Here is a 72,089-nt window from a genome sequence, read left to right as displayed (position 1 = left end):
AGAAATCCTGAAAACAGAGGATACTACGAGCTTCATATTGTATCTTCTCACGGAGCCGCCATTCCTGCAAGATTTCTTGCTTATGGACATAGTTAAGTATCTTGCAAATTACAGCTCGCGGTCTCTCTGAGCTCTGTCCTGCGCGGCCCAACCGATGCGCCCATTCAATCTTTAAATCCTTCTCCAGCCTGGGTAAGCCCAGCGCTTTGGGCAGCCATGTTTCCAGGAATTCACGCAGGTCTACCTCACGCAGTGACTCTGGCAGTCCGATCAGCCTTAAATTGTTTCATCGAGATCTGTTTTCCAGATCTTTGACTTTCGCTTCTAATTTCTCCAGCTTGTCCTGCATTTCCTTCTGCACCATAGCATGTTGCTGGCACTGGTCTTCTACATCAGACATCCGCTGCTGGAACCCCGACAGATCCATTTTTAGGCATTCCAACTTCCCATCCATCAGTTCAAGTTTGTCAGATATTTTCTGCAGCTTTGTGTCCACAGAGGTTCCTAGCAGAGTCGAGACCTCAGCGGCGACCTCTGCCACCCAAACGGAGCTCACCGACTCACCGGAGGCGCCAACCTCCGCCATCTTGTTGTCGCCCACGCGGCTCCAGGCCCCCTCCTTTCGGTTGGTTTTTGTGGCCATTCCAGCTTTATATCACGCGAAGGAGCCCAAGACTCGTTGCGGGGGGTATTCCCGTCGCTATCCGCTATGTTTTACGGGTTACACAGCTGATTTTGGTGGCGCTAGGGTCAGTTGTTAACTGAGGGGCCTCGGAGCTCTAACAAGCGGCGTCCCTCTCTCCACCTAGCATCATGTGACTCCCCTCATAAAATAGGTTATATTGACATCTACTTGCAATTGGGCTCTGTCCTTTCCTGGTTCTCTTCCTACCTCTCCCTCCGCACCTTTAGTGTTCACTCTGGTGGATCCTCTTCTACTTCTATCCCTCTGCCTGTCGGCGTACCTCAGGGTTCTGTTCTTGGTCCCCTCCTCTTTTCTATCTACACTTCTTCCCTTGGTTCATTAATCTCATCCCATGGCTTTTCCTACCATCTCTATGCTGATGACTCCCAAATCTACCTTTCTACCCCTGATATCTCACCTTGCATCCAAACCAAAGTTTCAGCGTGCTTGTCTGACATTGCTGCCTGGATGTCTCAACGCCACCTGAAATTAAATATGACCAAAACCGAGCTTCTCATTTTCCTCCCCAAACCCACCTCCCCGCTCCCCCCGTTTTCTATTTCTGTTGATGGCTCTCTCATTCTCCCTGTCTCCTCAGCTCGAAACCTTGGGGTCATCTTTGACTCTTCTCTCTCCTTCTCTGCTCATATCCAGCAGACCGCCAAGACCTGTCGTTTCTTTCTTTACAACATCCGTAAAATCCGCCCCTTTCTTTCCGAGCACTCTACCAAAACCCTCATCCACACCCTTGTCACCTCTCGTTTAGACTACTGCAATCTGCTTCTTGCTGGCCTCCCACTTAGTCACCTCTCCCCTCTCCAGTCGGTTCAAAACTCTGCTGCCCGTCTCATCTTCCGCCAGGGTCGCTTTACTCATACTACCCCTCTCCTCAAGACCCTTCACTGGCTCCCTATCCATTTTCGCATCCTGTTCAAACTTCTTCTACTAACCTATAAATGTATTCACTCTGCTGCTCCCCAGTATCTCTCCACACTCGTCCTTCCCTACACCCCTTCCCGTGCACTCCGCTCCATGGATAAATCCTTCTTATCTGTTCCCTTCTCCACTACTGCCAACTCCAGACTTCGCGCCTTCTGTCTCGCTGCACCCTACGCCTGGAATAAACTTCCTGAGCCCCTATGTCTTGCCCCATCCTTGGCCACCTTTAAATCTAGACTGAAAGCCCACCTCTTTAACATTGCTTTTGACTCGTAACCACTTGTAACCACTCGCCTCCACCTACCCTCCTCTCTTCCTTCCCGTTCACATTAATTGATTTGATTTGCTTACTTTATTTATTTTTTGTCTATTAGATTGTAAGCTCTTTGAGCAGGGACTGTCTTTCTTCTATGTTTGTGCAGCGCTGCGTATGCCTTGTAGCGCTATAGAAATGCTAAATAGTAGTAGTAGTAGTAGTAATTGGGCTATTTGAGTATAATTGAAAAGGTTTAGAAAACTTTTATCATATTGTAAAGTCATCTGTTGTGGTTCAAACGCCGTTGGCATCCACTGAACTTGCAAAGTAATAAGCTGATTAATATCAGTTCCAATACGCTTAGCTTTATGAGCTAAAATCTCAGAATCAATAGCATTTATTACTCCTGCACTTGCATCAAAAGCTCCCAATAATGTGTCATACCAAGCTCGTTTAACTCTACATTTGGGCAGCTGAGGAAAAGTAATATTGAAATGAATAACATTCGTCTGATGATTTATAGCAGTACTTATACAGGTAGAAGATACACAGACTAGGTTCTTAGTGTGTACCCCTGGATTTGAGTCAAGTATAGTAACATAATCAACCCACCAGGTATGGTTCTTGATAGGTGTAGCATTTACACAAAAAAGCGTATAGACATTTGCTAATGATACATTAGTAGTATAAATGTCCAGAATGCTTGCAATTTTAGGATAGCACTGTTGTATTGTCTGTCTCTGGTTTGAGCGAAACTTAGCTGTGCAAGCCATATTAAATTGACAACACCGGATCTCGGTGTTATTAGTAACCCGAGCAGAAAGTAATTGTTTATCTTGCGGTTGAACATAAGCTCGTTCATATGGCTGAACTCCTTTCCATAATCGTATGGGTGGACCGTCCAGGTCTTTCTCTGCCGTCATCTACTATGTAACTATGCATGTATCTTTGTTCCTGTGAAAACCATAGTTACCACAGAGCATGCTCGATAAGCCATGCATGTGTAATTGTCTTGTTTTCGGATTTAACTCTGATTCTTCCATTGCCAAATCAGCGCCTTGTCTTTCAGTGGTAAGATGTAGTCGTCCACCGGGGTAATGGCAATAAGTACATAAGTACATAAGTAATGCCATACTGGGAAAAGACCAGGGGTCCATCGAGCCCAGCATCCTGTCCACGACAGTGGCCAATCCAGGCCAAGGGCACCTGGCAAGCTTCCCAAACGTACAAACATTCTATACATGTTATTCCTGGAATTGTGGGTTTTTCCCAAGTCCATTTAGTAGCGGTTTATGGACTTGTCCTTTAGGAAACCGTCCAACCCCTTTTTAAACTCTGCTAAGCTAACCGCCTTCACCACTTTCTCCGGCAACGAATTCCAGAGTTTAATTATACGTTGGGTGAAGAAAACTTTTCTCCGATTTGTTTTAAATTTACTACACTGTAGTTTCATCGCATGCCCCCTAGTCCTAGTATTTTTGGAAAGCGTGAACAGACGCTTCACATCCACCTGTTCCACTCCACTCATTATTTTATATACCTCTATCATGTCTCCCCTCAGCCGTCTCTTCTCCAAGCTGAATAGCCCTAGCCTCCTTAATCTTTCTTCATAGGGAAGTCGTCCCATCCCCGCTATCATTTTAGTCGCCCTTCTCTGCACCTTTTCCAATTCTACTATATCTTTCTTGAGATGCGGCGACCAGAATTGAACACAGTACTCAAGGTGCAGTCGCACCATGGAGCGATACAACGGCATTATAACATCCTCACACCTGTTTTCCATACCTTTCCTAATAATACCCAACATTCTATTCGCTTTCCTAGCCGCAGCAGCACACTGAGCAGAAGGTTTCAGTGTATTATCGACGACGACATCCAAATCCCTTTCTTGGTCCGTAACTCCTAACGTGGAACCTTGCATGATGTAGCTATAATTCGGGTTCTTTTTTCCCCACATGCATCACCTTGCACTTGCTCACATTAAACGTCATCTGCCATTTAGCCACCCAGTCTTGTAAGGTCCTCTTGTAATTTTTCACAATCCTGTCACGATTTAACCATAAGAAGGAGGATCATACTGACTCTTACAAGGATCTATGAATGAAACATGTTAACAGATTAGTTACTCTCTGAGATAACATTTATTTGCTAGAACATGTCCTTTTTTCTCGCCCAGATCGGAGGATTAAGACAGTATTATCTGCCCCTTGGGCAATAATTTCAGCAGGCTGTGGGGGCCCATTTTCTTGGGTAACCCACACTTTTGCACCTGCAAATTAGGGGATATTAAAAATCCAATATATATTATGGTCTGAAGTGTATTATTGTACTGCTTGACCGCTAAAATGGGAACCATTATCTGTCTGAATTTGGAGGGGAATACCACAGTAAAGGGATATCAGTTCTAAAGTTTTGATGGTATTAATCTGGGTAGCTCGTCTGCAAGGATATGCAATTAAATATCCAGAATAAGTATCTACTGCTGTGCATACATATTGACATCCCTGTGAATTGGGTAAAGGTCCTATATAATCCATTTGCCAAATCTGTCCAGGTAACTTTCCCCTTTGTAATTGCCCCTTAGTCATGTGGGGAACAGATCGCCTAGTCTGATGTTGACAGACTGGACATTTTGCAATGACAGTTTTAATAACATCCATACTTAAACTAATACCACGATCTGTTGCCCACCTGTAAGTGGCTTTTTCTCCCAAATGTCCACATTTCTGGTGCGCCCATGTCGCAAAATCTGAGCAATTATCCGGTTCTTCCAAAGTTTCCACCCTGAGAGGTGAAATTTTGCTTTGTTCATCAGCCACTGCATTGTAAAGGCGTTCTAGAGTATCACCCTTGCAATGAGCATCTACATGAAAAACAGTAACATTAGTATTTTGTACATAATTCCAAATGTCTTGCCACAATTCTTTACCCCACAAATATTTGGTATTAATCTTCCAATTGTTCTGGTACCAGGTAGGTAGCCACGTGGCTAATCCATTTGCCACAGACCATGAGTCAGTATAAATGTAACATTGTCCTAAATTTTCTGTTTTCAAAGCCATATAGGCAGCATACAACTCTGCATATTGACTCACTTACTGAGACACTTAGCTCTACCTCTCCTGGTAATCTGAGGCAGTTTGTATTGCCTGCTGTGCTGCTTCAAAAGCTTGTTGTTCTTTTTCTCCCCACTCAAAATTATATTTTTTCCTAGTCACTTTATACAATGGTGCTAAGATTTGCCCCAGGTGGGGTATGTGTCGTCTCCAAAAGCCAAATAATCCAATAAAACGTTGTGCCTTCTTTTTATTATGAGGAACAAATTCCAAAATTTTCTGTTTAGCTTTTGGCAAAATTTCCCTCAGACCATTATGCCACTGAATGCCTAGAAATGTCACTGTTTGGGATGGCCCTTGTATCTTATCAGGATTTATTTCCCATCCCTTGTCCTTTAAATGTACAATTAGTGACTCCAACTGAGTCTGAACATCTTCCTGTATTTTCCCTTGAATATCATCAATATAGTGCACAATTTGCATATGATCAGCTAGAGGAAACTCATCTAAATGATCTGCCACCGTCCGGTGACAGATAGTGGGGCTATGAATCCAGCCATGTGGTATTCGAGTGAATGTATATTGCCTGCCCTGCCAACTGAAAGCAAATTGATCCCAATATTTCTCATCGACTGGTATTGTGAAAAAGGCATTAGCCAAATCTATTACAGCATACCATCTGCCAGAATGTGTCTGTATTTTCTCTATCAAAGTAATAGTATCTGGGACTGCAGCAGTTAAAGCGGGTGTAATTTTGTTTAGTTCCCTATAATCCACGGTCATATGCCAGGAACCATCACTTTTTTGGACTGGCCAGACCGGATTATTCCAATCTGTGGTGGTAGTTTTAATAACCCCCTTCTCCGTTAACTCTTTTATAGTTTTACTGATCTCAAGGTCCCCCCTGGTATTCTATACTGTTTTAAATGAATAGTCCGTCTGGCTGGGGGAATCTCTATTAGGGTCATTTTCACCTTTCCCACAGTCATTGGACGAGATTGGATATAAGGTTTAACTCCAAATTGATACCTCCCATCTTCTAACGTTAATGACAATCCCTTTAATATATCTATGCCCAGTATATACTCAGGCACAGGTACAATCATATAACTTTATATTCCCTTTTAGGTAAATTTCCCATTTTTAATTCCACCCAGGTCTGTACAGCTTCAATTTGTTTCCCCCCCAATCTGGTAATGATAGCTTTCTGACCCTTAAATTTATGAGGATTCCCATATAATAAAGTGGCCTCAGCTCCAGTATCCACTAGAGCACACACTTTTTTACAGGACCTATTTTCCCAACAAATTTCTATATCTACATGGGGCCGTAAATCTAAACGCGCTAAGTGGGTGGAAGCCTGGTCATTCTGTCAATCATATTTTCCTGTTTTTTTTTAAAGATGCTGCACTTCTTTCCAGGGATACAAATCCTCATACCCCTGCCATTCCTCCTCCTCTTGTGGGGGTGCACTAACACTAGCACTAGGGGTTCCAGCCTCAGGGGGAGAACGAGCTGATTTCTACTACTACTACTACTACTACTATTTAGCATTTCTATAGCGCTACAGGGCATACGCAGCGCTGCACAAACATAGAAGAAAGACAGTCCCTGCTCAAAGAGCTTACAATCTAATAGACAAAAAATAAATAAAGTAAGCAAATCAAATCAATTAGTGTGAACGGGAAGGAAGAGAGGAGGGTAGGTGGAGGCGAGTGGTTACAAGTGGTTATGAGTCAAAAGCAATGTTAAAGAGGTAGGCTTTCAGTCTAGATTTAAAGGTGGCCAAGGATGGGGCAAGACGTAGGGGCTCAGGAAGTTTATTCCAGGCGTAGGGTGCAGCGAGACAGAAGGCGCAAAGTCTGGAGTTGGCAGTAGTGGAGAAGGGAACAGATAAGAAGGATTTATCCATGGAGCGGAGTGCACGGGAAGGGGTGTAGGGAAGGATGAGTGTGGAGAGATACTGGGGAGCAGCAGAGTGAGTACATTTATAGGTTAGTAGAAGAAGTTTGAACAGGATGCGAAAACGGATAGGGAGCCAGTGAAGGGTCTTGAGGAGAGGGGTAGTATGAGTAAAGCGACCCTGGCGGAAGATGAGACGGGCAGCAGAGTTTTGAACCGACTGGAAAGGGGAGAGGTGACTAAGTGGGAGGCCAGCAAGAAGCAGATTGCAGTAGTCTAAACGAGAGGTGACAAGGGTGTGGATGAGGGTTTTGGTAGAGTGCTTGGAAAGAAAGGGGCGGATTTTACGGATGTTGTAAAGAAAGAAACGACAGGTCTTGGCAATCTGCTGGATATGAGCAGAGAAGGAGAGAGAAGAGTCAAAGATGACCCCAAGGTTTCAAGCTGAGGAGACAGGGAGAATGAGAGAGCCATCAACAGAAATAGAAAACGGGGGGAGCGGGGAGGTTGGTTTGGGGGGGAAAATGAGAAGCTCGGTTTTGGTCATATTTAATTTCAGGTGGCGTTGAGACATCCAGACATCAATGTCAGACAAGCACGCTGAAACTTTGTTTTGGATGCAAGTGTCAGCATTTACCCAAGCTCGTTGACTGCGTACTACTTTGCCCCCATTTAATCCCCGCTTTTTAACTTTCCCTTTCCACTTTTTACATTTATACTGTGCCACCCTTATTGCGGCATGCTCTGCAGTGGTCTGATAGTTATCCAGCTTATCAGCTAACAATTTATTTGGACACTTAAGCATTACATTTTAACTACGCAAGTCACACATTTGTCGCTCTAATTCTGCAATTTTCTTATGCTGTTCATCACGGTTCTGATGGATTTTCCGATAAGCGGTTAACAGAATCCATCCATGCCTTCCGACAGAATATTGTTCCTTCCCCCATTCTTTCTTAATTTTTTGCATACATCTAACCACACCTAAGGGTTCTGACCCCTTTAAACAGGAGTCCCACTCCTCACACAAACCTGCACATTTTGACCACTCAGTGGCTATTATATCATATGGTACTACATCCCATCCAGTCTGGTAGCCCCTGTGCTACCTTGGAGGAGGGAGGTCTCCTAGAAGGACGGCATCACCCTGGTGAAGTAGGAAGTACTCCTGTAGCCAGGACCTGCCCACCAGGGGATGTACTATCCTCTCGCACCGAGGATATGTCTCCAAGTGCTGCCCGGGAGGGAAAGGTTAGTTCAGCCGTTGTAGTTGGTGATTCGATCATTAGGCATATAGATAGCTGGGTGGTTGGTGGACGTGAGGATCGCCTGGTGACTTGCCTGCCTGGTGCGAAGGTGGCGGACCTCACACGTCACCTAGATAGGATTTTAGATAGTGCTGGGGAGGAGCCGGCTGTCTTGGTTCATGTGGGTACCAATGACATAGGAAAATGTGGGAGAGAGGTTCTGGAAGCCAAATTTAGGCTCTTAGGTAGAAAGCTCAAATCAAGATCCTCTAGGGTAGCATTTTCTGAAATGCTACCTGTTCCACACGCAGGGCCCAAGAGACAGGCAGAGCTCTGGAGTCTCAATGCGTGGATGAGATGATGGTGCTGGGAGGAGGGTTTTAGATTTGTTAGGAACTAGGCAACGTTCTGGGGAAGGGGAAGCCTATTCCGAAAGGATGGGCTCCACCTTAACCAGGGTGGGACCAGGCTGCTGACATCGGCATTTAAAAAGGAGATAGAGACTTCCGGTGGAGGCATGGAGCAGTGAAGACGCAGAACGGAGCTGCTCCGGGGTGCCTTCATAAATCAGCGCTCGTAGAACCTTAAACCTGTCACGGAGTGCAAAGACAGAGAGAGAAAGTGTTCGGCATCAACTTAAGAAGCGGGGGGAGACGGAGACGCTGCGGATGGCATCCAAGCAAGCTCGTAAAGAGTCAAAAGATAAGACCCGTGCCGCGGACCACAAAATGGCGGATAGGGCCGCGCCACCGTCGCCATCACCAAACTCGCCATGGGCAGCAGAGCTTTCAGAAGAGGTGAGGGCGGCAGTTGAGCAAGCGGTGGGGGTCAAGCTGCAATTGATTCTAGAAAAACTGGACAGACTGACTGAGCAGCATACCAAGTTGTTTAATGAGCTTCAGGCGGTTCAGCAGCGCGTAGGGCAGGCAGAGGATGACATTCGCAAAGTGGCGGAAGAGCAGCCGCGTTTACAGGCGCGCCTCACGGCGGTGGAGGGGAAACTGGAAGATTTGGAAAATCGGTCCAGGAGGAACAACCTCCGCCTCGTGGGGCTGCCAGAACTGCTGCCTGAGCGGTCTCTCTGCACTTTTCTTGAAAAATGGCTGCCAGAAGCGCTGGGAAATGAGGAGCTGGAGACCACATTGCGCATAGAACGGGCACATAGACTTGGCCAGAGGAGAGATGATATGGGAAGACCGAGAGTAGTAATCTGCCGAATCCTTAATTATGCACACAAGTCACTCATCTTGCAAGAGTTGTGTGCAGGTAAACACCTGGATTATAAAGGGAACAAAATTTTATGTTTCCAGGATTACTCCACCACAGTGTCAGCGGCGCGGAAAAGCTTCGCGCCACTATGTTCTAAACTCTTTGGGTTAAAATACCGATTCAGTCTCTTGTACCCAGCAAAACTTAAGCTGCTCGACAATGGGAAAGCGGTGTTTTTTGAAAAGGTAGAGGAGGCGACTACATATGTGGATACGATGCTGGCCAAGGGACATGGCGAATGAGAGTACGAAGAGGGCCTATGGTGAGTGGCAGGCTCCCATGGTGATCAGATGGCTGGTATGGACAAAGTTCACTAAGTTTGTTGTTATAAAAGTTAAAGTTGCAGTGGAGACAGTTTGAAAAGAAAGCAAGATTTGGGTGCTTTGCTGGTACAGGGGCAGCTGAATAATCAGAGAGCGAAGAGGTTGCCTGAAGTGTGAGGGAGTCTTGCATTAGGAACTTTATGGCTGCTGGGGAGGGAGTATAAATACATTTGAAGTTTTCCCAGTTACAAGTGGAAGCAAAGACATGTAGAGCAAAGAAAGCGGCTTTGGAGATCCTTAAACTTGGGAGAAGCAGCATATTAATCACACATTAGTGGTGGTTGTTTGACCAATCACTGGTGACAGCTTTTGTCAGAAGCGGAGAATTTCAACTTTGGAGCATAGACAGTGAAGGTTCTAAGAGGCGAGAGACATGGATATAATCCAGCTGGCCCCTGATGAACTTGGACTCCTATAGTGGACTTCACACACAAATTAGAGTCCTGGTGACCATACTGTTGCAGAGGACAGAGTGACAGGTAGTGGTCATCAATGATAAGATGGGCACCCTAGCCTTGGTAAAACAGGAAGTCGTGCCTAGAGGCATAAGGGGAATGAGAAGGGGTATAAGAGGGGGGAGGGGGAGGGGTGGGGAGGGTTGGGCGGTAAGGGAGGGGGGAGGGTGGTATGGGAGGCGGGGAGGGAGGGGGGTTCTGTTTGCATGTTGTTTTACAGTAAGAACTTTGAGTATGAAGGTGTGGGGAGTCCGAGGGAGAGTGAGGTATGGGGAGCGACTGGCTGAGAGGGTGGGGGCTGGGACACTCTCTTGGTATACAAAGCATACTAGAAGTCAGTTGGTGGAAAGCCTAAGTACTGCAAGAGGAGTGACATGACTTCAATACAGATAATGACATGGAATGTAGGGGGTATACACTCCCCAGTTAAGAGACAAAAAATCTTAAAGGCGTTGAATGACAATAAGGTGTCTATAGCATTTTTGCAAGAAACACACCTCACGAGGGAAGAGCATATGAAGCTGAAAACTTGGTGGGTGGGTGAACTATATGATGCGCCTGCAGAGGGGAAAAAGGGAGGAGTAGTGATCTTAATTAGGAAAAATCTTAATGTGGAGGTGAAAGGGGTGGTAGCGGATCCTGGAGGGAGGTATGTCCTAGCCTCAGTGATTGTGGAACGACAACCACTATTACTCTGTAATATTTATGCTCCCAACAATTATGATAAACAATTCTCTGCACAACTTACTAGGAAAATTCTAGCGATGGGAGATATACCAATGGTGGTGGGAGGTGATATGAACGATGTCATGGATCCAGTTTGGGATAGATCTAAACCAACAGGGAAGGAATTGGCCAGGAAGGAGAGGGGCCTTGTTAGGTTGAGTGACACTTTGGAGTTGGTGGATGTATGGAGAACCTTACATCCGATATAAAAGGACTATACACACCTCTCCAGAGCTCATAACACACTGTCCAGAATAGATTATATACTGACTACGCGAGAGTTACTGACCAAAGTGGAGGAAATTCAGATAGGTCCAATAATGATCTCAGATCATGCTTGGGTACGACTGCGAGTTCGGATAGAAGAGGAGAAGGGTGTAATGGGGACATGGCGTTTCCCCGCTCATTTATATCGGGATAACCAATATATACCTTATTTGGTAGAGAAATGGAGAGACTATAGTATTAATAACGCCCAGCATAGGGAGGATCCAGTTCTTTTTTGGGAGACTGCTAAAACGGTTCTACGGGGGGAAACCATCTCTTATCTCGCCTTCCAAAGGAGGGCTCGGAACAGAGAAGTGTTTCGATTGGAAAGGCGGGTGATAACTTTACGGAAGAGGTATAGCCAGGATCATAACCTGAGAATTCGAAAACAGTTGCTGGAGGCGCAGCAAGCCTGAAATGAACTTTTGCAGGAGAGGATGCAGAAAGCGAATATATATTACAAATATCAGCTATATAAATTCGCTAATAAAAGTGGGAGATTCCTGGCGAGGATGGCTAATAGGAAGCTTGGGGTTAAAAAAATACTTACAATGAGGGCTGCCACAGGAGAACGGGTGCATAGTGATACCGGCATAGTGGGAATATTGGGAGATTTTTTCAGCAACTTATATACGCAGCAGGAGGACCTAGTGCGGCCTAGTGAGGCTTATCTCAGCAGCATGGATCTCCCACAAGTTTCTGAAGAGGAGGTAGAAGTGTTGAATGCACCAATAGCTGATGAGGAGGTAGAGCTAGTGATTAAATGGAGTAAGCTAGGGAAAGCGCCGGGGCCGGATGGCATGAGGAATGAATTCTACAAAATTATTAACACTGAAATCCTTACAGAGGTGTTTAATGTGGCCATACGTCAGGGGCAGCTGCCAGTGCACTTAAATAGAGCACAGATTAGCGTGCTACCAAAGCCAGGTAAGCCAACTGATCGACCTGACTCGTACAGGCCAATTTCTCTGTTGAATGCAGAGTTAAAATATCTAGCAAAGATATTGGCGAACCGCTTAGCGAGATATTTACCATCACTGATCATGGACTCTCAGGTGGGTTTTACCTGTGGGAGGGTGATAGCCAAGAATATGAGGAGAATTTGGGTGGCACTAAAAAGGGTACGAATGGAACAGGTCCCGGCATTGCTAGTAAGCTTTGACGCGGAGAAAGCGTTCGACCTATTTGTTTGCAGTGTTGACGGCATATGGTATAACGGGCCCTTTTGCGCAGGCGGTCAAAGTGCTGTATACGGACCCGAAAGTGCAGATATTTGCGAATGGCATGAGATCTGAATGGTTTCCAATCAGGAGGGGTACGAGGCAGGGTTGTCCACTTTCACCACTTCTTTTTATCTTGGCGTTAGACCCTTTAATGAGAGAGATCCAAAACAATGGAGACATTCGAGGAGTGAGGGTGCGGGACTATAACTTTAAGACAGCTGCATTTGCTGATGATCTCTTGGTGTTACTTACAGAGCCTAGGCACTCTTTGCCATTTCTCATGGAAAGTTTAGAGGAATATGGGAACTTCTCAGGGTTTCGGCTCAATCTTCAAAAGTCAGAAGCGTTAACTAGCAATGCTGAGCTTAAGCGAGAATGGGCTGACAGCTTCCCCGTGAGATGGGCGCAGGGATCTTTTAGACATCTGGGAATACAGCTTCCAATGGACACAAGGCGGATCTACGAACTAAATATAACTAAGTTGTTGAAAGAGACTAAAGAACAGCTAGCTCGATGGTCGATGCTTCCTTTGTCTTTGATGGGACGGATACAACTATTCCGCATGATAGTGTTTCCACGTTGGCTATTTGTTATGCAGGCTCTGCCATTAAGATTATTGAACCGTGATGTGGTGGCGCTTCGGAGGTTAGTGGTACAATTCTGTTGGGCAGGTAGGAAATCGAAGATGAAATGGCAATATTTAGTGGGGCACTGGAGTAAGGGGGGGTTAGGACTCCCAGATATGCGGGTGTATAATCAGGCATGTCTTTTGAGACATCTGCGAGACTGGATTATGGGCACATCTGCTTTTACGGACGTGGGGATGGAGCGAGCGTATTTCCATCCATGGCATTTGAATTACTTATTACATGTCCCAAAGAAAGGGAAACTGCCTGGAAGAATCAGAGATAGTTTATTGTTGGGGCCTCTTTGGCATGTGTGGAGGGACTTGTTACAACGATGGGGCCAGGATCCCACCACTAGTATACTACTTCCGTTGGCGGGGAATGATGAGTTCCCGCCTGGGAGAGATAATGCAGTGTTCCGTAGATTGCAGGAACAAGGAGTGGAATTGTTAGAAAGTGTCATGCAGGAGGATGGCACCTTGATCTCTTGGATGGACTTTCAGCAACGATGCTCAGGGGGAATGGCGGCGATGTTGGCTTATCGACAATTGTCACATTATGTGCGTAGTTTGCCCAAAGAAGGTCTGCTCCCTCGATTTGGGAGACAGCTCAAGGACTTTTTAGAGGGAGATGCACTGGGACAGACCTCAGTATCCTGGTTCTGTAAAGAGCTAGAGAAAGGGCGTCCGGAGAGGCAAGTACTAGAGGTGGCGGACAAATGGAGTGTTGAAGCACAGTGCCAAATTCCTGAGAAGCTTATAAGGCAATCGTTGTTGGGAATAACGAGGGTGGTTAACAGTGCAGAAATGCAAGAATGTCAGTATAGAATCCTTTATAGAGCCTACTTCTCCCCCAGAAGGGCTTTTCATGCAAAAGTAACTACTACTGATGCCTGCCTCAAGTGTAAGCAGGGCGGAGCTACGCTGACACATTGCCTATGGCAATGTAGATACATTAAAGGCTTTTGGTGGGGATTGGGTAGATACCTCAGTGGAGTTTTAGATCATCCAATAGTCATCACATTTGATAGAATGCTGTTAGGTATTCCTGGACGGTGGGGTGTGGATGCACGAGGGGACCAATTGTTTCTGAGTAAAGCATGCAGTGGGGAAGAAGTGTATCCTTGGTCACTGGGTGCTGGACATGCCTCCTTCTCACTGGTACTGGAGGAATAGGGTACATCAACTGATGCTCTGGGAAGCGAGAGGGGCGCGACTGACACCAAAAAGGCAAAAGAGTTTTTTAACTATATGGGGGAAATAGATAAGTACGATATCGCCAAGAGCACGTAGTCAAATACTGAATAGATTACCATGGGATATTGGAAGGGACCAGAGGGAGCCAGAGGTGGGACATGCAAACAGAATGGGAAGGGAGGAGGGGGAGGGAGTAAGTGTGGACTCATAAGGATGGAGGGTATATATTTAGTCGAAATATAGGTAACCTGGTTGGAAGTATGGGTTGTAAGGGGAGGGAGGGAGGGGGGAGGGGCATAGTTGGAGGGAGGACGAGGGAATGGAGGATACAGTAGTTGAAGGGGAACTATGATCTAATGTACTACCTATGAGAAGATGTAAATAGAGAGTGGGGAGGGGATGGAGGGGAAGGCCTGATAAACAAGTTTGATGGCTGTACGCTACCGTTTAGATCATCTGTTTATTGGTTTGTTGGTTTAAAACTGATTTCTTGTGCATTTGAAATGTGGAGGGTGTTGTTAACTTGGACGTTCCTCAGTAAAGTGTTGACGTATAAATTTCTACAGTTGAGAGGGGGGAGGAGGGGGGGAGAATAAATAAAAACTTGATGACTGTATAATGGATTTGTTAGAATGGCTTAATATTGGAGAAATGTACACGGCTGTGGAAATTGTCTTTTAATGAAGAATTTATGCTTTCTGTTTGTCATCAATAAAAAACATTTAAATACAAAAAAGGAGATAGAGCAGCTTTTAAACTAGAAATGGGGGGAAGGCCGACAGTCGCTCAAAAGTGCATGGCTCGGGATAAGGTATCTTTCAAATATATCACCAAAACAGGGAAGATAGGGTATCCTGATAGTGAGGTTGCAAAAGAGACCATAGTAGATTAGTAACATAGTAGATGACGGCAGAAAAAGACCATCACGGTCCATCCAGTCTGCCCAACAAGATAAACTCATATGTGCTACTTTTTGTGTATACCCTACCTTGATTTGTACCTGTCCTCTTCAGGGCACAGACCGTATAAGTCTGCCCAGCATTATCCCCGCCTGCCAACCACCCAATCTCGGCTAAGCTCCTTAGGATCCATGCCTTCTGAACAGGATTCCTTTATGTTTATCTCATGCATGTTTGAATTCAGTTACCATTTTCATTTCCACCACCTCCCACAGGAGGGCATTCCAAGCATCCACCACTCTCTCCATGAAGAAATATTTCCTGACATTTTTCTTGAGTCTGCCCCCCTTCAATCTTAAGTATTTTTATTTAAGGTGTCCTTAAATAAAAATAAAAAGCAATAGAGATTCAAGATGGCTGCCGTCTGCATCGGACGTTTCTGAAGGCTCTCTGAATTTCTAAACGATGCCGAAAAGACGGCCTCCACAGCCCCACCATGGCAGAATTCGTCTTTAACTCAATCCTTTATACAGAATTATATTCAAAGAGAACAGATACTCACTACATGGGGAGGGAGCCCGCTTGTTCACCCGGGGGTTGATAGAGACTTCTCGGCGACTTTAGAGCTAGAGCTTTCGCTCAGCCCCGATGCTAGAGCCCCACCCTGCAACCCTCTGCATCCAGCACTCCTACGCAGGAAACCTCTGTATCGCTGCCGAAAGGAGCGGATAGCGGGGAAAGGGAGGAACTAAGATCCGCGCAGGGAGCTGGGCCCATAGAAGCTCTGGGCAACCAGAGGGAAGAACAAATATCTGCAGTGGTGTGCTGGAGCAGGCTCTCACAGGCTCACAAGAGCCGGTTGTTAAGATTTTAAGAATTTTGGGAGCCGGTTGTTAAAGTAGGGCCCTCCATGGCTACTTTAACAACTGGCTCCCAAAATGTGGGCTTGGGCCCCCTGCTGAATTCTCTTTTACTTTGCTGGTGGGGATGCTGAGCCCTGCCAGCCAAGTAAATAGACTACTGCTGCTCCCTGCTCCTTGTTTCCAGCTCTGAGCAGCAGGCTGGGACTTCTGCAGCATATGTGAGAAGTTTCAGCATGCTGCTCAGAGCAAGACATGGGGAGTGGTGGCAGTCCATTTATTGGCTGCCAGCAAAGGTATGCCTAGTGTGCCAGCACAAAGGGAAGGAGGAGAGAGAGGCAAGTGTTGCTCCCCCCCCCCCCCCCCGGCCACCCCTGGCCCTTCCAACTGCAGAGCTGGCTACATCCGAAGAAAGAGCCTGTTGTTAAAAATTTACCAGCACACCCCTGGTGGAGATGCAGGTAACTGGGAAGCGAAACCGGTGCTTGGCAGACTTCTGTGGTCTACACCCTGATCGTGACTGGATATGGATGGGCTTGAGTGTAAATTTTAAGGGGCTTCGACATTAGCTTCAGAACTTTTAGTACAAGAAGAGTGCTGGGCAGAATGTGCCCTGAGAATGGCAAGGACAAATCAAACTCGTGTATATATATAAAGTATCGCATACCATGTAAAATGAGTTTATCTTGTTGGGCAGACTGGATGGGCTTGGAATGTGCAGAAAATATCAGATATAGTCCATAGATTACCATGCAGTAATAACTTGGCCAAAGGAAAATTAGCTAGATCAAAATGGCGTCCGGTGCATCACTCCATGAAGGAGGTGCGCGGGAAGCATGGCGCTTAAATTTCGCCATCTTTATTTTACCGCCGCCCAACTCAAGGGCGGCCACTCCTGGAGCCGTCCAAGCTGCATGGCCAGCCAACGTAGGAAGGGCAGATAAACGGGGATGGGCGCCTAAGGCGGGAAAGGCCGACGACGCCCCAGCGGAGGAAAACCCGGCTAACTCAAAGTCTGGAAAGGCGCCTCCGATCCCCGCTAGCCGTGCGATTGCGATCCGTGGAGCGCTTCTTCGCGCCCTTGCTGTCCGATGCCATGATCCACGAGGGAATCGATGGGGAACCCCCTGCCCGCTAACAAAAGGTAAAATTACCTGCTTCCTGCTCCAAGCTGCAACGAATTGGTGTCCCAGTGAGCAGCTGCAAGTAAAAGTTTCTGCTTCAAGATTCTTTTTTTTTTTTTAACGGAGCCAGCAGGAGGGGGGAGAAAAGGAGGGACCTGGCACCACCAGGTTTGCACTCGCTCAAGAAGAGCCCTCAACCCCAGGTACTCAACAAAGCCTAAGTAAATAGGCGTGGAGACCAAGCCAGAGCTGCTGCGTGTGACCACCCACCTGCTGAGATAGGGAACATACTGAGGAGTTTCCGGCAGCACATGACCACATATAGGGAAGCAAAAGGATTGCTCTCTATCTCCACCTGCTGGTAGATGGACACAAGCCACCAGTCTATGGATTGATCTGCTTGATGATATGGAAAAGAAGATATATATATTTATATATACATCATCACTGGTCAGGAATTACATCATTCAGGCCCTTATCTCATCAGCTGGGGTGGGATGGGGGGGCCCATTGCAGCGAAAAAGCCTGAAGTCGCCCTAAGACTAGGAACAAGTCTTTTCTGCACAATGCGTCCATCTACAGAATGAGCCCCAAGGCTCTGCTGCAAAAAGCCCCCTTTTTAAGCTAAAACTTATCCAGAAATGTGCAAGGGGATACCGTCACACTCTCTCTTGGTTCAAGAAAACAAACCACTGGCCAGGTGACTTATTTACCAAACCTCAAGAGTACCCACCCTCCTTCTGCACAAGCTGGCTTCAGGGACATACATTGTTCTTGAGAGGTGCCTTATCTCATTCCTTCCAGCCTGTTCTTTGAGATATACAAGGCAAGTAAAATACAGAAGAGTTTAAAATGTATAAGTGATCAAAGTAAGACTGAAAAGCAATTCTTAATATTTTTCATCACACCACCCGAAACCCACTTTACCCACATGTAGGTGCCCCCCTTCACCCATAAGGGCTTTGGTAGTGGTGTACAGTTTTGGGGAGTGGGTTCTGGGGGGCTCAGCACCAAAGGTAAGGGAGCTATGTACCTGGGAGCAATTAATGAAGTCCACTGCAGTGACCCCTAGGGTACCTGGTTGGTGTCCTGGCATGTGAGGGGGGCCAGTGCACTACGAATGCTGGCCCCTCCTACGACCAAATGCTTTGAATTTGGCCGGGTTTGAGATGGCTGGCTTCGGTTTCCATTATCAGCGAAAACCAATGCCGGCCACCTCAAACCCGACCATCTCTGACATTTGGCCATCCCCAACCATATTATTGAAACAAAAGATGGGCGGCAATCTTTTTCAATAATACGGTCGGGGACAGCTCTTTCCGGTGCCAGCCATATAGATGGCCGGCGCCGTTCGTTTATGCCCCTCGAAGTCTATAATAGTCATTACTGATTTTCTCTTTCCACAATTTCTGCTTTATAGTTATTTCTTTCTCCACTAACAGATATTTATATGTGCCTTCCTATGTGGATTCTTCGGTGCTTTCTGAGGTTTGCCTTCTAACTGAAGCTTTTATTGCACTCAGTACATGTAAATGGATTCATGCCTAAGTGGCTTCTCTGGCTTTTTTTGAGGTGTACCTTCTGACTGGAGTTTTTACTACACTCGGAGGAGGTAAATGGTTTCATACCAGTGTGGATTCTCCAGTGTCTTGTGAGTGTTCCCTTCTCAGTGCAGCTTTTAGCTAAGTACATGCAAATGGATTGTCTGGATTCTCTGGTGCATTATCATGTATTTCTTCAACCTGAAACTATTGCTACAGTCAGTGCATAGAAATGGTTTGGTTCCTGAATGATGCATTGTGAGTGTTTCCTTGTCAATGAAGCTTTTGCCATACTCAGTACACAGATATGATTTTATTCCTGGATTCTCTGGTGTTTGTCTTATGACAGAAGCTTTTATTACATTCAGTACAGCTAAATGGTTTTCATTCCTATTTGGATTCTCCAGTGACTTCTGAGTGTTCCCTTCTCGGTGAAGCTTTTATCACACTCAGTACTTGTAAATGGCTACACTTTCGTGTGAATTCTTTGGTGCCTTGTCAGTTCTCCCTTGTCAACGAAACATTTACCACACTCAGAACATATAAATGGCTTCTCTTCTGTGTGGATTCTCTGGTGTCTTGTGAGGTGTGCCAACTGAAGCTTTTATTACACTCAGTACAGTTACATTCCTCTGTGAATTCTCCAGTGTTTTTGCAGCGTTCCCTTATCACTGAAGCTTTTACCACACTCAGAACATGTAAATGGTTTCACTCTTCTGTCGACTCTCTGGTGTTTACTGAGGTGTCCCTTGTGACTAAAGCTTTTATAACACTCAGTACAGTTAAATGGTTTCATCCCTGTATGGATTCTCTGGTGTCTTGTGAGGGCTGCCTTGTGACTGAAGCTTTTATTATACTCAGTACAGTTAAAGGGTTTAATTCCTGTGTGGATTCTCTGGTGTATTTTCAGGGTTGCCTTCTCACTGAAGCTTTTATTACACTCAGTACAGTTAGAGGGTTTCATTCATGTGTGGATTCTCTGGTGGTTTGTGAGGCTTATCTTCTGACTGAAGCTTTTATTACACTCAGTACAATTAAAGGGTTTGATTCCTGTATGGACTCTCTGGTGTGTTTTGAGGTGTGCCTTCTGACTGAAGCTTTTATTACACTCAGTACAGTTATAGGATTTCATTCCCGTGTGGATTCTCTGGTGTTTTGTGAGGTTTGCCTTCTGACTGAAGCTTTTATTACACTCAGTACAGTTAAAGGGTTTGATTCCTGTGTGGATTCGCTGGTGTATTCTGAGGTATGCCTTCTGACTGAAGCTTTTATTACATTCAGTACAATTAAGGGGTTTGATTCCTGTGTGGATGCTCTGGTGCATTGTGAGGGTTGCCTTCTGACTGAAGCTTTTATTACACTCAGTGCAGTGAAAGGGTTTGATTCCTATGTGGATTCTCTGGTGTATTGTGAGGTGTGTTTTACAAGTGAAGCTTTTATTACAGTCAGTACAGTTAAAGGGTTTCATTCCTGTGTGCATTCTCTGGTGTATTGTGAGGGTTGCCTTCTGACTGAAGCTTTTATTACACTCAGTGCAGTGAAAAGGTTTCTGTCCCGTGTGGATTCTACAGTGCCTTTGCAATGTTCCCCTCTCAGTGAAACGTTTATCACACTCAGAACATGCAAAAGGCTTCACTCTTGTGTGGATTCTCTGGTGCATCAACATGTTATACTTCAACCTAAAGCTTTTGCCACAGTCAGTGCATAGAAATCGTTTTAATCCTGAATGGATTCTCTGGTGGATGGCGAGTTTCCCTGAGGCAGTGAAGCTTTTATCACATTCAGTACTGGAAACTAGTCTCTCTCCTAGGTAGAATTTTGCATTTCTTATGAAGTTTTCTTTCTGATTGAAGCTTTTGTCACAATCAGGATATGAAGATAATCTCTCATCAGTGTTGTTTTTCTGGTGTTTTGTAATGTTTTCTCCATTGGTAAAGCTATTCCCATATTCTTTACTTGTATACACCAGCTCTTCCTTCCTACTGAAAGCTTCCTCAAACTCAGATGTAGAAAGTGTCTCTTTTATGCACTTTTTCTGTTGTTCTTTTAGTTCTCTCTTTTGACGGACGTTTTTCCCATAGTTCGTACATGTAGATGGTCTATTTTCAGTATCAGATAGAGGATGTGATTTCGGAGTTAAATGATTGCTGAGGAATATCTCACAAATATCACAGAAACAACTTTGCTCTCTCATCTGGTTTGTCTGCTTTTCCCCTGTCTGTATTATATCACTGGTACTGTTTTGACACAGAGCTGAGCCTCCTGTTGAATGTTTTTGTTTATTTTGATGTTTTCCCTTTTCTCCCCAGTCAGAACAGGAAGGAGTCTCCTCTTTCTCTCTTTCTGATAACATCTTTTCCCCTTTAGACTTCTCAATGAGCTTCCAGTCATGTGTCTTTGTTTTACTGTTTCTGGGATAATCTTTTTCTAAAAAAAATAAAAATATATAAAAAAGCATTGTAGAATATTGTAGATCAATTTAATAACCCTTCATAAACGTACCCCCCCCCCCCCCCCCCCGCTGCTGATCATTACCAGAGATGCAGGTACAATATATGATCATATTCAAGTTGATATTTCCTTTTGTAATATCCTTATTAGAACCACACAATGGCAATAATAATAATAATATCTGTAAGAAGAGATATAACAGTATAGCTTGGTAATTTTTTAAGTTTCATTCCCCCCCCCCCCCCCCCCACCCACATTCACTGCAAGAGATCAGACCGCACATGTTGTTTCTTCATGGCAGTCTGATCTGCAATAATAACAGACCAAAACCTTATCACCCTCTTCCCTTCCCTAAAGTCCATACTTCAAGTTAAAGGTTCAGCAAGTAGCTACGAGAACGGTGTGGCAAACGATCCCACACTAGGGACAAATTTGTTGAATAGACTTCCGGGCTCTAAGCGACCGCTGACTAGTGTCCAGTCTCTCAATCTTCATTAGGTTGACAAGTTCATTCCTCCAAGCAGCCTCTCTCCAACACATCAAAATATTCTTTCCATATAAAAAAAATGCCTTATGCAGCAGACGATTAGGCCTCGATCTCAAACCCAAGGAAACAAAGTTCCAGAACAACTGAATGTGCAAGACGCTTCAGATGTTTCATGAGCAACCGCAGCTGATCACTCATAAGTACTGAAGGCCCCGACGGGTTCTAAGATCAACAAGGCTCCCTCCACCCTTCCTATCCACAGAAGGATCTATTCCAATATTAAAGCCCCCCAGAACTAAGGCGCCACAACTTTAATCAGGGAAACGTATGTGTTAGGCAGTGAGAGGCTGATATGCACTGTACAGTCACTCTCAGTCCCTTCCCCCTAGGAGGAGAGGATACTTTAGCCCTAGGGGCTGGAATACGAGAGACAATCAGACTTAGGTGTAGGCGCAACCAGTAAAAATCATGTGATTTTTCCTAAACTAACTTGTGATCATATATGGATTGTCCTGTAATATTGTTATTTTTTATATGTATACATAGATGGCAATTTCCTACATTGTATCATCCTCTCCTCTTGTGTTCACATGCACACTTTGTGGCAATTGGCTAATTCCTTATCAGTAAAGCGTGATCACAGCTAACAAATAAGTAGTATGAAACACCTGGTGTCCTTCCTCTCTGAACACATATTTCCGTTGGAACATCTTGGAGTCTGCAGATTCCTCAGTCTCTCATCACCACCAAGGTTATATCCATGTGTATCTGCCATATAGGGGCCGCAAAGCCTCAGTTCCTCCTAAGTGTCACCTTGACATGTAACATGTACTTTCCATTTCCTGAGAAAGCACTTTAGCTTACATGCAGCTGCAGGAAGGAACTCAAAATATGCTGACGACAGCAAAGCAAGGAATACTGAGGGCCAGCAGAGCCATATTACAGGCCTATTATAGGAAGGAATATACAGTACCTTGGGGTGAAAGTACCTGCTTTGTTAAGGATCTACTGGCTGCTTGGGGGTTGGCTGCTAGCTTATACTGGTTTAAGTTTTTAGTGTTCTCAGTCTCCCTCTGCTGGTAGGACCGCAAAACGGAGAAACCGATGATGCGCCGCACGAATGGGAATATGAAGATAGGCTTCTGACAGATCCAAAGATGTGAGAAACTCCCCCTTCTGCACCGCTACTATGACCGAGCGCAATGTTTCCATGCGAAAGGAGAGAACTTTCAAAGCCTCGTTGACCGTTTTGAGATCTAGAATAGGCCGAGAGGAACCCTCCTTTTTGGGGACCACAAAATAAATCGAATAACAACCTGTCCCCCTTTCTGAAACCGGCACGGGAACGACCGCTCCCAGATCTATCAGCCGACGAAGCGTCTGCCGAATTGCCCTGGCCTTGACCCGAGAGCAGCACGGAGAGGCGAGGAAAAAATCTGGAAGGAAAGTCTCGAATTCTAGCGCGTACCCGTCTCGCACCACCTCAAGTACCCACTGATCTGACGTGATATGGGTCCACCTCTGATAGAACTGACTCAAACGAGCCCCTACCCTTACCAGAGGCTGGACCCGCACACCTTCATTGTGAAGCACGCCTGGAGGACAGACCTCCCCCCCCCGGCGCGTCTCGGCCTCCTCGCCGACCTCCGCGAAAGGGCTGAGTACGCTGAAAAAATCGAACCAATTTATACCAAGATTTCCAACACCAAGTTCAAATCCAACGGCGGTACAACCGGCCGCCTAGGAGGACCAATCAGCTTTACAGCACGTAAAAATCAAACCACATCCGGGGAAGACACCAAGGAGACTCCCCGTATCCTTCCCCGAAAACAGGACAGAGCCGCAATCTGCACCTTCAAAGAGGAAACAGCAAGACCTCTGTCTACACCATCCTGTAAAAATTCTAACACCTCCGGAATGGAAGCGGTCCAAGGCGAACAAGAACGATCGTTACACCAACCTTCAAAGATCCGCCACACCCCAACATAAGCAAAGGACGTGGAACGCTTACGGGACTGCAACACAGTATCAATCACCTTAGTTGAAAAACCTTTCTTCTTCAGCCTGTCCCTTTCAAGAGCCAGGCCGTAAGCGAGAACGGAGATGGGTCTGGCATCACGATCGGACCTTGCACCAACACCACCGACTCCGCCAGCGTGAGCGGCCCGACTATCGCCAGACGTACTAGATCGGCAAACCAAGGCCAACGAGGCCAATTTGGAGCCACAAGAATTACTGTCCCGGCGTACCGCTCTATTCTTTGAACTATCCGTCCTATCAAGGGCCAAGGAGGAAACATGTACAACAGCTGGTGAGGGGGCCACGCGAGCACCAGAGCATCAATCCCCTCGGACCTTGGATCTCGCCGCCGGCTGAAAAACCTGGCTACTTGAGCATTGTCTGAAGAGGCCATGAGATCTATCAACGGCAGACCCCACTCCTTCACTAGGCGACGGAACAATGGACGATGTAGCGACCACTCTCCTGGATCCAACGTGTACACAGCGGGAGGGTTCTTGACCGGTCTGGAAGGTCTAAAGGAAAGAAAATTAGCAGGTAAGACCTAATTTCACCTTCCTCAGCGACCCTCCAGACCAGTCAAGACACTTGGGAACCTTTCATCCCAGAAGCCAACACTGCCGCACCAAAACTGGCAGTAATGTCCTGTAGTTATACCATTTTCCCTTCTCTGGAACAGTGAGGATGTTGATTCCTGGAACGCCCTCAAGAGGTAGGTGGTGGAGAAGAGCTGTAGCGGAATTCAAGGTGTTGTGGGATGAACACAGAGGATCTCTAATTAGAAAATGAATGGTATAAAAAAACAAAGCTTATAGGTTTGCACAAGTGTTTGCAAGTCAAGTGCTGCTTAGATAGCAACTGTGGCTATTTCAACTAAGGCCGGTGCTGGGCCATTTTGCAAGGACGTCCAAATCACAACTTGGACGTCCCTTTTGAAAATGCCCCTCCACATCAACTAAAGTCAGTGCTGGGCTGGCTTGTACGGTCTGAGTCCCGTTTTGATGTTGATTCTACTTTTTAAATTATATATATATATTTTTTTTTTTCAAAGAAGTTAAGAGTTTATTATTTAATAAAAAAAAAAAAACAACAACTTCTGCATCCCTGTGTCCCCCTAGAGAGATTGACTACTCCAGGGATGCAGAGTCCATGGGGTTAGTACCAACTCCAAGTGTTGATCTCTCATACCTCCCTTCCACCACAAAAGTCCCCGGCCTCTACAATATCATAAATCAAACTCGCATTGCATATCAGCATCTTCACCTCCGTTTTATTACTCTCCTTGTAAAACATTAAATTATATATTTTTAAAAGAGCGGATCTTGAGTTAAACGTGGCTCTTTATAGCATTTTACAGCTGGGATCAGCATGGAGATTGGGGAGGGGAAGGTGGGAGATTTAATAGGGGGAGGTAGAGGTGGGGTGGGGGGAATATAGAAGCTAACAGGAGGGTAAGGGGCGAGGAATGGGAAGGGGCAAGGGGTTGGGGGGGGTATGGGCTTATTTGAGAGGGCTGTTGGATACTTCTTTTTCATAGAAAATAATTTGTTGTTCAAAAGATTTTGAAATGGAGTCTATTTGGATATTGCATGAACTGGTGTCATTTGAAGATGAATGTGCAATTTATTTATTTTTTTGTTACATTTGTACCCCGCGCTTTCCCACTCATGGCAGGCTCAATGCGGCTTACATGGGGCAATGGAGGGTTAAGTGACTTGCCCAGAGTCACAAGGAGCTGCCTGTGCCTGAAGTGGGAATCAAACTCAGTTCCCCAGGACCAAAGTCCACCACCCTAACCACTAGGCCACTCCTCCACTGTTGCTACTATTTGAGATTCTACATGGAATGTTGCTATTCCACTAGCAACATTCCATGTAGACGTCGGCCCTTGCAGATCACCAATGTGGCCGCGCAGGCTTCTGCTTCTGTGAGTCTGACGTCCTGCACGTACGTGCAGGACGTCAGACTCACAGAAGCAGAAGCCTGCGCAGCCTTCTACATGGAATGTTGCTAGTGGAATAGCAACATTCCATGTAGAATCTCCAATAGTAGCAACATTCCATGTAGAATCCCAAATAGTAGCAACATTCCATGTAGAATCTCCAATAGTATCTATTTTATTTTTGTTACATTTGTACCCTGCGGTTTCCCACTCATGGCAGGCTCAATGCGGCTTACATGGGGCAATGGAGGGTTAAGTGACTTGCCCAGAGTCACAAGGAGCTGCCTGTGCCTGAAGTGGGAATCGAACTCAGTTCCCCAGGACCAAAGCCCACCACCCTAACCACTAGGCCACTCCTCCACTGTTGCTACTATTTGAGGTTCTACATGGAATGTTGCTATTCCACTAGCAACATTCCATGTAGACGTCGGCCCTTGCAGATCACCAATGTGGCCGCGCAGGCTTCTACATGGAATGTTGCTAGTGGAATAGCAACATTCCATGTAGAATCTCCAATAGTAGCAACATTCCATGCAGAATCTCCAATAGTAGCAACATTCCATGTAGAATCCCAAATAGTAGCAACATTCCATGTAGAATCTCCAATAGTATCTATTTTATTTTTGTTCCATTTGTACCCCGCGCTTTCCTACTCATGGCAGGCTCAATGCAGCTTACATGGGGCAATGGAGGGTTAAGTGACTTGCCCAGAGTCACAAGGAGCTGCCTGTGCCTGAAGTGGGAATCGAAAGTTCCTCAGTTCCCAGGACCAAACATTCCATGAATGGTTCCTTGAATGTCAATAAAAGTGTTATCAAGTAAAGGGGACAATACTCATAGGCGTATGTATTAGCTTTAACTCTTATCTTTTAGTGTGACTAGGTTATATTTTGCTTACGGGACTATTTCATTTGTAGCATCCACGTTAACATGGTTGACACTGATAGAATCAATAATAAGGAGGGGGGGGGAGGTTGGGCTAGGGGGGGGGAAGGGAGAAAATTGTTTAAAAAGTTGATGACGGACTTTCACGTTTTATTTCTACTTTGAATGTTATGACGTTGGCATTTCTGTGTATGCCGGAACTGGATGTACAGTGGGGGAAATAAGTATTTGATCCCTTGCTGATTTTGTAAGTTTGCCCACTGACAAAGACATGAGCAGCCCATAATTGAAGGGTAGGTTATTGGTAACAGTGAGAGATAGCACATCACAAATTAAATCCGGAAAATCACATTGTGGAAAGTATATGAATTTATTTGCATTCTGCAGAGGGAAATAAGTATTTGATCCCCCACCAACCAGTAAGAGATCTGGCCCCTACAGACCAGGTAGATGCTCCAAATCAACTCGTTACCTGCATGACAGACAGCTGTCGGCAATGGTCACCTGTATGAAAGACACCTGTCCACAGACTCAGTGAATCAGTCAGACTCTAACCTCTACAAAATGGCCAAGAGCAAGGAGCTGTCTAAGGATGTCAGGGACAAGATCATACACCTGCACAAGGCTGGAATGGGCTACAAAACCATCAGTAAGACGCTGGGCGAGAAGGAGACAACTGTTGGTGCCATAGTAAGAAAATGGAAGAAGTACAAAATGACTGTCAATCGACAAAGATCTGGGGCTCCACGCAAAATCTCACCTCGTGGGGTATCCTTGATCATGAGGAAGGTTAGAAATCAGCCTACAACTACAAGGGGGGAACTTGTCAATGATCTCAAGGCAGCTGGGACCACTGTCACCACGAAAACCATTGGTAACACATTACGACATAACGGATTGCAATCCTGCAGTGCCCGCAAGGTCCCCCTGCTCCGGAAGGCACATGTGACGGCCCGTCTGAAGTTTGCCAGTGAACACCTGGATGATGCCGAGAGTGATTGGGAGAAGGTGCTGTGGTCAGATGAGACAAAAATTGAGCTCTTTGGCATGAACTCAACTCGCCGTGTTTGGAGGAAGAGAAATGCTGCCTATGACCCAAAGAACACCGTCCCCACTGTCAAGCATGGAGGTGGAAATGTTATGTTTTGGGGGTGTTTCTCTGCTAAGGGCACAGGACTACTTCACCGCATCAATGGGAGAATGGATGGGGCCATGTACCGTACAATTCTGAGTGACAACCTCCTTCCCTCCGCCAGGGCCTTAAAAATGGGTCGTGGCTGGGTCTTCCAGCACGACAATGACCCAAAACATACAGCCAAGGCAACAAAGGAGTGGCTCAGGAAGAAGCACATTAGGGTCATGGAGTGGCCTAGCCAGTCACCAGACCTTAATCCCATTGAAAACTTATGGAGGGAGCTGAAGCTGCGAGTTGCCAAGCGACAGCCCAGAACTCTTAATGATTTAGAGATGATCTGCAAAGAGGAGTGGACCAAAATTCCTCCTGACATGTGTGCAAACCTCATCATCAACTACAGAAGACGTCTGACCGCTGTGCTTGCCAACAAGGGTTTTGCCACCAAGTATTAGGTCTTGTTTGCCAGAGGGATTAAATACTTATTTCCCTCTGCAGAATGCAAATAAATTCATATACTTTCCACAATGTGATTTTCCGGATTTAATTTGTGATGTGCTATCTCTCACTGTTACCAATAACCTACCCTTCAATTATGGGCTGCTCATGTCTTTGTCAGTGGGCAAACTTACAAAATCAGCAAGGGATCAAATACTTATTTCCCCCACTGTATTTTATTTTTGTGTGTCATCAATAAAAATGTTGAAAACTAAAGAGTTTTTTATCCCATTTTTTAGCGATTTTGATGAGACGAGCCTGGCATTACATATGTTGGTTTATCTCCGACAGCCACTTAGCATTTTTTGGTGCAATTTTCATGCTGGTTTTAAATTAGACAACAATGCTGTCATTTTATTTTGATTAATTACTATTTTTTTTACCTAGGAAGCTTAGATTTATGTCTCAGTGCAAGTCTTGTTTTTAATTTTTTATTGTTTTTATGCCCTGAATAGTGAGGATTCAAGACCCTGAACATGGAACCATTTAAAGGCACTCTGGGGCTCATTTTCGAAAGACAAAAATGTCTAAAAAGTGACATAAAGAGCATTTGGACAGTTTTCTCACAAAAACATCCAAATCAGTATTTTCGAAAACTATTCCTTTCTGAATACGCTACCAGAACCCTTATCCAAACCCTTGTCACCTCTCGTTTGGATTATTGCAATTTACTTCTCACTGGTCTTCCTCTCAGCCATCTCTCTCCTCTCCAGTCTGTCCAAAATTCTGCAGCACGACTTTTTTTTCACCAAAATCGTTATACCCACACTAGCCCACTCCTCAAGTCACTTCACTGGCTCCCCGTCCGCTTCCATATACAGTTCAAACTTCTCTTACTGACCTTTAAATGCATCCACTCTGCAGCCCCCTCATTACCTCTCCACTCTCATCTCTCCCTACATTCCTCCCCGTGACCTCCGCTCACTGGACAAATCTCTCTTGTCGTCCCCCTTCTCCTCCACTGCTAACTCCAGACTTCGTTCCTTTTCTCTCGCCGGCACCTTATGCCTGGAATAGACTTCCTGGACCTATACGTCTAGCTCCATCTCTACCTGTCTTCAAATCTATGCTGAAAATTCACCTTTTCACCACTACGTTTGATTCCTAGCTACTACTCAATTGCCCTCCCCTTGTTCCTTCTCACCCAGTACTCCCTCGCCCTTAATTGTCTTGTCTGTCTGTATTATTTTTAGACTGTAAGCTCTATTGAGCAGGGACTGTCTCTCTATGTCAGGTGTTCAGCGCTGCGTGCGTCTGGTAGCGCTATACAAATGTTAATAATAAAAATAATAATATTGTTCAGACGTTTTTCTACGCTGTTTGTCTGCAGAGTGTCTGAGCCTGCCATGAGTGGGAAAGCGCGGGGGTACAAATAAAAATAAATAAATAAATAAATCTCAAGGGGGTGTGTTGGAGGTGGAATTTGGGCGTTCCCAGTGGTGTGCTGGAGCCGGTTGTTAATGCGAGCCAGTTGTTGATGGAGCCAGGCAGCGAGCACACAAACATCTGGGGGGGGGGGGGGAGTTCTCCTTCTCTCTCCCTCCTCCTCTGGCCCCCATCCACCTGTAAGCCCAGCATACCTCAGCTTCCTACCTCATCATATCCTCCCTCAGGTTCATCCATGGTCCGAGGACTTTCCCTGTTGTGTTGCTGATTCCCTCTTGCCTTCCAGGTGCACTGAGCAAATGGACCTGCATGCATCCAGAACACATGCCTACATCAGCGTAGGTCACTTTTAGGCATGCCTTAGTAAAAGGTCCCCTTGCTTTGCATGTTATGGTATCTTATTAGAACTATTATCATTACCATTTATCATATATTTGTGTTTTACTTATGAGTGATTTTTACCTAGAAATAAGAAGTGGATTTTCCTATGGGGGCTTGGGTCTCCCTGACCTATCTTTGTATAATTATGCATGTCTGCTTCGTCACTTGGGAGACTGGGTGTTGGAAGAACAGGCCTACACTCCAAGAGAATATGAAGCGGCGTTTTATTCCCCCAGGCGTGTGAATTCTCTCTTGCATTGTTCACAGGACTCCCTCCCAAAATGGTTACGAAAAAGTGGGGTACTCAGATCGTTGCGGTTGACTTGGCGGTTTCTGATACTAAAGGGGACACATGAGTGGAGTGGAACAGGTGGATGTGAAGCGTCTGTTCACGCTTTCCAAAAATACTAGGACTAGGGGGCATGCGTTGAAACTACAGTGTAGTAAATTTAAAACAAATCGGAGAAAATTTTTCTTCACCCAACGTGTAATTAAACTCTGGAATTCGTTGCCGGAGAAAGTGGTGAAGGCGGTTAGCTTAGCAGAGTTTAAAAAGGGGTTGGACGGTTTCCTAAAGGACAAGTCCATAAACCGCTACTAAATGGACTTGGGAAAAATCCACAATTCCAGGAATAACATGTATAGAATGTTTGTACGTTTGGGAAGCTTGCCAGGTGCCCTTGGCCTGGATTGGCCGCTGTCGTGGACAGGATGCTGGGCTCGATGGACCCTTGGTCTTTTCCCAGTATGGCATTACTTATGTACTTATGTACTTAAAGTTAGGAGGCCGGTACGACATTTCAGACCACCTTCCGATTGGAGGAAACATATACTTTTCCCCGGGGAGGGATAATGCTGGCTTCGTACGGTGGGCCAACAGGGGAGTCTCCTTGTTAATGCATGCTTTAGATGTTGAGGGTAGGCTGATCTCTTGGGAAGTTTTGCTGGAGAAAGGGATAGTGGAGAAGCGGGACTTGTTAGCTTATGTTCAGTTATGTCATTATATATCTTCGTTTGATCGAGGGACGCTTGTTCCATCCTTAGGGGAGAGACTGCAGGAGTTTTTTGTTAAATTTCGGGAGGGAGGCCTTTCGGTCTCTGGGTTGCATAAAGCCTTGCAGATGAAATCTCAGGCTAGGTCATATGATGAGCTTACAGCAAGGTGAAATCGAGATTTGGGAAGAGTAGGTTTTGCTATAGAGCCGCTACAGCTTATTAAGCGGATCCCTGAGATTTCAGTGAGTATAGAGATGAGGGAGTGTCAGTTTCGAACGCTACAGAGGGCGTATTTTACCCAAGAGCGTATGTTTAAGATCGGGGCGGTAGATACTCCGGAGTGTCAGAAGTGCTAGCAGGGGTCAAATTCCTTTTGGGAGTGCGTGAGGGTGCAGGATTTTTTTTGGAAAGCAGTACTGGCATATTTGGGCAGATTACTGGGTTGTACCACACCAGTCTCTCCGGCTGCGGTACTGTTGGGTAAGTATGAGCTTTTTCACATACGCAATAGGTCACATAGTTTGTATCTTAGGAAAGCTGGGCCCTCCCTGCCCATTTTCAAGTCCTTACTCAAGGCCCATCTCTTCTCCCTTGCTTTTGGCGCCTAACCACCTTCCCATTCCTGATACCTACACTGACTACATAGTTTTTACCTTTAGATTGTAAGCTCTCTTGAGCAGGGACTGTCCTTCCCCATGTTTAAACTTGTACAGCGCTGCGTAACCCTGGCAGCGCTATAGAAATGCTAAGTAGTAGTAGTAGTAGTAGTTTTGGGCAAGAAAGTGATCTTGGGGGTTTGGGTTGGGGAGGATGCACCATCCTTTTGGACATAAGAGAAACCGACTGCATGCCCTAATGCTTTTAAAGCGACAGTATGCTAGACAAACCCCTAAAAGATTAAAACATTTTCATGCAGTGTGGGATGTGTATGTTGAGTCCCTTTCCCATAGAGCCAGGAGTCTGCTACTGAATACTGTTTAGTCTATTGGTGGAAAAGAGAGGGTTGAGATGCTCCATTGTTGTTTGACGGGGAAGATAACGGAAATGAAGGTAGTCAAGTGGGTCCTGCTCTGGTTGGAGTATCCAATAACCCCCCCCCCCCCCTTTTTTTTCCTCTTTCTCTTCTTTTCTTGTTTTTCTTTTCCTTGGAGAGCTGAAGTAGGGATGGGGGGTTGTTGTAGGAGGTGGAAGGCCTCCAATTATTTAATGTACAGAAATTAATGTCTCATATGTTGGACAGAGAGAAATGAAGGTTTCTTTCCTTCTAATCATGAGAAGCTTGCTGGCTTGCTGGAATGGCAATTACACTATAAGCCCTGATTGCCCACAATCTCTCCCATTGAATACGGTCAGGAGACAGAATTCTTTCCCATGCCCTTTGAAGTAAGGCTACTATCCAGGAGAGAATTACCCTTTTTTTACAACCATGAGAGGAAGATCAGGTAACGCCTTATTTCCTTCTCTGCCTAGAACAATTCAAACACTATCTCCCTGATCCCTGGAGTCAATAGCAATAGTTCTATTGACAAGAGAAGCCTAACACCTCTATAACAACTCTATAAGGAAGCAGTAATTAACTTTTGTCTCCTCTTTCAGAATAGGGGAAATACTAATTAAAGGTTCTGAGAAAATGTATTCTTGTGTCCAAAACATTTGGACAACAGACCAAATGCATCTTCAAAAGGAAAAATAAACAGATGCTATATATTTCTTTATTGTCAGGAGATCCTGCCTGACTGTAAGATGCTAATTAAGGGGGTAAGAAGAAACCCTTCCCCCTTGTTGTGCTCCTCTGGCATTGAAAGGGAAAAGAAGTCCTATATAATATCTCTCTGCCAGACAGGAGGGAGGTCAGTGTGCAGTGCTCCTGTCTCATGCCAGAGAACTGGGAGCCTGCCCTGGCCAACTTTTCATTTGTGATTTCTATTTCTATAATATGTTCTTATTTCTGTCACATTCTAGACTATTTCTTTGACTATCTTCTTAATTTTTTTATCCTAATCTTTGGATAATTAAATAAACCAGTGTTAACCCCGAGAAGCGCTTCTCTGGTCCTTTTTTTCTTTGCTTCAGTCTAAATAAGTCTTATCCGCTGTCCAGCTCTTAAGATATCGATTGAGAGGAATTGTTTTGTGTAAGTAGTGCTGACCGTGATTAGAGACTCTGGAGGTGTGGCACAAAAGGCACAAACAGGGTTCGGGCGAAGTCGGGAGGATTGGCAGGGTTGTGTGACATCACATTGGTGATAATTATCAGTTGAAAGAGATGCAATGGTGTTCTAGATGAACTAAATGTATCCAATTTCTATTTTGCTTGTTGTATGGGTAAAATGCCAATGTGTGATCAACCATAATTGTTGTTTCATAACTACTCATAGGGGGGTGGTTGGGGGACGGGGAAATATGCACTGAAAATGATGAACATCTCATGAGTGATATCTGGATTGTTACTTTATTGTTTGTTCAATAAAAATTGTTTAAACATAAGAAGTGGATTTTCCTATATCTATCTTAACAATGGCTTGTGGACTTTTCTTTTAGGAAATAATCCAAACCTTTTCTAAACCCTGCTAAACTAACTGCTTTTACCACATTCTCTGATAACAAATTCCAAAGTTTAATTACACTTTCAGTGAAGAACTATTTTCTCCAGTTTGCTATAAATTTATTACTTAGGTCTCCTTTTATTAAGGCACGATAACGGATTCAACGTTTTTTTAACGACTAGCACTTGATAAATGATAAGACAACTATGTCTTAGCATTCCATATACTACATTTTTATAGATTATTTACACTATTGCAGCTTATCTAGTGAATATCTTTGTGGCTGAACCAAAAAAGTTGCTTCCTGTATATGAGATCATTTGGTATCTGTTTACTACTTATTTTTTTTATAATTGATTTGTATGTTTTTACAATATTATTTACATTTTCTGTACTAATAATTTTAACGCTTTAGTCCTATGTATAGACCCCTCATGCAAACACTTTGCTGAAACACTGGCTGAAACAGTGTCGGGTCTTTCAATAAACTTCACTTCCTTCAGCCTAAGGCTTCGCCTCCCTGGTCCATCCACGGTCCACTGGACTTTTTCTGTTATGCTGTTTGGTTTGTGTTGCTGATTCCCTCTTGCTTGCTTGCGTTGTATATAGAGTGGGTCATCTCATCATCACTCATTATCAGTCACTCGGGTTTCCTGGACTGAGACTCACCTGCTGCCAGTCACTCCTTAATCTGCCTGAGAAGAGATTTTAAGAATAACGGGAAACCCTTACCTAGAAACATCAGGATCTCATAATTCTCTTTCATCACCTCCCTGTGAAGCTCCTTCTGCCCTTCATCTAAATACTCCCACTCCTCCTGGGAGAAAAAGACAGCGATGTCCTCAAACGTCACCCACATCTGAAACAGAAACCAGAAACACACTCAGGAACACGAGGTGCTCAGAATTCATTAGATTTCAGCTCCTGACATATTACCACCCTCATGCCTTTGTTTTGGGTTGTCACTGTGCACATTTTTTCTGTTTTTTTTTTGTGGTTTTTCCCCAACAAAAACACCCCTCTCTTCTATGCTCCAGGACTGACTCCACCTAAGCTGACTCCCAGATCAGGCTTGATTTCCCCCCCACCCCACCCCCTCACCATTCTCAGTCTAGACTAGTATGAATCCCTCCCTAAGAAGGACGATACCCCCTTCCCGTCAGTTTTCTCTGCCCTCCCAGCTTTCTTTTTTCTCATTCCAGCAACCCCACCTCCTCTGCCAGTTCTCCATTCTTCCCAAAGCACACACATCCCATACCTCTCTGACCATCTGACCCCCCCCCCCCCCCAGTATAGACAACCAGAGCTCTCTCTCTCTCTCTCTCATATCTACCCCACTGCATTCATTAGTTCTCTTTTTAAAATCCCTCTTGCCCCAGCACATATTTCCACAGCTCTCTCAGAATATGTCCCTCCCCCCACCCCACCCCACCCCACCCCACCACAGTTCTCTCAACCTCCCCAACACTCACAGCATCATACCTGTCCCAACCCCCCCCCCACAAACACACGCACACACGGTGTCCCCACAGCTCTTTGTGAATCCCGCCAATACATCTCCCCAGCTGTCTGTCTCCTTCTCTCAGAACATGCATATACCCAACTCCTTCTCCCTATGGAATCCTCAAAATTCAGCCATGGTACCCCACTCACATGCTTCACCGATGCATCCCCAGCTTTCTTTCCTTCTCCCTCATCCAAACATTCAGAGTTTACTCCCCTCATGTAGCACCCCTTCCTCGGCTTGCCCTTTCTCCTCACTCCCTAAACTCTCCGTCCACCCTCAGCATGCACCCACCTTCCTGTTACACTGACTAACTTGTCCTGTTCATTACCCCTCATTTCCCTCCTTCCCTGATGCTCTACACAGGTGGAGGAGCAAGAGGAGAAGTCAGAGAGAGAGAGAGAGAGGAAGCAGAAGATAAAGAGATGTCACGAAGCAGAAAGTGACAGTCAGAAGGAGAAGGAGAGAGGGAGGAAGCAGAAGATAAACAGACGGCAGGAAGCAGAAAGAGACAGAAGAAGAATGAGAGGGAGAGAAGAAGGGGAATGTAAAGAATCTGGTAAAGCAGGAGGAGCAGATGCTGTGTGAGGGGAGGAGAATGAGGAAGAAGAGCCTGAGGAGCTACAGCAGGGAATGGATTGAGCAGTGCCAGGCTCATTTCTTCTTGTGTGTGTGTGGCATTGCCTGGCACTGCATCCCCTGCTGCCCACCTCCTGCCAGTGAGGGGAGGAGAATGAGGAAGAAGAGCCTGAGGGGCTACAGGAGGGAATGGATTGAGCAGTGCCAGGCTCATTTCTTCTTGTGTGTGTGTGGCATTGCCTGGCACTGCATCCCCTGCTGCCCACCTCCTGCCAGTGAGGGGAGGAGAATGAGGAAGAAGAGCCTGAGGGGCTACACCAGGGAATGGATTGAGCAGTGCCAGGCTCATTTCTTCTTGTGTGTGTGTGGCATTGCCTGGCACTGCATCCCCTGCTGCCCACCTCCTGCCAGTGAGGGGAGGAGAATGAGGAAGAAGAGCCTGAGGGGCTACAGGAGGGAATGGATTGAGCAGTGCCAGGCTCATTTCTTCTTGTGTGTGTGTGGCATTGCCTGGCACTGCATCCCCTGCTGCCCACCTCCTGCCAGTGAGGGGAGGAGAATGAGGAAGAAGAGCCTGAGGGGCTACACCAGGGAATGGATTGAGCAGTGCCAGGCTCATTTCTTCTTGTGTGTGTGTGGCATTGCCTGGCACTGCATCCCCTGCTGCCCACCTCCTGCCAGTGAGGGGAGGAGAATGAGGAAGAAGAGCCTGAGGGGCTACAGGAGGGAATGGATTGAGCAGTGCCAGGCTCATTTCTTCTTGTGTGTGTGTGGCATTGCCTGGCACTGCATCCCCTGCTGCCCACCTCCTGCCAGTGTGAGGGGAGGAGAATCAGGAAGAAGAGCAGCAGCTGCTGTGTGAGGGGAGGAGAATGAGGAAGAAGAGCCTGAGGGGCTACAGCAGGGAATGGATTGAGCAGTGCCAGGCTCATTTCTTCTTGTGTGTGTGTGGCATTGCCTGGCACTGCATCCCCTGCTGCCCACCTCCTGCCAGTCTCCTACCTGCTCAGCACAAACCCCAAGAGCCATCCTCCTGCCCTTCTCCGCACCACCAGCTCCAGCCCAGACTCCCTCCGTCCTGGTGAGAGAAAAACAGAATGGAACAAACAAGGGAAGCAAGGTTGAAACGCCTCCCCCTATTGTTACCTTTGGAGATTCTGACCAATCAGTGCCAGAGAGAGCTGAAGCTCCTCCTTCTTTCTCCGCCCCTTCTGTTCTCTCCCGTTCCTAGACTCTTGCGGACAATAAGTGCAAGAAGTTCTCAACCTAACCTCCCATCGCTTGGCTTCCTCTCCCCGCCCTCAGGAGTCTTGTGACCAATCAGTGGAAGGCGTGGAGTCAGCTACAGCCAAGAAAGTTAGTTGACGATAACAGGAAGCCGGGATGACGTCAAGATATTGAAGCCAGTTTAGTTAGTATATATTTTCCCCTCCCGGCGCATCCGTCATCTAGTCCACTCAAAACAAAGCGAACAAAATTATGAGCTGCAGCATGCATGTTGTCGATTTTATTGTTGGTAGCTTTTTAATTTAATCTCACTTATATTTTCAAACATGTCATAGTAGTACAACGCACGGATATACACAGATGAAATATAATAGAATAACTTTTCATAGGTAGAGTAGTAGTTTGCAAGGAGGTTTAATAGACAGGAGTTGAAGTGACGTCAAAACGCTGAAACCAATTAGGTCAGTCTGGGTTTCCCTTCCCCGCGCAGCCGTCATCCACATATACTCAAAACAAAGCCAGCAAACCTATGAGCTGCTGCATCTACGTTGTCATTCTTTACTGTTGGCAGCATTTTTATTTAATCTCACTTATATTTTTAAACATGCCAGCTTGTGCAGCACACGGATGTACACAGAGGATAACTTTTCATAGGTAGAGTAGAGGAGTGTGGTTAGTCCTCTCTTAAGGTTATCAATAGAAATCAAACAAAATAAAACATGGAAAAGAAAATACGATGATACCTTTGTTATTGGACATAACTTAATACATTTCTTGATTAGCTTTCGAAGGTTGCCCTTCTTCGTCAGATCGGAAATAAGCAAATGTGCTAGCTGACAGTGTATATAAGTGAAAACATTCAAGCATTACTATGACAGTCTGACAGGGTGGGAGGATGGGGACGTAAGACCTTTGAAGTCAGAATGATTGAATATTTTAACACCCAACAGAAAGGACTTAACAAGGATCTGGGGTTCCTAGCCCATTATAAACCATAAAGCTGTATTTCTCTGTTGATCACCCCACCCCTCACCTATCCACACCCATCCTGTTAGAATAGCAATGATATGCTTTGATGTCCCCATGCATACCTCCGACCCACCCCCATCCTCCCACCCTGTCAGACTGTCATAGTAATGCTTGAATATTTTAACACCCAACAGAAAGGACTTAACAAGGATCTGGGGTTCCTAGCCCATTATAAACCATAAAGCTGTATTTCTCTGTTGATCACCCCACCCCTCACCTATCCACATCCATCCTGTTAGAATATCAATGATATGCTTTGATGTCCCCATGCATACCTCCTACCCACCCCCCTCCTCCCACCCTGTCAGACTGTCATAGTAATGCTTGAATGTTTTCACTTATATACACTGTCAGCTAGCACATTTGCTTATTTCCCATCTGAGGAAGAAGGGCAACCTTCGAAAGCTAATCAAGAAATGTATTAAGTTATGTCCAATAAAAAAGGTATCTTATTTTCTTTTCCATGTTTTATTTTGTTTGATTTCTATTGATAACCATAGGTAGAGTAGTAATTTGTTACTTGGAGAGGCTGGTTCCAGGGACACCCTAGCATGTGTTATATTCATGTAGACATTTTTATCTCCTGGTAATGGGCTACTAAAACAGACATCATGTTAATGAGAATCAGGTGCTCAAAATGCAGAGTTTCTATTTATTTATTTATTCATGACATTCCATATTGTTGCCACCCCTCTCGGCTGGACTGTAGTGATGTGCTCCCAGATACCTGATGTTTGTAGTCGTGGCGAATATCCAGGGAACACACACTCACATTCGAAGGAGTGGAACAAATAAACTAACCTCGTCCTTTACTCTCAAAGAATAAAGGAGGAAATGAATCTAAGTTTAGGATTTGTTCCTGAAATGGAAGAACCGCACCTTCAAATTTGCAAATTATCTTTTTCTTTATTGAATACAAGGGCAAACACATTTTCATTCAAATAAACTCAAATTCACAATTAGTATGTGGCTTAATAGAACTGCAATAACATATTCAACATTCAAATGTAGTTACATGTATACCCTTAATTGTTTCTGTTTCTTTCAACAAAATCACCTAAAAAGGCAGAAAAGAACCTTTTCAGAAATTAAATTGTCTTTTTAATCAAAATCAGATATTTGTTTTAATACTCTTTCCTTGCTATTGATGTCAGAATTTGAGTCTTTATGGGTATTATGGATGTTTGTGCAAGGATCTCACTTGAACCCAGAACACTTAGGCAAGTCAGGAAAACATGGATTTTTTTATATTTGATGTTTTTCTGTTCTTTAGTTTTCCCTTAAAATGTTGTAGACCAAATAAACTTATATGTCCTTCAACACCCTTTGCAAATGTCACTTAGCTGCTCGCTGTTAGCTCATTTGCACACGAGTTCCTTCCTAAGGAGGGGAAGCCAGTACAGAGCAGCCAAGCATTATGCGTGGCTGCTCTGTGCATGCCAAAGACGGCTTCATACATACAGACAAGCTGCGTGTATAATAGCCGTCTACAACCTTAGAAAAACACAAGTCCAGGTGAAAACGTCCAAGTGCTCGTCAGGGATGTCTTTTTTTTTTTTTTAGCGTATGGGTGAAGGATGTCCTTCGCTATGCCTCCGTTCCTGCGACGGCAGTTGAGGACGTCCAAAATGTAGATGTTTGTGAGAAGGATGTCCATGCCTTTGCTATGCCTCTGATTTTGGATCACAAGTAGCAGCAGTGGGATTGCAAGACCAATGCTCTAACCACTAGGCCACTCCACTCCCTTGAAATTTGGCCATCCCTCTGAGGGGGGGGGGGCAGTTGAGGACGTCCAAAATGTTTGAAAGAAGGACATCCACGCTTTCATTATGCCTCTGCTGACACACACATACCTCCCCCCCAAGGGACCTCCATACTATAAAAAAAAAAAGAAAAAATTTTTTAAAGTTGTTTTTTTTTCGGAGTGGGAGGTGGCTAGTGACCACTGGGGGAGTCAGGGAAGATCATCCCCGATTCCCTTCGGTGGTCATCTGGTCATTTAGGGCACATTTTTGTGGCTTGGTCGAAAAAAAAAATGACCAAGTAAAGTCAGCCAAGTGTTCATCAGGGACGCCCTTCTTTTTTCCATTATCACTTGAGGACGCCCATCTGTTAGGCACACCCCAGTCCCACATTTGCTACGCCTCCAACAAGCCCCTGGGAACTTTGGTCGTCCCCGCAACGGGAAGCAGTTGGGGACGCCCAAAATCGGGCGACCCTGAGAGAAGGACGCCCATCTCCCGATCTGTGTCGAAAGATGGTCGCCCTTCTCTTTCAAAAATAAGCCTGATAGGAAATCAGATACGTTAGCGTTTAACTTTTAAAAAGGAGACTATCAGGCTTATTTTCTAAAGTGATCGCCGGCCATTTCCCGACATAAATCGGGAGATGGCCGGCGATCTCTCAAAAGCTGCAAAATCGGTATAATCGAAAGCGGCTTTTTTGACAGCATTGTCGCTTTCCCGCCGCCTCGCCAGCGAAAGTTCAAGGGGGCATGTCGGCGGCGTAGCGAAGGCAGGACATGGGCGGGCATGGGCGTGGCTACCAGATGGCCGGCTTTCGCGGATAATGAAAAAAATAAAGCGGCGTTAAGCAGTATTTCGCCGAGTTTACTTGGTCCTTTTATTTTCACGACCAAGCTTCAAAAAGGTGCCCCAACTGACCAGACGACCAACGGAGGGAATGGAGGAAGACCTCTTCGTGGTCCCCAACCCCCTCCCACACAAAAAAATACAAATCAAAACCTTTTTTTACCAGCCTGTATGCCAGCCTCAAATGTCATACCCAGCTCCCTGACAGCAGTATGCAAGTCCCTGGAGCAGTTGTTAATGGGTGCAGTGCACTTCAGGCAGGCAGACCCACGTCCATCCCTCCCCCTACCTGTTACATTTGTGGTGGTAAATGTTAAACCCTCCAACCCCCCCCCCCCCAAAAAAAAAACCCACTGGATAGCAGAGCCGGTAGTGGGAGGCGGGGCTGGAGGTTGGGAGGCAGGGATAGCGCTGGGCAGACTTATACAGTCTGTGCCAGAGCCGGTGGTGGGAGGCGGGGATAGTGCTGGGCAGACTTATACGGTCTGTGCCCTGAAGAGCACAGGTACAAATCAAAGTAGGGTATACACAAAAGTAGCACACATGAGTTGTCTTGTTGGGCAGACTGGATGGACCGTGCAGGTCTTTTTCTGCTGTCATCTACTATGTTACTATGTTACTATGTTACCTACATGTAGGTGCCCCCCTTCACCCATAAGGGAGTGGATTTTGGGGGGATTTGGGGGGCTCAGCACCCAAGGTAAGGGAGCTATGAACCTGGGAGCTTTTTTTGTTTTTTTTTTAAATTTTTTAGAAGTGCCCCCTAGGGTGCCCGGTTGGTGTCCTGGCATGTCAGGGGGACCAGTGCACTATAAATGCTGGCTCCTCCCATGACCAAATGCCTTGGATTTCGCTGGATTTGAGATGGCCGGCATTTTCTTCCATTATCGCTGAAAAACAAAACCGGCGTTCTCAAACCCGGCGAACTCTGGCATTTGGCCGGACTAAACCGTATTATCGGAAAAAAAGATGGCCGGCCATCTTTTTCGATAATACGGTTCCGGCCAGCTGTTGCGCCACCGCAAAAATTATGCCCCTCCACGATAAAATGAGAAAAATGGTGAAAAAAAACCTTAGAGGAGCAGCTGCGAGGGTCAAAAAATTACATCAGGTGTGGACGCTGTTCAAAAACACCATCCTGGAAGCCCAGGCCAAATATATTCCGCGTATTAAAAAAGGAGGACAGAAGACCAAACGACAGCTGGTGTGGTTAAAAAGTGAGGTGAAGGAAGCTAATAGAGCTAAAAGAAAATTTTTCAGAAAATGGAAGAAGGAACCGACCGAAAATAATAAGAAACAGCATAAGGAATGTCAAGTCGAATGCAAAGCGCTGATAAGGAAGGCTAAGAGGGACTTCGAAAAACAGATTGTGTTGGAGGCAAGAACGCATAGTAAAATTTTTGTAGGTATATTAAAAGCAGGAAGCCAGCAAAAGAATCGGTTGGACCGCTAGATGGCCAAGGAATAAAAGGGGCGATCGGGGAAGTCAAAGCCGTAGCGGAGAGATTAAATTAATTCTTTGCTTCGGTCTTCATTGAGGAAGATTTGGGTGGGATACCGGCAGTGGTGTGCTGGAGCCGGCTCACTCCGGCTCGCAAGATCCGGTTGTTAAATTTTGGCCGGACTTGCGAGCCAGTTGTTGGAAAGGGTGAGCCGGCTCTCCCTCCCTCCGCCCTCCGGATCCGGTCCCTCACAGATCCTACCTTGACTATCGAATTCTTCGGGACAGGCAGTGTTGCCTGCCCGCTGCTATCGCTGACTTTCCTCCGCCGCCTGTTTGAACTTTAAAAATGGCTGCCGAGACTTCCAGAGGTGGCCTCGCGAGACTTCTGTAAGTCTCGGCGGCCATTTTGAAGCGCGATCAGGCGGCGGAGGAAAGTCAGCGATGGCAGCGGGCAGGCAACACTGCCTGCCCCGAAGAATTTGATGGCCAAGGTAGGGTCGGTGAGGGACCGGATCGGGAGGGAGGAAGCAAGAGAATTTGTGAAACAAGTCGGGAGGGGGTGGCAGGGGAGAGAAGGGAGCTGCTGGACATGGGTGGATGGAGGGCAGGGGAGAGAAGGGTCACTGCTGAGCATGGGTGGATGGAGGACAGGGGAAAGGAGGGTCACTGCTGGGCATGTGTGGATGGAGGGCAGGGGAGAGGAGGGTCACTGCTGGACATGGGTGGATGGAGGGCAGGGGAGAGAAGGGTCGCTGGCCATGGGTGGATGGAGGGCAGGGGAGAGAAGGGTCGCTGGGTATGGGTGCATGCTGGGCAGGGGAGAGGAGGGTCACTGCTGGCCATGGGTGGATGGAGGGCAGGGGGAGAGGAGGGGAGAGAGAATAAATGCTGGATATGGATGGAGGGGAGGGAAGAGTGAGGAAGGAGATAAGATAAGGGAAAAGGAAGAGGAGAAAAACTGCACATGGATGAAGAAAATAGGCAGAAGCTGAGGACCAGAATTGAAGAAGAAAGGAGGAAAGGAAAGAAATAAATGGAAAGGAAGCCCTGGAAACGGAGTTAAGAGGACAGATAGCAGCAGAATCGGATACTGGGCCAGCATGATCAGAAAAACAGTCACCAGACAACAAAGGTAGAAAAAAATCATTTTATTTTCATTATAGTGTTTGGAATATGTTCCCTTTGAGAATCAGGTGCTCAACATTAAAAGTTTATATTTATTTACTTATTTATGGCATTTTATCCCACATTAAACATGAATTAGATTGGAACCTGGGATCATTTAATTTTTTTTCCTGGAGAGAGTAATGCATTGCCCCCCCCCCCCCCCCCCACTGGCTATAGCCAGCTCTGCAATTTTTTTTGGGGGGGGGGGCGCAGAGGTGGACGGAGGGGGGGCGCAGTGGTGGACGGGGGGACGCCGAGGTGGACCGGGGAGAGAGCCTGTTGTTAAAAATTTACCAGCACACCACTGGATACCGGTTCTGGAAATGGTATTCAAAGCTGATGAGTCGGAGAAACTTAATGAATTCTCTGTAAACCTGGAGGATGTAATGGGGCAGTTCTACAAACTGAAGAGTAGCAAATCTCCTGGACTGGATGGTATTCATCCCAGAGTACTGATAAAACTGAAAAATGAGCTTGCGGAGCTATTGTTAGTAATATGTAATTTATCCTTACAATCGAGCGTGGTACCTGAAGATTGGAGGGTGGCCAATGTAACGCCAATTTTTTTAAAAGGTTCCAGAGGAGATCAGGGAAATTATAGACCGGTGAGTCTGACATCAGTGCCGGGCAAAATGGTAGAGACTATTATTAAGAACAAAATTACAGAGCATATTCAAAAGCTTGGATTAATGAGACAAAGTCAACATGGATTTAGTGAATTTAGTGAAGGGAAATCTTGCCTTATCAATCTACTACATTTCTTTGAAGTGGTGAACAAACATGTGGATAAAGGTGAGCTGGTTGATATTAAGGGGCATAATCGAATGGAAACGTCTATCTCCATGGGCGTTTATCTCTGAGAACGGGTCCGTGAAGGGGCGGACCGAACTGTATTTTCGCAAAAAATAGACGTCCATGTTTTATTCGACAATTTGTGAGGTGGGCGTTTTTGTTTTTCAGCAATAACGGAAAATGAAAGCGCCCAGCTCAAAAACGAATAACTCCAAGACATATATTCGTGGGAGGGGCCAGGATTCGTAGTGCACTGGTCCCCCTCACATGCCAGGACACCAACCGGGCACCCTAGGGGGCACTTCTACAAAAACAAAAAAAAAGGTAAAAGAGCTCCCAGGTGCATAGCACCCTTCCCTTGTGTGTTGAGCCCCCCAAATCCCCCTCAAAACCCACTGCCCACAAGTCTACACCATTACTATAGCCCTAAGGGGTGAAGGGGGGCACCTACATGTGGGTACAGTGGGTTTGGGGGGCGGTTTGGAGGGCTCCCATTTACCAGCACAAGTGTAACAGGTGAGGGGGGGATGGGCCTGGGTCCACCTGCCTGAAGTCCACTGCACCCCCTAATAACTGCTCCAGTGACCTGCATACTGCTGCCAGGGAGGTGGGTATGACATGTGAGGGTGAAAATAAAAAGTTGTGAAACGGCATATTTTGTGGTGGGAGGGGGTTTGTGACCACTGGGGGAGTCAGGGGAGGTCATCCCCGATTCCCTCCAGTGGTCATTTGGTCATTTAGGGCACTTATTGGGGCCTTATTCGTGGAAAAACAGGGTCCAGGAAAAGTGCCCTAAATTCTCGCTACAAACGCATATTTTTTTTCCATTATCAGCGAAAGGCGCCCATCTCTGATCGGCCGATAACCACACCCCAGTTCCGGCTTCACCACGCCTTCGACACGCCCCCATCAACTTTGTCCGCATCCGCGACGGAGTGCAGTTGAAAACGTCCAAATTCGGCTTTCGATTATACCGCTTTATTCGTTTTTTGTGAGATAAACGTCTATCTCCCGATTTGGGTCACAATATAGGAGTTTTTCTATTTCGATTATAAGCAGGATTGTGTATCTTGATTTTCAGAAGGCGTTTGACAAAGTACCTCATGAAAGGAGGTACGTTAGGAGTCACAGACCAAGAAAGGGATCTAGGTGTCGTCGTTGATGATACGTTGAAACCTACTGCACAGTGTGCTGCTGCGGCTAAGAAAGTAAATGGAATGTTAGGAAGTTTAGGAAAGGAATGGAAAACAAAAATGAGGATGTTATAATGCCTTTGTATCGCTCCATTGTGCGACCGCAACTCGAATATTGCGTTCAATTCTGGTCGCCGCATCTCAAAAAAGATATAGTGGAATTAGAAAAGGTGCAGAGAAGGGCGACGAAAATGATAAAGGGGATGGGACGACTTCCCTATGAGGAAAGGCTAAAGCGACTAGGGCTCTTCAGCTTGGAGAAAAGGCAGCTGAGGGGAGATATGATAGAGGTCTGTAAAATAATGAGTGGAGTTGAATGGATAGGTGTGAAGCGTCTTTTTACGCTTTCCTAAAATACTAGGACTAGGGGGCATGTGAGGAAGCTACAATTTGGTAAATTTAAAATGAATCGGAGAAAAGTTTTCTTCACTCAATGTGTAATTAAACTCTGGAATTCGTTGCCTGAGAATGTGGTAAAGGCAGTTAGCTTAGCGGAGTTTTAAAAAGGTTTGGATGGCTTCCTAAAGGGAAAGTCCATAGACCATAATTAAAATGGACTTGGGGAAAATCCACTGCTTATTTCTGAGATAAGCAGCATAAAATGTTTTGTACTTTTGGGGAATCTTGCCAGGCTTTCTGAGAAGTTCTGAGAAAAGAGGACATTTCTCTGGTAAGTGCTTTTTTTGCTTTGGGAACTTAAAGATTGGGGTTTAAAGGAGAAATTGTAGGTTAGTTGTTGAAATTTGCTTGTTGTGTTTTTATTTTTGCCTAACACTAGGAATTCAGCCCCTAAAATGCTATGTAATTATAGAAACTGAAGGCAGCTAGGGGCCGATATTCAGACTGCGGGAGGTAGCCAGGCTGCATTCCACAGTGAGTGCTGATCCCAGATATTCAATGCCGGGCTATTTCCGGTGACCGGCATTGACTATCTGGTTTATATTTGGCCGGTTAAGTTGGAACCTGCCAAAGTTAGGCCTTCTATTGACGTGGTCAAATTTGGCTGCCAAACGTAGCCAGCGATGTGCTGAAAATCAATGGATAGACAGTTATAGTGTGCAACATAACTGGTTGTCTACTAAGCGTTAACAGGATGGTACGAATTATTAGGAAAGGGATGGTGAATAAGACCGAAAATACTATAACGTTTTTGTATCGCTCCATGGTGCATCCGCACCTAGAATACTGCATTCAGTTCTGGTTGCCGTATCTCAAAAAAGATATAGTGGAATTAGAAAAGGTTCAAAGAAGAGCGACTAAAATGATAAAGGGGACGGAGCTCCTCTCGTATGAGGAAAGGCTAAAGAGGTTAGGGCTCTTCGGCTTGGAAAAGAGATGGATGAGGGGAGATATGATTGAGGTCTACAAAATCCTGAGTGGTGAAGAACAAGTAAATAGATTATTTACTTGTTCCAAATGTACAAAAACTAGGGGACATTCGAGGAAGTTACATGGAAATACTTTTAAAACAAATATGAGGAAATATTTCTCACTCAACGAATAGTTAAGCTCTGGAACTCTTTGCCAGAGGAGGTGGTAACAGCGGTTAGCATATCTGGGTTTAAAAATGGTTTGGACAAATTCCTAGAGGAAAAGTCCAAACTGCTTGCCCTGGGATTTGTAGTATGGAGTGTTGCCATGATTTGGATTTCTGCCAGGTACTTGTGACCTAGCTTGGCCACTGTTTGGAGGGCGGGATGCTGGGCTAGATGGACCATTGGTCTGACCCAGTATGGCTACTGTTATGTCCTTGAATCTTAGCAGAGATTGGGTGGAAATGCAGGTAACTGGGAAGCAAAACCGGTGCTTGGCAGACTTCTGTGGTCTACACCCTGATCGTGACTGGATATGGATGGGCATGAGTGTAAATTTTAAGGGGCTTCGACATTAGCTTCAGAACTTTTAGTACAGGAAGAGTGCTGGGCAGAATGTGCCCTGAGAATGGCAAGGACAAATCAAACTCGTGTATATATATAAAGTATCGCATACCATGTAAAATGAGTTTATCTTGTTAGAGTTTATCTGATAGAGGGGTGGGGCATTTTTACATAGCTGAAACTGCTATAATTATTGGCAATATCTAGATTTATTTAAAAGGAAAGTTATTAATATCTAGGGCAGTTTTAAAAGTTAAATAAATTGTAAGGTCCTTGAGCAGACACTACCATTTTGGTCCATTCAGCTAGAGAATTCCCTTGATAGCAGCACTTAGCTGACACTTTGGGACTTATAATCCCACCCACCCCAGGGTTTTCCACACATTTATAGACAAACCAAACCTCATTAACTTTACTCCTCAGTCATACACAGGCAGTCTTGCAGGCTGATACTCCAACATAGTACACCTGTTCATACCCATTTCAACCAATCAGGATGACTTTTATTCTCTGCAATAATTGTGCTGCTTTAGTTTCAAGGCCAATCATCTGGAAACTTAAAGCTTGTCCTATCTGTCTTCAGCTATCTACTTTAAAACAAGAGCTCTATAAAGTAATGCAAGAATTAGATGCATTTAAAGCAACTTATAGGACTGTGCAGAATCATAACTTCTCACCACTGCCTCAGAGAATAAAACCACAAAGGAACAGATGGTTCACAGTAGGCTCAGGCAGAATTCGTCATGTGACACAGAAGCATCCGCCCGCACAAGTGTTGCCACTACAAAATTCTTTTGCTCCACTACAGCACTGTGATGTTCCTGAAACTAAAATTGAAGCACAAGAAAAAGAAAAAACAAGGAAGAGGGAACAAAAAGAGGAGAAGGTACCCAAAGAGAAAAGACACTCACAAATCACTAAACCCAAAACACATACTAGGAAATGTAGTTGGAAAGCAATGACCACAAATGCTCACAGTCTAAGCAATAAAATTCATGACCTTCAAGCCCTGATGTTGGAGACTGACTTGGACATAGTTGCAGTCACAGAGACATGGCTCAATGGTTCCCATGAATGGGATGTAAACATACCAGGCTATAATCTTTTTAGGAAGGATAGAGAGGGACGTAAAGGTGGAGGAGTAGCTCTGTATGTGAGAAATGATATCGCAGCAACTGAAATGACAGGGAAGTGGGGAAAGGAAGAAGCGATATGGATCACCTTAAAAAGAGAGGATAGAACCTTGGTCCACGTGGGTGTTGTCTACAGACCCCCGACACAATTGGAGGAACTGGATAAAGATCTGATCGCTGATATTCAAAAGTTGGGGAAGAAAAGAGAGGTGCTGTTGTTGGGAGATTTTAATCTGCCAGATGTAGATTGGAAGGTTCCTTCTGCGAAATCGGAAAGAAGTAGAGAGATTGCGGATGCTTTCCAAAGTGCTCTGCTCAGACAAATGGTGACGGAACCCACAAGGGAGGGAGCGACGCTGGATCTGGTGCTCACGAATGGGGATAGTGTGTCAAATGTCCGAGTGGCTGCGCACCTGGGAAGCAGTGACCATCAAACGGTTTGTTTTGATATAACGGCTCATGTGGTTAGCGGCCACTCTAAACTCAAAGTTCTGGACTTCAAGCGAACTGACTTTAAAAAAATGGGGGAATACCTGAGGAAGAAGCTGATGGGCTGCGAGAACGCACAACACGTGGAAGGACAGTGGTCCAAGCTGAAAGAAGTAATAAACAGGGCCACAGACCTTTATGTAAGGAGAGTAAATAAAAGCAAGAGAAAAAGGAAACCGATATGGTTTTCAAAGCAAGTGGCTGAGAAAATAAAGGCTAAAGAGTTAGCGTTCCAGAAATACAAAAAATCTCAAGTAGAGGAACACGGGGAGGAATACCAGATGAAACTGAAAGAAGCCAAGAGAGAGGTACGTCTGGCGAAGGCGCAAGTGGAAGAACAAATGGCTAGAAATGTACGGAGGGGAGACAAAAACTTCTTCAGGTATATTAGTGAAAGGAGAAAGACTAAAAAGGGGATTGTGAGACTAAAAGATACAGCAAAACGCTATGTAGAAAATGATGAAGAAAAAGCCAATTTGCTAAATAGATACTTTTGTTCTGTTTTTACTGAAGAAAATCCTGGGGAAGGACTGAGAGGGACTGACAAAAGTACACCTGAGAATGAGGTGGATAGAGCACCGTTCACGGAAGAGAGTGTGTATGAACAACTTGGAAAGCTAAAGGTGGACAAAGCCATGGGGCCGGACGGGATCCACCCCAGAATACTGAGGGAGCTCAGAGAGGTTCTGGCGGGTCCTCTTAAAGATTTGTTTAATAAATCCTTGGAGACGGGAGAGGTTCCGAGGGATTGGAGAACGGCGGAGGTGGTCCCTCTTCACAAAAGTGGGGATAGGGAAGAAGCTGGAAACTACAGGCCGGTAAGCCTCACTTCGGTTATTGGAAAAGTAATGGAAGCCATGCTGAAGGAAAGGATAGTGAATTTCCTGGAAGCCAATAAGTTGCAAGATCCGAGACAACATGGTTTCACCAAAGGGAAATCGTGCCAAACGAATCTCATTGAATTCTTTGACTGGGTGACGGGAGAATTAAATCAAGGACGTACTATGGACGTCATCTACTTAGATTTCAGCAAGGCTTTCGACACGGTTCCCCACAGGAGGCTCTTGAATAAACTAGAAGGGCTGAAGATAGGACCCAAAGTGGTGAACTGGATTAGGAACTGGTTGACGGGCAGACGCCAGAGGTAGGTGGTAAATGGAGTTCGCTCGGAGGAGGGAAAGGTGAGTAGTGGAGTGCCTCAGGGATCGGTGCTGGGGCCCATTCTGTTCAATATATTTGTGAGTGACATTGCCGAAGGGTTAGAAGGTAAAGTTTGCCTTTTTGCGGATGACACCAAGATTTGCAACAGAGTGGACACCCCGGAGGGAGTGGAAAACATGAAAAAAGATCTGAAGAAGCTGGAAGAATGGTCTAACATTTGGCTATTAAAATTCAATGCGAAGAAATGCAAAGTGATGCACTTAGGGAGTAGAAATCTAAGGGAGGCGTATGTGTTAGGTGGGGAGACCCTGATAGACACGGACGGGGAGAGGGATCTTGGGGTGATAGTATCTGAGGACCTGAAGGCGATGAAACAGTGCGACAAGGCGGTGGCAGTAGCGAGAAGGTTGCTAGGCTGTATAGAGAGAGGTGTGACCAGCAGAAGAAAGGAGGTTTTAATGCCCCTGTATAAGACGTTGGTGAGGCCTCACCTGGAGTATTGTGTTCAGTTTTGGAGGCCGTACCTTGCGAAGGATGTTAAAAAAATGGAAGCGGTGCAAAGAAAAGCTACGAGAATGGTATGGGATTTGCGTTACAAGACGTATGAGGAGAGACTGGCTGAACTAAACATGTATACTCTGGAGGAAAGGAGAAACAGGGGTGATATGATACAGACGTTCAAATATTTGAAAGGTATTAATCCGCAAACGAACCTTTTCCGGAGATGGGAAGGTGGTAGAATGAGAGGACATGAAATGAGATTGAAGGGGGGCAGACTCAAGAAAAATGTCAGGAAGTATTTTTTCACGGAGAGAGTAGTGGATGCTTGGAATGCCTTCCCGCGGGAGGTGGTGGAAATGAAAACAGTAACGGAATTCAAACATGTGTGGGATAAGCATAAAGGAATCCTGTGCAGAAGGAATGGATCCTTAGAGCTTACTCAAGATCGGGAGGCGGGGCTGGTGGTTGGGAGGCGGGGATAGTGCTGGGCAGACTTATACGGTCTGTGCCAGAGCCGGTGGTGGGCAGCGGGACTGGTGGCTGGGAGGCAGGGATAGTGCTGGACAGACTTGTACGGTCTGTGCCAGAGCCAGTGGTTGGGAGGAGGGGCTGGTGGTTGGGAGGTGGGGATAGTGCTGGGCAGACTTATACGGTCTGTGCCCTGAAGAGCACTGGTACAAATCAAAGTAGGGTATACACAAAAAGCAGCAAATATGAGTTATCTTGTTGGGCAGACTTGATGGACCGTGCAGGTCTTTTTCTGCCGTCATCTACTAAGTTACTATGTGTCACAGTCATTTAAAAGAATTTCAGAAAGTTAAAGAGGTGCTTAAAATGAGGTTCTCAGTGACGTTACAGGTATACTCTTTATCTAAATCTTTAATGGTCAACCTTCCTTTTACAGCTGGAGAACATTACAGAGAAATAACAATGAGTAATTGCCTCCCATTTCACATTAATCTACCTGTGTGCACAAGTACACATACAGTTTTGTAAATATATGCATGCATTAATGTGGAGTCTCTACCTCTTACGCTCCTGTAAATGATAACTTCATTCTTAAAGCTGCTGTCACCGAGGCACCTCTCGTCCAAGAAAAAAAAAAACAACACTCTTTACTATTCCTGCAATTGGTAGATTTGGGCCACCACGGAAGAAAACTCAGATACAGTAGCTCAAAGAAATGCACAAGAAACGATAGTTTGAAAGCCAGTCAGTCAGAAGTGCCGCCAAACCCTGAGCTGAGCAACTTCTCCTACAAGGCCCTCCCTTTAGGGAATCTGCAAATCAAAGGCAGCTCAGGAAAACCTTTTCAGAGAGGAACAGAGCTCCTTATTGATACAGCTTCTGTCTGCAGCACTCTGCCTTGCCAGGCTTTCAAGAAGAGATCGGATTACAGGAGCACATTTCTCCCTCACAAGACTGCAGAAGGTGGACGGAGGGAGGGAGGGATCATTATTTACAAACATCAGCTGAGTGGGACAGACTGGCAAGCACACGCACGGACGCTGCACGTCGCATGCGTGCATAGGCAGGAGGACGACGGACGGGAGGAGTCAGGACTAGTCTCGTAGAAGAAAAAACCCGGACAAAGCCAGCAAATTAACAAATCCGCCTGGACTCCCGACAGCGCCCTCAAAAAGAGGACATGTCCGGGGAAATCCGGACGAATGGTAACCCTAGCCGTCATCTGGGTTGGATCATGTTTATTTACACCTTATATGTGTGCAAACAAAGAAACTGACACCTATTATAAAGAAGAATAATCAAAAATTTTTATTTTTTCAACTGTCCTCCCTTGGACAGAGGCAGTATGAGAACATCATACAGGAAGCAAAATATATATTTACCATAACAGCATACACAGAAGGAAAGCTAGCTCATTTTGCTTAAGTTCCATTCTCAGTCATACCTCTTATATAGTCTACTTTTGCTACCTGCACCTAGTTTCTGCACATAAGCAACCCTTTTCTTTGAAGCCTGCCTGTTCTTTCTTATCTAAAAATGTCAGTAACATTCTTTCTGCCCTAGCACAGACTGTCTCTGTTTCACACCAGGCTGCTCAAGGCTGATTCTACGACTCCCTTATTATTTTCACAGGTTTGTGACTCATATCTCTTTTGCCTTAATGCTTGCATTCCACTGACCATAGGAACTTTCTATTTTCTCATTATATTTAACAATCAATGGCGGCAGCCATCTTGGATGGCTCAAGAGTTGTAGCCATCTTGGATAGGTCAAGGGGTACAGCCATCTTGGATAGATCATATCATAGGAAGCCATCTTGGAGTAACGAGGACAGGAAGGAAGCCCTTATTTGGTCCTTAAAGATTTCCTGTGGGAACAGCCTCCATAGTTACTCAGAGTTGCTGCAGCTGCACCTCAGGTGTGGATGGGCTTTATTAATCACCTAAAGACTGCAGTCAGTTGCCTTTGCATTGCGTCTTAGGCCTTGGTATGTGGGTGCTGGTGCACTTCTGCCTGAGAGACTTTGTCTGGACCTGATTCTGTTTTTGCTGGTTTCCAGCCTTTTGAACCTTTGCCTGGACCTGGACTTTGCTTTGTTCACCGCCTGCCTATTGAACCTTTGCCTGGACCTGGACTTTGCTTTGTTTGCCGCCTGCCTATTGAATCATTGCCTGGATCTGGACTTTGCTTTGCTTGCTGCCTGCCTTTTGAACCGTTGCCTGGACCTGTCTTCTGCTTGCTGGCTGACTGCCATGAGACCTTGCCTGGATTTGCCGGTACGTCTGTTCTGCCTTGCTTCTGGTGTGAGGTGGTTTTGCCTGCCACTGCTGCTCCTCGGCAGTGGTCCAACGGCTCACAACCCAGTTTCCAGCTTTGAGTACGTGACATACAGCAAGTCTGCCAAGTAAGCCAAGCCCGACTCCAGGACCGGCCAATCCACGCTCAAGGAAGGATCCGAGGGGGAGGCCCGCTGCAAAACCGTCAGGCACGCTCTGGCCACATAGAAGCCGCAAACCGAGGCCTGCAGACTCAAGGCGGCCACCTCCAATTTTCTGTCCTGCGAATCCTTCAGGGCAGAGCCACCTTCCACCGGCAAAGCCGTCTTTTTTGACACAGCAGTGATTAGAGAATCCACTGCCGGCCAGCGCAAGGCCTCCTCCCGTTCACCCTCTGGCAGAGGGTACAGTTGAGACATGGCCCTGGCTACTTTGAGGCTCGCCTCCGGAGAATCCCACTGAGCCGAAATTAGAATTTGCATGGCTTCATGGATGTGGAAGGTCCTGGGAGGGCGCTTGGTTCCCAACATAATAGCGGAACCCGCCGAGGCCGAGGGAGGGCCTTCCTCCGGAGACGAAATGCTTAAGATGCTCATAGCCTGAACTAACAGGTTTGGCAAGTCCTCTGAGTGAAAAAGCTGCGCTGCAGAGGGGTCATCTCCCCCCTCAGGGTGAGAATCAGTCTCCTCCAAAGAATCCCCAAAGGACCTTTGGAAGAACTCAGAAATGCTGTCCTCAACTACATCAGAGGAAACAGAGTTCCCCAAAACCTGATGATCCACCCGAGGGCGTTTGATCAGGGAAGCCACCCATGATTGACAGGGGAGCAGGAGCAGCGTTTTGCAGCTGAAAGGCCTGATGCAGCAACAAAACAAACTCAGGAGAGAAACCCCCATTTGTGTACCTGCCCGCTAACAAAAGGGCAGGGGGTTCCCCATCGATTCCCTCGTGGATCATGGCATCGGACAGCAAGGGTGCGAAGAAGCGCTCCACGGATCGCAATCGCACGGCCAGCGGGGAGTTGCGGGGATCGGAGGCGGAGACGCCATTTTTGGGCGCCTTTCCGGACTTTGAGCTAGCCGGGTTTTCCTCCGCTGGGGCGTCGTCGACCTTTCCCGCCTTAGGCGCCCATCCCCGTTTATCTGCCCTTCCTACATTGGCTGGCCATGCAGCTTGGACGGCTCCAGGAGTGGCCGCCCTTGAGTTGGGTGGCGGTAAAATAAAGATGGCGAAATTTAAGCGCCATGCTTCCCGCGCACCTCCTTCATGATCAAAGTAAGACTGAAAAGCATTTCTTAATATTTTTCATCACACCACCCGAAACCCACTTTACCCACATGTAGGTGCCCCCCTTCACCCATAAGGGCTTTGGTAGTGGTGTACAGTTTTGGGGAGTGGGTTCTGGGGGGCTCAGCACCAAAGGTAAGGGAGCTATGTACCTGGGAGCAATTAATGAAGTCCACTGCAGTGACCCCTAGGGTACCTGGTTGGTGTCCTGGCATGTGAGGGGGGCCAGTGCACTACGAATGCTGGCCCCTCCTACGACCAAATGCTTTGAATTTGGCCGGGTTTGAGATGGCTGGCTTCGGTTTCCATTATCAGCGAAAACCAATGCCGGCCACCTCAAACCCGACCATCTCTGACATTTGGCCAGCCCCAACCATATTATTGTAACAAAAGATGGGCGGCCATCTTTTTCAATAATACAGTCGGGGACAGCTCTTTCCGGTGCCAGCCATATAGATGGCAGGCGCCGTTCGATTATGCCCCTCGAAGTCTCCTATAATAGTCATTACTGATTTTTTCTCTCCACAATTTCTGCTTTATAGTTATTTCTTTCTCCACTAATAGATATTTATATATGCCTTCCTGTGTGGATTCTTCGGTGCTTTCTGAGGTTTGCTTTCTAACTGAACCTTTTATTGCACTCAGTACATGTAAATGGATTCACACCTATGTGGCTTTTTTTGAGGTGTACCTTCTGACGGGACCTTTTACTACACTCTGAGGAGGTAAATGGTTTCATACCAGTGTGGATTCTCCAGTGTCTTGTGAGTGTTCCCTTCTCAGTGCAGCTTTTAGCTAAGTACATGCAAATCGCTTGTCTGGATTCTCTGGCACATTATCATGTATTTCTTCAACCTGAAACTTTTGCCACAGTCAGTGCATAGAAATGGTTTGGTTCCTGAAAGATGCATTGTGAGTGTTTCCTTGTCAATGAAGCTTTTGCCATACTCAGTACACAGATATGATTTTATTCCTGGATTCTCTGGTGTTTTGAGGCTTGTCTTATGACAGAAGCTTTTATTACATTCAGTACAGCTAAATGGTTTTCATTCCTATTTGGATTCTCCAGTGTCTTCTGAGTGTTCCCTTCTCGGTGAAGCTTTTATCACACTCAGTACTTGTAAATGGCTACACTTTCGTGTGAATTCTATGGTGCCTTGTCAGTTCTCCCTTGTCAACGAAACATTTACCACACTCAGAACATATAAATGGCTTCTCTTCTGTGTGGATTCTCTGGTGTCTTGTGAGGTGTGCCAACTGAAGCTTTTATTACACTCAGTACAGTTACATTCCTCTGTGAATTCTCCAGTGTTTTTGGAGCATTCCCTTATCACTGAAGCTTTTACCACACTCAGAACATGTAAATGGTTTCACTCTTCTGTCGACTCTCTGGTGTTTACTGAGGTGTCCCTTGTGACTAAAGCTTTTATAGCACTCAGTACAGTTAAATGGTTTCATCCCTGTGTGGATGCTCTAGTGCATTCTGAGGTGTGCCTTCTGACTGAAGCTTTTATTACACTCCGTGCAATTAAAGGGTTTAATTCCTGTGTGGATTCTCTGGTGTATTGTGAGGGTTCCCTTCTGACTGAAGCTTTTATTACACTCAGTACAGTTAAAGAGTTTCATTCCTGTGTGGATGCTCTAGTGCATTCTGAGGTGTGCCTTCTGACTGAAGCTTTTATTACACTCAGTGCAGTTAAAGGGTTAATTCCTGTGTGGATTCTCTGGTGTATTTTCAGGGTTGCCTTCTCACTGAAGCTTTTATTACACTCAGTACAGTTAGAGGGTTTCATTCATGTGTGGATTCTCTGGTGGTTTGTGAGGCTTATCTTCTGACTGAAGCTTTTATTACACTCAGTACAATTAAAGGGTTTGATTCCTGTATGGACTCTCTGGTGTTTTGTGAGGTTTGCCTTCTGACTGAAGCTTTTATTACACTCAGTACAGTTAAAGGGCTTGATTCCTGTGTGGATTCGCTGGTGTATTCTGAGGTATCCCTTCTGACTGAAGCTTTTATTACACTCAGTACAATTAAGGGGTTTGATTCCTGTGTGGATGCTCTGGTGCATTGTGAGGTGTGCCTTCTGACTGAAGCTTTTATTACACTCAGTACAGTTAAAGGGTTTCATTCCTGTGTGGATTCTCTGGTGTTTTGTGAGGTTTGCCTTCTGACTGAAGCTTTTATTACACTCAGTACAGTTAAAGGGCTTGATTCCTGTGTGGATTCGCTGGTGTATTCTGAGGTATCCCTTCTGACTGAAGCTTTTATTACACTCAGTACAATTAAGGGGTTTGATTCCTGTGTGGATGCTCTGGTGCATTGTGAGGGTTGCCTTCTGACTGAAGCTTTTATTACACTCAGTGCAGTGAAAGGGTTTGATTCCTATGTGGATTCTCTGGTGTATTGTGAGGTGTGTTTTACAAGTGAAGCTTTTATTACAGTCAGTACAGTTAAAGGGTTTCATTCCTGTGTGCATTCTCTGGTGTACTGTGAGGGTTGCCTTCTGACTGAAGCTTTTATTACACTCAGTGCAGTGAAAAGGTTTCTGTCCCGTGTGGATTCTACAGTGCCTTTCGAATGTTCCTCTCTCAGTGAAACGTTTATCATACTCAGAACATGCAAAAGGCTTCACTCTTGTGTGGATTCTCTGGTGCATCAACATGTTATTCTTCAACCTAAAGCTTTTGCCACAGTCTGTGCATAGAAATCGTTTTGATCCTGAATGGATTCTCTGGTGGATGGTGAGTTTCCCTGTGGCAGTGAAGCTTTTATCACATTCAGTACTGGACACTAGTCTCTCTCCTAGGTAGAATTTTGCATTTCTTATGAAGTTTTCTTTCTGATTGAAGCTTTTGTCACAATCAGGATATGAAGATAATCTCTCATCAGTGTTGTTTTTCTGGTGTTTTGTAATGTTTTCTCCATTGGTAGAGCTATTCCCATATTCTTTACTTGTATACACCAGCTCTTCCTTCCTACTGAAATCTTTCCCACACTCAGATGTAGAAAGTGTCTCTTTTATGCACTTTTTCTGTTGTTCTTTTAGTTCTCTCTTTTGACGGACGTTTTTCGCATAGTTCGTACATGTAGATGGTCTATTTTCAGTATCAGATAGAGGATGTGATTTCGGAGTTAAATGATTGCTGAGGAATATCTCACAAATATCACAGAAACACCTTTGCTCTCTCATCTGGTTTGTCTGCTTTTCCCCTGTCTGGATGATATCACTGGTACTGTTTTCACACAGAGCTGAGCCTCCTGTTGAATGTTTTTGTTTATTTTGATGTTTTCCCTTTTCTCCCCAGTCAGAACAGGAAGGAGTCTCCTCTTTCTCTCTTTCTGATAACATCTTTTCCCCTTTAGACTTCTCAATGAGCTTCCAGTCATGTGTCTTTGTTTTACTGTTTCTGGGATAATCGTTTTCTAAAAAAAAATAAAAATATATAAAAAAGCATTGTAGAATATTGTAGAACAATTTAATAACCCTTCATAAACGTACCACCCCTACCCCCGCTGCTGATCATTACCAGAGATGCAGGTACAATATATGATCATATTCAAGTTGATATTTCTTTTTGTAATATCCTTATTAGAACCACACAATGGCAAGAATAATAATATCTGTAAGAAGAGATATAACAGTAGAGCTTGGTAATTTTTTAAGTTTCATCCCCCCCCCCCCCCCCACACACACACACACTGCAAGAGATTAGACCACACATGTTGTTTCTTCACGGCAGTCTGATCCGCAATAATAACAGACCAAAACCTTATCACCCTCTTCCCTTCCCTAAAGTCCATACTTCAAGTTAGAGGTTCAGCAAGTAGCTACGAGAACGGTGTGGCAAACGATCCCACACTAGGGACAAATTTGTTGAAAAGACTTCCGGGCTCTAAGCGACCGCTGACTAGTGTCCAGTCTCTCAATCTTCATTAGGTTGACAAGTTCATTCCTCCAAACAGCCTCTCTCCAACACATCAAAATATTCTTTCCATATAAAAAAAATGCCTTATGCAGCTGACGATTAGGCCTCGATCTCAGACCCAAGGAAAGAAAAGTTCGAGAACAACTGAATGTGCAAGACGCTTCAGGTGTTTCATGAGCAACCGCAGCTGATCACTCATAAGTATTGAAGGCCCCGACGGGTTCTAAGATCAACAAGGCCCCTCCACCCTTCCTATCCACAGAAGAACTAAAACAGGAAAATGAAGATATGGCGCCACAACTTTAATCAGAGAAACGTACGTGTTAGGCAGTGAGAGGTTGATATGAACTATAGAATCACTCTCAGTCCCTTGCCCCCTAGGAGGAGAGGACACTTCAGCCCTAGGGGCTGGAATACGAGAGACAATCAGACTTACAGTGGTGGAAATAAGTATTTGATCCCTTGCTGATTTTGTAAGTTTGCCCACTGACAAAGACATGAGCAGCCCATAATTGAAGGGTAGGTTATTGGTAACAGTGAGAGATAGCACATCACAAATTAAATCCGGAAAATCACATTGTGGAAAGTATATGAATTTATTTGCATTCTGCAGAGGGAAATAAGTATTTAATCCCTCTGGCAAACAAGACCTAATACTTGGTGGCAAAACCCTTGTTGGCAAGCACAGCGGTCAGACGTCTTCTGTAGTTGATGATGAGGTTTGCACACATGTCAGGAGGAATTTTGGTCCACTCCTCTTTGCAGATCATCTCTAAATCATTAAGAGTTCTGGGCTGTCGCTTGGCAACTCGCAGCTTCAGCTCCCTCCATAAGTTTTCAATGGGATTAAGGTCTGGTGACTGGCTAGGCCACTCCATGACCCTAATGTGCTTCTTCCTGAGCCACTCCTTTGTTGCCTTGGCTGTATGTTTTGGGTCATTGTCGTGCTGGAAGACCCAGCCACGACCCATTTTTAAGGCCCTGGCGGAGGGAAGGAGGTTGTCACTCAGAATTGTACGGTACATGGCCCCATCCATTCTCCCATTGATGCGGTGAAGTAGTCCTGTGCCCTTAGCAGAGAAACACCCCCAAAACATAACATTTCCACCTCCATGCTTGACAGTGGGGACGGTGTTCTTTGGGTCATAGGCAGCATTTCTCTTCCTCCAAACACGGCGAGTTGAGTTCATGCCAAAGAGCTCAATTTTTGTCTCATCTGACCACAGCACCTTCTCCCAATCACTCTCGGCATCATCCAGGTGTTCACTGGCAAACTTCAGACGGGCCGTCACATGTGCCTTCCGGAGCAAGGGGACCTTGCGGGCACTGCAGGATTGCAATCCGTTATGTCGTAATGTGTTACCAATGGTTTTCGTGGTGACAGTGGTCCCAGCTGCCTTGAGATCATTGACAAGTTCCCCCCTTGTAGTTGTAGGCTGATTTCTAACCTTCCTCATGATCAAGGATACCCCACGAGGTGAGATTTTGCGTGGAGCCCCAGATCTTTGTCGATTGACAGTCATTTTGTACTTCTTCCATTTTCTTACTATGGCACCAACAGTTGTCTCCTTCTCGCCCAGCGTCTTACTGATGGTTTTGTAGCCCATTCCAGCCTTGTGCAGGTGTATGATCTTGTCCCTGACATCCTTAGACAGCTCCTTGCTCTTGGCCATTTTGTAGAGGTTAGAGTCTGACTGATTCACTGAGTCTGTGGACAGGTGTCTTTCATACAGGTGACCATTGCCGACAGCTGTCTGTCATGCAGGTAACGAGTTGATTTGGAGCATCTACCTGGTCTGTAGGGGCCAGATCTCTTACTGGTTGGTGGGGGATCAAATACTTATTTCCCTCTGCAGAATGCAAATAAATTCATATACTTTCCACAATGTGATTTTCCGGATTTAATTTGTGATGTGCTATCTCTCACTGTTACCAATAACCTACCCTTCAATTATGGGCTGCTCATGTCTTTGTCAGTGGGCAAACTTACAAAATCAGCAAGGGATCAAATACTTATTTCCACCACTGTAGGTGTAGGCACAACCAGTAAAAATCACGTGATTTCTCCTAAACTAACTTGGGATCATATATGGATTGTCCTGTAATACTGTTATTTTTTATATGTATACATAGATGGCAATTTCCTACATTGTATCATCCTTTCCTCTTGTGTTCACATGCACACTTTGTGGCAATTGGCTAATTCCTTATCAGTAAAGCATGATCACAGTGTGGAAGACCAGTATGAAACACCTGGTGTCCTTCCTCACTGAACACATATTTCTGTTGGAACATCTTGGAGTCTGCAGAGTCCTCAGTCTCTCATCACCACCAAGGTTATATCCATGTGTATCTGCCATATATGGGCCAATAGCCTCAGTTCCTCCTAAGCGTCACCTTGACATGTAACATGTACTTTCCATTTCCTGAGAAAGCACTGTAGCTTACATGCAGCTGCAGGAAGGAACTCAAAATATGCTGACGACAGCAAAGCAAGGAATACTGAGGGCCAGCAGAGCCATATTACAGACCTAGTATAAGAAGGAATATACAGCACCTTGGGGTGAAACTATCTGAGGATCCGAAGGTGACAAATTAGCGTGACAAGGCGGTGTTACCATTAAGCCACGGTTTTCATTCGTTTTTATTTTTCACATACATACTGTTGCCTCCGCAAATGATCAGTTCTATCCCCTGTACATAACTTTTTGTATCATATTTGGTTGAGTTCGATTCACTGACGCATTTGAAACCACCACTTTTGAGATATTTATTCCCCCTTTTTTTGTTTTTTGGTCAGATCACTCTCGCTATCTATCTAATATAATAAAACGCACCGTGAACGTTCTAATGAGGACAACGTTCTGAAGCCATCTGACGTCACTCCCTGAGTCCCTGGCTGTAGGGTTCGTGGCGTCCGTGGTGTCCGTGGTGTAAAGCCATCCAGCCGTCTCTGCCCCGCCCTCGCGTCTAAACAAACAAATCCGGAAGCGAAGCGTCAGGGAAGGAGGCGGCGCTCCCGACGTCTACCCTTCCCTTCGCTGTGTTCCGCCTTCAAAACAAGGCGGAACACAGCGAAGGGAAAGCTAGACGTCGGGAGCGCCACCTCCTTCCCTGACGCTTCGCTGCACGAACCGCCACGGAGGTAAAGTTAACAAGATGCGAAGGGGGGGGGGCATGGATGCGAAGGGGGGGGGGGAAAAAAAGGGTGGGCCAGGCTGGGACATGGGAGAGAGAGTAGCATTGATGCGAGGGGGGGGTCATGGAAGGGCGAGAGGGGACTTGCTGGAAAAGGATGAATGGAGGCGGCAGGGGACAGAGGAGCATGGATGGGTATGGATTAGGAGGGCAGGGCACAGGGAGAGAGGGGAATTACTGAAAATGGATGAATGGAGGGGGCAGGGGACAGAGGAGCATGGATGGGCATGGATTGGGAGGGCAGGACTCAGGGAGAGGGGAATTGCTGGATAGGGATGAATGGAGGGGACAGAAGGGCATGGATGGATATGGATTGCAGAGCAGGCCTCAGGCAGAGAGGGGAAATGCTGAATAGGGAAAAATGGAGGGGCCAGGTGACAGATGAGCATGGATGGCCATGGATTAGAAGGGCAGGACTCAGGGAGAGGGGAATTGCTGGATACGGATGAATGGAGGGGACAGATGGGCATGGATGGATATGGATTGCAGAGCAGGCCTCAGGCAGAGAGGGGAAATGCTGGATAGGGAAAAATGGAGGGGCCAGGTGACAGAGGAGCATGGATGGGCATGGATTGGAAGGGCAGGACTCAGGGAGAGGGGAATTGCTGCATAGGGATGAATGGAGGGGACAGATGGCCATGGATGGATATGGATTGCAGGGCAGGCCTCAGGCAGAGAGGGGAAATGCTGGATAGGGATGAATGGAGGGGGCAGGTGACAGACAAACATGGATGGCCATGGATTGGGAGGGCAGGGCTCAGGGACAGAGGGGAATTGCTGGAAAAGGATGAATGGAGGGGGCAGGGGACAGATGGCCATGGATTGGGAGGGCACGGCTCACACTCTCTCTCTCATATACAATGTCTTTCTGACTCTCACACAGTCTGTCTCACACAGTATCACATTCACTCTCTATGTGCCACACAGTCACTCACACACTCGCTTGGTGTCATACACTCACTCTCACAGAGAATCTGTGTCTCACACACACTCTCTCTCTTGCCCACACACACACACTCTCTCTCACACTGTGTCTCACATACACACACTCTCATTCTCACACACACTCTCTCACAAACACACTCACACCCAGACTCACTCTCTCTCTCACACACTCACTCAGACTCTCAAACACTCACTCTCACATACTCTCCCAAACATACACACTCCAAGGAAAACCTTGCTAGCGCCCGTTTCATTTGTGTCAGAAACGGGCCTTTTTTACTAGTTTGTTTATAATATTCGGTTTCCTAGGTATGTGAGTGATGATACTTGATGCTTTTTGACCCTTGACCTTTCACATTCCATTTTAACCTTTGAATATAATCTAATGAGTTTAGTTGGACTTGCATTATTGACAACATTACCCCCTTTTTAAATTTAGGGTCCTATCATTTTCGCCATTTATTTTTATATCCGTAACTTCAAATATGATTGGCCACTTTCACAGCAACGTCACTCGTTTTTATACATACATATTTTCGTTTTTGTTTTTTTTTTTGAGGTTTAAACTGTTTTATTGACGATATGCACACTACAAGTCAACTTGGAGTATTCATACAGCATGGATCAATATAGAAATCAACATTCCAGCAACATATTCAACACCGTCAAACACTTTTTCCATTTTTACTCCCCCCTCCCCTCTTTACAACTTTTATTTCCAGTGAATGTTAACATTAAATGTCAATTATCACTGACATCACAAGCTTTAAAATAACTTGTTAGATGAAATAGTACATATCATAAAACACCAAAAGTATCTGAACATCAAAGCTCTGGAGCAATGCCAAGCTTTTATTAATATACACCTCACTCAACCCCTCCAGCCCCCCTCCCAATACCTCCCCCCCCCCCATGCTTCTATGCCTGTATGGAGGCGTGTTGATGGTACACAAAGCGAACGGATTCATGTGTCCGTTCTCTTGCCTCCACATGTCTGAAGTGCCCCCTTCTCCACATCGTCCATTCTCCAGCAAATTGAATGGTCCCGTAAGCCAAGGGCACCAAGATCCATGTGAAGCTGCAAGGCGACAATAATTTGTACAGAATCCTATTCTCGCTAGTACTCAATATCCTCCGTTCCCTCCACCCGCCTCCCTAGTCCTACCCCCAGACTACCCCCTCCCCCCCTCCTTCCCTGCAAGCAGTATACGGCTCTAGTCTAAATCTACAACTCCAGGCTACCTTCACTCCCCTACTGTTCCCCTCGATTTATCAGGCATTGATAAGCAAACTACGTCCCCTAGGGCTAAGGATTTGCAGATATGGCGTCCAAATCTTATTTTCGTTATTTTAATCAGCTCATTCATATATTTCTTTCATTCCCCCGGTTTTCATTTTTTGGGGGGGGTTATACACTTGTTCATATTTTTTATCTTTTATTTCACATTTTACATTTGATATCTATATGTATTTTAATGTATAATATGAATATACACACATATATACGTAACTTTTGTTAGTAATTCTACGTTTAATGAATATGCACACAATATATAATTTATATGTTTTTATTTTTTATGTTTTAATGTTATATTATTTATTTTGTAGCCCCTGAAGAAGCCCTGCTGGGTGAAACACGGCCTGTGTCGGGCTATTTTATTTAGTTTTCATTAATAAGTTACGTTTTGTCTTTCAACAATCTGCTTCGTTTATTTTCCACCAAGGCGGTGGCTATAGCCAGAAGGATGCTAGGCTGCATAGAGAGAACTATAACCAGCAGAAGTGGGTGCTGATGCCCCTGTACAAGTCATTGGTGAGGCCCCACCTGGAGTATTGTGTTCCGTTTTGGAGGACGTATCTTGCTAAAGATGTAAGAAGACTTGAAGCGCTCCAAAGAAGGCGACAAAAATGATATGGGGATTACGCCAAAAGACGTATGAGAAGAGACTGGAAGACCTGAATATGTATATCCTAGATGAGAGGAGGGACAGAGGAGATATGATTTATTTTTTATTTTAGTTACATTTGTACCCCGCGCTTTCCCACTCATGGCAGGCTCAATGCGGCTTACATGGGGCAATGGAGGGTTAAGTGACTTGCCCAGAGTCACAAGGAGCTGCCTGTGCCTGAAGTGGGAATCGAAAGTTCCTCAGTTCCCAGGACCAAACATTCCATGTAGAAGTGGGCCCTTGCAGATCACCAATGTGGCCGCGCAGGCTTCTGCTTCTGTGAGTCTGACGTCCTGCACGTACGTGCATGACGTCCGACTCACAGAAACAGAAGCCTGCGCAGCCTTCTACATGGAATGTTGCTAGTGGAATAGCAACATTCCATGTAGAATCTCCAATAGTAGCAACATTCCATGTAGAATCTCCAATAGTAGCAACATTCCATGTAGAATCTCCAATAGTATCTATTTTATTTTTGTTCCATTTGTACCCTGCTCTTTCCCACTCATGGCAGGCTCAATGCGGCTTACATGGGGCAATGGAGGGTTAAGTGACTTGCCCAGAGTCACAAGGAGCTGCCTGTGCCTGAAGTGGGAATCAAACTCAGTTCCTCAGTTCCAAAGTCCACCACCCTAACCACTAGGCCAGACGTTTAAATACTTGAAAGGTATTAATATAGAAACAAATCTGTTCCAGAGAAGGGAAAATGGTATAACTACAGGACATGATTACTTAGGAGTAATGTCAGAAAATTATTTTAAACAGAGAGGGCGGTTGATTCCTGGAACACCCTCAAGAGGTAGGTGGTGGAGAACAGAACTGTAGCGGAATTCAAGGTGTTGTGGGATGAACACAGGGGATCTCTAATTAGAAAATGAATGGTATAAAAATACAAAGCTTAAAGGTTTGCAAGTCAAGTGCTGCTTTGATGGCAACTCTGGCTATTTCAACCAAGGCCGGTGCTGGGCTGGTTTGTACAGTCTGAGTCCCGTTTTGATGCTGAGTCTACTTTTTAAATTCTATATATTTTTTAAGAGTTTTTTAATCCCATTTTTTAGCGATTTTGATGGGACGAGCCTGGCATTACATATGTTGGTTTATCTCCGACAGCCACTTAGCATTTTTTGGTGCAATTTTCATGCTGGTTTTAAATTAGACAACAATGCTGTCATTTTATTTTGATTAATTACTATTTTTTACCTAGGAAGCTTAGATTTATGTCTCAGTGCAAGTCTTGTTTTTAATTTTTTATTGTTTTTTTGTGAATTATGCCCTGAACAGTGAGGATTGAAGACCCTGAACATGGAACCATTTAAAGGCACTCTGGGGCTCATTTTCGAAAGACAAAAATGTCTAAACAATGACAAAGAGCATTTGGACAGTTTTCTCACAAAAACATCCAAATCAATATTTTCGAAACCTATTGTCCAGACGTTTTTCTACGCTGTTTGTTTGCAGCATGTCCAAATCTCAAGGAGGTATGTTGGAGGTGGAATTTGGGCGTTCCCAGTGGTGTGCTGGAGCCGGTTGTTAAATTTTACTGAATTTTGCGAGCCGGTTATTGATGGAGCCAGGCAGCGAGCACACAAACGGGGGGGGTGTTCTCCTTCTCTCTCCCTCCTCCCCCGGCCCCCATCCGCCTGTAAGTCCAGCATACCTCAGCTTCCTACCTCATATCCTCTCTCAGGTTCATCCACGGTCCGCTAGACTTTCGCTGTTGTCTTGCTGATTCCCTCTTGCTTGCTTGCATTCTACATAGAGTGGGTTATCTCACAATCACTCATTATCAGTCACTTGGGTTCCCTCCACTGAGACTCACCCACTGCCAGTCACTCCTTAATCTGCCAAAGAAGGGATTTTAACAGGGGGAAAAATAGGAAATCCTTACCCAGAGACATCAGACTCTCGTAATTCTCCTTCATCACCTCCCTGTAAAGCTCCTTCTGCCCTTCATCTAAATACTCCCACTCCTCCTGGGAGAAAGAGACAGTGATGTCCTCAAACATCACCCGCATCTGAAACACAAACCAGAAACACACTTAGGGACACAGAGAGGGGCTCAGAATGCATTAAATTCCAGCTGGATTTATTCTGTTGACATATTACCTCCTGCATCTGAAACAAGGTGCTCAGAATGCATTAAATTCAGGCTCCTGACATTTTTCCTCCCTCATGTCTTTGTTTTGAGGTTATAACTGTGCACATTTTACCTATGTTTTGTGGAGATCTTTTTTTTTTGTTACATTTGTACCCCGCGCTTTCCCACTCATGGCAGGCTCAATGCGGCTTAAATGGGGCAATTGAGGGTTAAGTGACTTGCCCAGAGTCACAAGGAGCTGCCTGTGCCTGAAGTGGGAATCAAACTCAGTTCCTCAGTTCCCCAGGACCAAAGTCCACCACCCTAACCACTAAGCCGCTCTTCTATGCTCCAGGACTGACTGCTCTTAAGCTGTCTCCCAACTCAGCATTCTCAGCCTCCAGTATGAACCCCTCCCCATCAGTTTTCTGTCTCCAGGCTTTATTTCTCTTTTCCTTCATCCCAGCAACCCCACCTCCTCTACCAGTTCTTTCTCCATTCTTCCCAGCACACATCCCATAACTAACAATCGACCCCCTCCCCCCCCCAGTAAAAATACAGAGAGCTCTCTCTGATATCTACCCGGTGGCATACATTAGTTCTCTTTCTGAAATCCACATTGCCCCAGCACATACACTTTCATAGCTCTCTCAAATAGGTATATTGCGAGAGCTATGGAAGTGTATATGCGGGGGTAAGATGGATTTAAGAAAGAGAACTAATCGGTTTGGGCCAGCTATGATGCAGTGAGTGCTGGGGAGGTTGAAAGAACTGTGATGGAGTGCGTGGTGGGTTAGTGGGCCCCCACTCCACAGTTCTCTCAACCTCCCCAGCACTTGCAGAATCATAGATGACCCAAACCCACTCTAACTCACAATCTCCCCACAGCTCTTTGTGAATGATGCCAATACATCCCTCCTCAATACATACAGCCACCTCCTCCCCCCCCCTGTGGATTCCCCCAAATTCTGCCACTGTACTGCATTCACATGTTTCACCCACCTATGCCACCTCCAGCTTTCCCTTATACTCCCTCATCCACACTTTCAGTGTTTACTCCCTTTCTCAGCCTGCCCTTTTCTTCCCCCCCCTCTCCCTCCAGCCCTGAGCATGCTCCTGCCCTCTCTTGCTCATTACCTCTGCTTTCCCTCCTTCCCCAATGCTAGAGAGCACTCCCATCATCATAGCTGTCCCAAACCCACCCTAACACACACGGAGGCATATTTTCAAAGCACTTAGACTTACAAAGTTCCATAGGTTTCTATGTAACTTTGTAAGTCTAAGTGCTTTGATAATGAGCCCCACAGTCTCCCCACTGCTCTTTGTGAATGCTGCCAATACATCCCTCCTCGGTGCATCCAGCCACCTCCTCCCCCCCCCCCCCCCCCGTGGATTCCCCCAAATTCTGCCACTGTACTGCACTCACATGTTTCACCCACCCATGCCACCTCCAGCTTTCCCTTCTTCTCCCTCATCCTCACTTTCAGTGTTTACTCCCTTTCTCAGCCTGCCCTTTTCTTTCCCCCCCTCTCCCTCCAGCCCTGAGCATGCTCCCGCCCTCTCTTGCTCATTACCTCTGCTTTCCCTCCTTCCCCAATGCTAGAGAGCACACCCATCATCATAGCTCTCTCAAACCCACCCTAACACACACAGTCTCCCCCACAGCTCTTTGTGAATGCTGCCAACACATCCATCCTCGGTACATCCAGCCACCTCCTCCCCCCGCCCCCCCCCCCCCCCCCCCCCGTGGATTCCCCCAAATTCTGCCACTGTACTGCATTCACATGTTTAACCCACCCATGCCACCTCCAGCTTTCCCTCATCCACACTTTCAGTGTTTACTCCCTTTCTCAGCCTGCCCTTTTCTTTCCCCCCCTCTCCCTCCAGCCCTGAGCATGCTCCCGCCCTCTCTTGCTCATTACCTCTGCTTTCCCTCCTTCCCCAATGCTAGAGAGCACTCCCATCATCATAGCTCTCTCAAACCCACCCTAACACACACAGAGGCATATTTTCAAAGCACTTAGACTTACAAAGTTCCATAGGTTTCTATGTCACTTTGTAAGTCTAAGTGCTTTGATAATGAGCCCCACAGTCTCCCCACTGCTCTTTGTGAATGCTGCCAATACATCCCTCCTCGATACATCCAGCCACCTCCCCCCCCCCCCCCCCCCCACCGTGGATTCCCCCAAATTCTGCCACTGTACTGCATTCACATGTTTCACCCACCCATGCCACCTCCAGCTTTCCCTCATCCACACTTTCAGTGTTTACTCCCTTTCTCAGCCTGCCCTTTTCATCCCCCCCTCTCCCTCCACCCCTAAGCATGCTCCCACCCTTACCTCTCCTTTCTCTCCTTCGCCGATGCTAGAGAGCACTCCCATCATCATAGCTCTCTCAAACCCACCCTAACACACACAGAGGCATATTTTCAAAGCACTTAGACTTACAAAGTTCCATAGGTTTCTATGTCACTTGTAAGTCTAAGTGCTTTGATAATGAGCCCCACAGTCTCCCCACTGCTCTTTGTGAATGCTGCCAATACATCCCTCCCCCCCCCCCCGTGGATTCCCCCAAATTCTGCCACTGTACTGCATTCACATGTTTCACCCACCCATGCCACCTCCAGCTTTCCCTTATACTCCCTCATCCACACTTTCAGTGTTTACTCCCTTTCTCAGCCTGCCCTTTTCATCCCCCCCCTCCCTCCAGCCCTGAGCATGCTCCCGCCCTCTCTTGCTCATTACCTCTGCTTTCCCTCCTTCCCCAATGCTAGAGAGCACTCCCATCATCATAGCTCTCTCAAACCCACCCTAACACACACAGAGGCATATTTTCAAAGCACTTAGACTTACAAAGTTCCATAGGTTTCTATGTCACTTTGTAAGTCTAAGTGCTTTGATAATGAGCCCCACAGTCTCCCCACTGCTCTTTGTGAATGCTGCCAATACATCCCTCCTCGATACATCCAGCCACCTCCCCCCCCCCCACCGTGGATTCCCCCAAATTCTGCCACTGTACTGCATTCACATGTTTCACCCACCCATGCCACCTCCAGCTTTCCCTCATCCACACTTTCAGTGTTTACTCCCTTTCTCAGCCTGCCCTTTTCATCCCCCCCTCTCCCTCCACCCCTAAGCATGCTCCCACCCTTACCTCTCCTTTCTCTCCTTCGCCGATGCTAGAGAGCACTCCCATCATCATAGCTCTCTCAAACCCACCCTAACACACACAGAGGCATATTTTCAAAGCACTTAGACTTACAAAGTTCCATAGGTTTCTATGTCACTTTGTAAGTCTAAGTGCTTTGATAATGAGCCCCACAGTCTCCCCACTGCTCTTTGTGAATGCTGCCAATACATCCCTCCTCCCCCCCCCCCCCGTGGATTCCCCCAAATTCTGCCACTGTACTGCATTCACATGTTTAACCCACCCATGCCACCTCCAGCTTTCCCTCATCCACACTTTGTGTTTACTCCCTTTCTCAGCCTGCCCTTTTCTTTCCCCCCCTCTCCCTCCAGCCCTGAGCATGCTCCCGCCCTCTCTTGCTCATTACCTCTGCTTTCCCTCCTTCCCCAATGCTAGAGAGCACTCCCATCATCATAGCTCTCTCAAACCCACCCTAACACACACAGAGGCATATTTTCAAAGCACTTAGACTTACAAAGTTCCATAGGTTTCTATGTCACTTTGTAAGTCTAAGTGCTTTGATAATGAGCCCCACAGTCTCCCCACTGCTCTTTGTGAATGCTGCCAATACATCCCTCCTCGATACATCCAGCCACCTCCCCCCCCCCCCACCGTGGATTCCCCCAAATTCTGCCACTGTACTGCATTCACATGTTTCACCCACCCATGCCACCTCCCGCTTTCCCTCATCCACACTTTCAGTGTTTACTCCCTTTCTCAGCCTGCCCTTTTCATCCCCCCCTCTCCCTCCACCCCTAAGCATGCTCCCACCCTTACCTCTCCTTTCTCTCCTTCGCCGATGCTAGAGAGCACTCCCATCATCATAGCTCTCTCAAACCCACCCTAACACACACAGAGGCATATTTTCAAAGCACTTAGACTTACAAAGTTCCATAGGTTTCTATGTCACTTTGTAAGTCTAAGTGCTTTGATAATGAGCCCCACAGTCTCCCCACTGCTCTTTGTGAATGCTGCCAATACATCCCTCCTCCCCCCCCCCCCGTGGATTCCCCCAAATTCTGCCACTGTACTGCATTCACATGTTTCACCCACCCATGCCACCTCCAGCTTTCCCTTATACTCCCTCATCCACACTTTCAGTGTTTACTCCCTTTCTCAGCCTGCCTTTTTCATCCCCCCTCTCCCTCCAGCCCTGAGCATGCTCCCGCCCTCTCTTGCTCATTACCTCTGCTTTCCCTCCTTCCCCAATGCTAGAGAGCACTCCCATCATCATAGCTCTCTCAAACCCACCCTAACACACACATTGTACTGCATTCACATGTTTCACCCACCCATGCCACCTCCAGCTTTCCCTCATCCCTTTCTCAGCCTGCCCTTTTCATCCCCCCCTCTCCCTCCACCCCTAAGCATGCTCCCGCCCTCACCTCTGCTTTCCCTCCTTCCCCGATGCTCTACACAAACGCAGGAGCAAGAGGACAAGTGCTGCACGCCGGATCCTAAGCCGCCTTGCCGGATCCTACCATTGCTACACTACTGGCTGAATTGAAAACACGAGGCTCTACGGTGTCCCCAACGGTTCAAATTCAGCCGTCAGTACAGCAACCGCGCTCTCCTCCTCCTCCTTCTGCTATACTACTGGCTGAATTCAGCCGTAAGCGCAGACGCAGTACTGGAGCCGCTCTCCTGCTCTCTTTGTGATTGAGCAAGCGCCAGGGTGGGAGGGGCAATGGAACAAGGAGGGCGGGGGGAGGGAGTTTGAGAAGGGGCTTCAACTTTGGCATTGCAGTTCCCGCTCCATCCTCTGCACAATTCACCCTCCCCCATTTGTGGAAGTGAAGCTCGCCGCCATATTGGTGCTCCCAAACCAATAGCAGAATGGACTGCCCATGCCTGGTCCATCTGTAACAAATCGAAACCTGTTCCAGTTGGTTAGGCAGTGCCTTAAAAGTGGGGGATAAAAGATTTTTTTAAAAATTATTTATTTGACAGCTTTGTTTTTTTATTTGAATGCTGCCCATATGTAGATATATTGTAACATAGTACGGCAGAAAAAGACCTGCACGGTCCATCCAGTCTGCCCAACAAGATAAACTCATATGTGCTGCTTTTTGTGTATACCTTACCTTGATTTGTACCTGTGCTCTTCAGGGCACAGACTGTATAAGTCTGCCCAGCACTATCCCCGCCTCCCAACCACCAGCCCCGCCTCCCACCACCGGTTCTGGCACAGACCGTATAAGTCTGCCCAGCACTATCCCCGCCTCCCAACCAGTGTTGCCAGGTGGGCGGTTTTACCGCCCAATTGGGCGGTTTTCCGCGACCCGCCGCGGGAAATTTTTGCCCGCGGCGGGTTGCGGTTTTTTGGGCTGGTTTTTGGGATTCACGGCGGTTTTTTGGGCGGCTTTTTGCCTTTTTCGGCCGCGGGGGGCGGGGTTAGTGACGTTTTGGGCGGGGCCGATGACATGGGAGGCGGGGCTGATGATGTGGGAGGCGGGGCCGATGACGGGGAGGCGGGGCCGATGACGTGGGAGGCGGGGCCGATGACGGGGAGGCGGGGCCGATGACGTGGGAGGCGGGGCCGGTGACGGCGGGGGCGGGGTTGATGACGGCGGGGGCGGGGGTAATGACGCGGGGGTGGGGGTGTCAGGGGCGGGGTTTGTGTTTGGGCGGGTTTTGGGCTGGTTTTTGGGCTGGATTGGGCTGGAAAAATTTTTTCCACCTGGCAACCCTGCTCCCAACCACCAGCCCCGCCTGCCACCACCGGCTCTGCCACCCAATCTCGGCTAAGCTCCTGAGGATCCATTCCTTCTGA

At 46.1% G+C, this 72,089-nt stretch overlaps 1 protein-coding gene and 1 pseudogene across 1 annotated transcript; both read right to left on the bottom strand.

Moving 5' to 3' along the window:
• Positions 1 to 19,216: 19,216 nt before the first annotated feature.
• LOC115476803 lies at positions 19,217 to 55,492 on the bottom strand (annotated as a pseudogene).
• A 335-nt stretch (positions 55,493 to 55,827) lies between these two features.
• Positions 55,828 to 70,778, bottom strand: LOC115463170 (gastrula zinc finger protein XlCGF26.1-like). Its single transcript, XM_030193425.1, has 4 exons — positions 70,702 to 70,778; positions 65,942 to 66,068; positions 56,904 to 57,458; positions 55,828 to 56,819 (listed from the first exon to the last, which is right to left on the bottom strand). Exons 2-4 carry the CDS (start codon positions 66,066 to 66,068, stop codon positions 55,828 to 55,830), a joined length of 1,674 nt encoding a protein of 557 aa, XP_030049285.1. The 5' UTR covers positions 70,702 to 70,778.
• Positions 70,779 to 72,089: the final 1,311 nt, after the last annotated feature.

The sequence above is a fragment of the Microcaecilia unicolor genome, chromosome 1 (genome assembly GCF_901765095.1).
Source record: "Microcaecilia unicolor chromosome 1, aMicUni1.1, whole genome shotgun sequence".
NCBI lineage: Eukaryota > Metazoa > Chordata > Amphibia > Gymnophiona > Siphonopidae > Microcaecilia > Microcaecilia unicolor.
Note: the sequence above shows the minus strand (reverse complement) of the source record. Positions and strands in the feature narration are given on the sequence as shown.

Bases quoted from the DNA above. Each gene is read 5' to 3' on its own strand.
- LOC115463170 (XM_030193425.1), bottom strand. From the start codon at position 66,068: ATGCGGGTGATGTTTGAGGACATCACTGTCTCTTTCTCCCAGGAGGAG. The intron at 57,459-65,941 runs GTAAGGATTTCC...ATTTTTTTTTAG, and splicing joins CGAGAGTCTGATGTCTCTGG to AAAACGATTATCCCAGAAAC. The intron at 56,820-56,903 runs ATCCTGATTGTG...GACTAGTGTCCA, and splicing joins TGATGAGAGATTATCTTCAT to GTACTGAATGTGATAAAAGC.